At 44.1% G+C, this 64,464-nt stretch overlaps 2 protein-coding genes across 7 annotated transcripts; one reads left to right on the plus strand and one right to left on the minus strand.

Moving 5' to 3' along the window:
* Nucleotides 1–990: 990 nt before the first annotated feature.
* Nucleotides 991–20,910, minus strand: LOC109871659 (F-box-like/WD repeat-containing protein TBL1XR1). 6 transcript variants are annotated; one of them, XM_020462597.2, is made up of 17 exons: nucleotides 20,611–20,881; nucleotides 19,234–19,305; nucleotides 18,866–18,927; nucleotides 18,462–18,579; nucleotides 16,021–16,124; nucleotides 15,444–15,589; nucleotides 11,043–11,268; nucleotides 10,476–10,605; nucleotides 9,919–10,054; nucleotides 8,424–8,487; nucleotides 8,084–8,181; nucleotides 7,732–7,914; nucleotides 7,375–7,449; nucleotides 6,050–6,177; nucleotides 5,524–5,689; nucleotides 5,087–5,188; nucleotides 991–3,634 (listed from the first exon to the last, which is right to left on the minus strand). In XM_020462597.2, exons 5-17 carry the CDS (start codon nucleotides 16,076–16,078, stop codon nucleotides 3,608–3,610), a joined length of 1,539 nt encoding a protein of 512 aa, XP_020318186.1. In that variant the 5' UTR covers nucleotides 16,079–16,124; nucleotides 18,462–18,579; nucleotides 18,866–18,927; nucleotides 19,234–19,305; nucleotides 20,611–20,881; the 3' UTR covers nucleotides 991–3,607. The 6 variants fall into 6 exon arrangements, 5 of the variants coding, with proteins under 5 accessions (XP_020318186.1, XP_020318183.1, XP_020318185.1 ...); XR_004205747.1 differs by lacking the exons at nucleotides 18,462–18,579; nucleotides 19,234–19,305 and having other exon boundaries at nucleotides 991–1,080; nucleotides 3,122–3,634; XM_020462594.2 differs by lacking the exon at nucleotides 19,234–19,305.
* Nucleotides 20,911–42,974: 22,064 nt separating this feature from the next.
* On the plus strand, nucleotides 42,975–49,792 carry LOC109872304 (calcium-activated potassium channel subunit beta-2-like). Its single transcript, XM_020463494.2, has 5 exons — nucleotides 42,975–43,175; nucleotides 45,253–45,381; nucleotides 45,598–45,768; nucleotides 46,159–46,354; nucleotides 48,608–49,792. Exons 1-5 carry the CDS (start codon nucleotides 43,165–43,167, stop codon nucleotides 48,890–48,892), a joined length of 792 nt encoding a protein of 263 aa, XP_020319083.1. The 5' UTR covers nucleotides 42,975–43,164; the 3' UTR covers nucleotides 48,893–49,792.
* Nucleotides 49,793–64,464: the final 14,672 nt, after the last annotated feature.

A 64,464-nucleotide genomic window follows, 5' to 3' on the forward strand; every position in this document is an offset into this window, starting at 1 on the left:
GACCTGATAAAACCAAGATTGAACTCTTTGACCTAAATTCCAGGTGTCACATCTGGAAGAAACCTGGCACCATCTACAGTGAAGCATCATGCTGTGGGGATGTTTTTCAATGGCAGGGACTGGAAGACTAGTCAGGATTGGGGGAAAGATGAACGGAGCGATCCTCGATGAAAACCTGCTCCAGAGCGCTCAGGACCTCAGACTGGGGCAAAGGTTTACCTTTCAGCAGAACAATGACCCTAAGCACACATCTAAGACAACGCAGAAGTGGCTTCGGGACACGTCTCTGAATGTTCTTGTGGCCCAGCCAGAGGCTGGACTTGAACACAATCGAACATCTATGGAGAGACCTGAAAACAGCTGTCCAGTGATGCTCCCCATCCAACCTGACAAGAGCTTGAGAGGATCTGCAGAGAGGAATGGGAGAAACTCCCCAAATACATGTGTGGAAAGCTTGTAGCATCATTCCCAGGAAGACTCAAGGTTGTAATATCTGCCAAAGGTGCTTCAACAAAGTACTCTGTCAAGTGTCTGAATACTTATGTAAAAGTAAGATTCCATTTATTTTATTTTATAGAAGTACAAAAATGGGTTATTGGGTGTCATTCTTATTATTTTGTATACATTTTAAAGGCTGTAACATTTTATTTAACTAGGAAAGTCAGTTAAGAACAAATTATTTTCAATGACGGCCTAGGAACAGTGGGGTTAACTGCCTGTTCAAGGGCAGAACGACAGATTTGTACCTTGTCAGCTCGGGGATATGTTCTTGCAACCTTTCGGTTACTAGTCCAACGCTCTAACCACTAGGCTACCCTGCCGCCCCAGTCGAGGGGTCTGAATATTTCCGAATGTACCATGACCAAGGATAGACTACTGCACAACCTATGGCTGAGGAAGATGTGTATTTCATAAACTAAAAAGAACATGCAATACACCAAAAGGCCTCTAGGTGAGAAACAAACCAAGTCAACAGAAAAACCACACGGCTATTATCAAAATAGATGTTTTATTCTAGACGTTTCAAAGGTCTGATTGATATTACAACAGTCAGATGCGTAGGTTGCAGAGTCTCAGCATCTGTGTAAGTGAGAGAAAATAACATGGGTGAGGGCAAAGACAAAATTCAACAAAAACAAAAAAAATGTGCACACTGGTATTTACCTACATGGTCCAGGGTGTTATGGATACATCCACATTAAAGTTTACATTTATTGTTCTTGTTCATTTTTGCGTACATAGCTACAAATAAATCAGAATTATAAAAGTTTTTCAAAGAGTACAAAACCTTCAAGTGCTTTTTAGGCATAGCAAAGATAGAATTAGTACTGTAGGTAGGAACAAGAAATAGCAAACACTTGAATGCAGTGTAAAAAGATCATTTTAAAACAAGCATTATAAAATACCATTCCACTGTCAGACTTCCTAATAGTCTTCATGGTACGATCCACTCACTGTTGGGTTATATTTAAGCAAACTTCAAAATACTCTTAGCTAGCTTCTGTACAAAATGCATTTGTAAAACAAGTGACGTTCTTTCTGAGCAAAGGAGGCTTTTGGATATTTTTTTGTTGTTAAATAAAAACAAGGGTGTTTTAAAAGCCACTGGATGTTAGCTAGGGCTAAGAGATGGTATGTTGGAATGCCATGAAGTTGGGTTGGATCCAACGTGTACCCAACAAGTCAACAGTTTAGAAACTAGTATTTTCCCTCGCTTTTTCACAGAACAACTGCACGCGTTCAGCTACTGGAGAGATATTAAACTAACAGGATTATCCTGCGTCTGGAAGTACCAACCAGGGTTGGTGGTCAAAGCCATTTAAAGTGCTCAAATTCCAATTCAATAACGGGGGGAGAAAAAAAGTTGCCATTTATTTTCAATGAATATTTTATTCAAATTCTTGAATTGAGAGTTCACTTCCAGAATTAATCCAAATGGAAATGATCCCAACCATTGCTTGAACACATGTCCCTGTTTTGTATTATTCTTAAGTGCAGAAAATAACTTAAAACAAACCCATTCTTAGGGCTGCTCTTTTACAGCTATGACCGTTTAATGGTATTTTATAAAAGAACCATTTCTCATGGTGAAAGACCCACATGATGCATAAGAATAACACATTTCCAAGCGTGTCTTCGAGAGTTATGGAGAATTTCTCAAATCCAACCTTGCATACAAGAGCCATACAAAAAGAATCCCCTGTGATGTCACACATAATATATATATATATATATATATATATATATATATATATATATATTATATGTAGTTAGAATGTTACGTCAAGTCATATGTTCCAAAGTCCGCTTCTCATCTCCCTGCCTAGAAAACATCACCTTCTGACCACCACAAAAGAAATAAGCACCATCTATCCATGCACAGGCCTTGACACAGCCTGTCTCCCAAGTGTTGCTGCTGGGTAGAAAATCAATCATCCACAATGACCTAAGAGCAGACACAGCAGTGCGTCCTCAAACAGAACACTTGAAACAATGGTTCACTCCAAAATCAAAGTTGGTCAGAAGTTACGACTCAAAAGTAGTCTTGGAACGTTGACAAAATCTCATGTTTGACCAATTTCGGGTATGAAAACTCCCGGCTAACTTTGACATCGGCGTTTGTATGGGGGTTGTCCTGTGTCCTATTCATTCATGAGCTACCCAAAGCACTGCCATTCCTGTGTTCTGGCTAAAAGAGCCACGGAGGCACAGATGGACGATCAGACTTTCCTTCTACATAACACTGAAACCTAAACATGTCCTTAAAATATGACAGGATGGGGTTATGTAGTAGCTAACGGTGATGATCTTTAGTCCAGAGATCTAACAGTTTTCCCACCTGAAACCATTTCTCAAGGTAAACAAGCAAAATGAGACATTGGGCATTCGTCCTCACTAAATGCTCTCTGACAACAAAAAAATTTAAACAAACAATTTTGGGCAAACTGAAAAACAAGCATCAAAATTACAATTACAATTAACCCATTTCAACTTCTGAAATATAGATTTGTTCAATGTTTTCTTGAGCCATAAAAAAAAAAGTACAGTGCCAAAGTGAATGGATTTCTCCCAATAAACAGTTTCAAAACCAAATGGTAAAATAAACAAAAAGCCTACTGACCTCTCCACTCTTTCCCCGACATGTAACACAAACCTACGGCAAAAGGACGACAAAACATGCTGACATGTACAATATGCACACACCAACGACGGGAGGGGAAAAAGACATGTCTAATTTCTGGTATAAAGGATAAAAATAAACAAAGTAAACAAAATAGCAGATATTTTGGTATGTATGCAATGGGTCCCCTTTGGGATTTTTTAAATTCTCTGAACGTAAAAGTAATTTCTCTCTCCTGTGGGTCTGAGTGACTTGATGGGGTGGGGGGGGGGGGGGGCAGACCCCCTTCACTGGAGGTTAGTTTGACCCCTTCTCTGGAGGTGTAGTTTAAGTGTTTATGTGGGTGTTGGGCGCTCCGTCTGTGGTGGTGGTTGCGATGGCAGGCCATGGCTTCTGATGGGACTACAGCAGTGTAGACGACAGGCAGGGACAGTCATTTTGGCTATGTACACATTCGTAGTCGGTCCATGGCTCCCCAAACGAGCGTCATTTCCTCAGATCTAATACACAAACCTGGAACAGAGAAAGAGAGCAGGAAAGATAGACGTTAAAGGTCATATGTAATGAGCTGGGCCATATTTTTTTCTGACCACATGACCAGACCTGGAAAACCCCTGGCCTTAAAAAGGGCCGTTATCTACTTTCCCATAGTCAGAAACATTATGTCTCTGTGTGCAGTTTGAAGTTAAGAGGTAGATTTGCGTGCCATTGCCAACGAGCATTAGCGCAATAACTGAAAGTCTATGGGTATCTGCTAGCAGGTACCATAGACTTCCAGTCATTATGCTAATGCTAGTTAGCATTATCTGGCTATTTGGCAATGGCTCGCGAATCTACCTCTTAACTTCCTTCATACTTGACACAGAGACATACAAATGGTGATGCATAAGTTAATCTGACTCTGGGGAAGTAGATAAATGGCCCCATTACAAAAATCCTGAAGTATCCCTTTAACATAGAAACCAACTATGCCTTTAACAATGAGACAAACACACATCCATTACTAGTCTAAGAGGTCCAGTAAACACTGCAGAAAGTCACTTCATTATTCAATCTGCGGAACCTCAGGTTCTGACACCGCCTGGTATCGGTAACAGAGAGAACAGTCTGACCATTTTTAAGCCTTGTTCTGACACCACCTGGCATAGAGGTCATAGATGGCAGAGAGCTCGGCTACAGTGATGTATTAGGGCATACGCACTACCCGCTGTAGAACCTTGCGTTCGGATGCCAAGCAGTGATGCATCCAGTCAAGATGCTCTCAATGGTGCAGCCGTATAACTGAGGATCTGAGAGCCCATGCCAAATCTTTTCAGCCTCCTGATGGGGAAAAGGCATTGTCGTGCCTTCTTTACAACGGTTTCTGTGTGTGGACGATAATTCCATAGTGGACACCAAGGAACTTGAAGCTCTCGATCCGTTCCACTACAGCTCCGTTGATGTAGGTGTGTCGTCAGCAGACTTAATGGTGTTGGGAGTCGTGCGCGGCCACGCCAGTCGTGGGTGAACAGGGAGTACAGGAAGGAACTAAGCACGCACCCCTAAGGGGCCCCCGTATTGAGGGTCTGTGTGGCGGATGCGTTATTGCCTACCCCCACTGTGGTCCCTCAGAAAGTCCAGGATCCAGTTGCAGAAGGATGTGTTCAGTCCCAGGTTCCTGGGCTTAGTGATGAGCTTGGAGGGCACTATGGTGTGGAACTTCTAGAACAATCCCTTACAGATGACCTGTAGATGATCAAGACCATCGACAAACTAGCCGTTTGATTCATTACTCCTCAGCTGCAACTGTTGGCAAGTAAACAATTCTGTCCATTGCTCTTTTTGACCTCCAGATGAATATAACAGACGCTAGATACTGGACAGGTAGCTAACAGATCATTAGCACAGTTATTCCATCTCAGCTCCTCCGGACACCAGGAAATAATTCCTGGCTGTGTCCATTAAGAGGCAGCTAGTGAGACTTACCGATCCGTCTGATGCACTGGCTCCCACCTTGTCGCCCGTGGCGTTCCAGCACACCTCGAAGATGCCCCCCGTTCCCCTATAGCTATGGACTAAAGCACCCGTCTGGACAGAGGGATAGACAGAGGGATAGGGGTGTAATCAGCCAACAATGACCAGGAAAAATGGATTTGGGGCAACTCAATTTCAATCATCTTTACATTATTACACGCATCTCACTAAGGGCTGAGCTCCAGATTTACATGTAGAACTCAAATTTTCACAAATCACCCATTGAAATCAATGCATCATATACGTCAGAGTCAGGCACCCAGATTCAGGCCTAAATATTCAAACCCATTTGTCGACCACCAGACCAGCCCTACAAGAAACAGTCGGGCTTGAGATGTGAATGATGTACGAGTGACGTCAGCGACTGTGTTTGTCAGTCTGTCCCGTACCTGTGTGTTCCAGATGTGGACACACTTGTCGAAGGAACCGCTGGCAAGGTGGCGCCCGTCGGGGCTGAAGGCCACACTGTAGACTGGCTCCTGGTGGCGGGTGAGCGTGTGGATGCACACGCCTCGCTCCACATCCCACAGACGCACCGTCGAGTCAAACGACGCGCTGGGGAGAAGAAGAACAGTACTTTAGTATCCATCTTCTGCTCCTAACAACCCAGACACCACCCATTTGAGAGGGAGCATGGTGCAGCGCCCCTGGAGCTGTTTAGGAGGGTAAAAGGCAGAGAGAAGGACAGAAGATCTATTCACTTATATTTGATTACAGTGACGATCCTGGGCTCTTTATTTTTTTTCTTCAGCTGGGGGAAACAGAATGTCACAGATAGAGATGAACACATGACTCCATACTACGTCACATACAGATCCTAAATGTTTTTTTTATGATACATAACCTCTTATGATAAAAAAAACACAAAAAACAGAGGAATGCTGGGAGTTGGAGTGTTTCACCATCTTTTATTACCTGGCCAGCATCAGGTTGGCATTGGGGTTGTTGGTCCCGGGCCCCGTGGGGCTCCACTTGATGGTGTAGATCTCCTTACTGTGGGCCTGCAGGTCGTGGACACACGAGTCCTGCTTCATACTCCAAATCTGAGAGACAGACGGGAGAGAGAGACAGACATAATGTAGCACCATGGGATCGACAGAGACATAATGTAGCACCATGGGATGGACAGAGACATTATGTAGCACCATGGGATGGACAGAGACATTATGTAGCACCATGGGATGGACAGAGACATTATGTAGCACCATGGGATGGACAGAGACATTATGTAGCACCATGGGATGGACAGAGACATTATGTAGCACCATGGGATGGACAGAGACATTATGTAGCACCATGGGATGGACAGAGACATTATGTAGCACCATGGGATGGACAGAGACATTATGTAGCACCATGGGATGGACAGAGACATTATGTAGCACCATGGGATGGACAGAGACATTATGTAGCACCATGGGATGGACAGAGACATTATGTAGCACCATGGGATGGACAGAGACATTATGTAGCACCATGGGATGGACAGAGACATTATGTAGCACCATGGGATGGACAGAGACATTATGTAGCACCATGGGATGGACAGAGACATTATGTAGCACCATGGGATGGACAGAGACATTATGTAGCACCATGGGATGGACAGAGACATTATGTAGCACCATGGGATGGACAGAGACATTATGTAGCACCATGGGATGGACAGAGACATTATGTAGCACCATGGGATCGACTCAGGAAGGAGAGAGACAGACATTATGTAGCACCGTGGGATCGACTCAGGAAGGAGAGAGACAGACATTATGTAGCACCATGGGATCGACTCAGGAAGGAGAGAGACATTATGTAGCACCATGGGATCGACTCAGGAAGGAGAGAGACATTATGTAGCACCATGGGATCGACTCAGGAAGGAGAGAGACATTATGTAGCACCATGGGATCGACTCAGGAAGGAGAGAGACAGACATTATATAGCATCATAGGACCGACTCAGGAAGAAGAGGTTGTAGATCCGGCCTATAAACTACAACCAACGGTCCCCAATAACACTACTCTATTCTTACTCCACTAAATACAGATTTACCAGTACAGTAGCTAGAGGTCACTTTCATTTAGGAAGATGTCAGGAAGCTTGTTCTGAGCTGTGTGTGTGTGAGAGAGATGTGTGAGTGTGTGTGAGAGAGAGGTGTGTGAGAGAGAGGTGTGTGTGTGTGTGTGTGTGAGAGAGCTCTGTGTGTGTGCGTGCGCTGTGTGTGTGTGTGTGTGTGTAATGACCTTGAGTGTCATGTCGTCAGAGCAGGAGGCCAGCAGACTCCCCGTGGGATCCCACTTGATTGCATTCACTTCATTCTGTAGGAGGGAAAGAGAAAGGGATGATGAGTGGAAATACAAGGAAACACGTTGTGAACTTTATAATATAGCAGCACACAAAGAATGCATTAACTGTCTAAAGGCACTTCCTGTAGTGATGTGAGAACAGGAACAGGACGGGCAAAAGCCTTCACCTTTATATTCAGGTCAGTGTGTTTGAAGACGAGGCCTTTAGACTATAGAGATGAATCAATGTCAGTCACAATGTCAACGTGACAGAGAGGAGACAGACCAGGCCAGACAGCCAGTCCCTGGTCTTACCGTGTGTCCCTGAAAAGTCTTGACAGGCCGGTCCTGGCCCAGCTTACACACGTGGATGCACATGTCCGTGCTGCAGGAGGCAAACGTGTTGTTGCTCTGCCAGTCCACGTCCAGGGCCGGCGCAGAGTGGAAGGGAAACTGCTGCTTGGCCTCTCCTGTGTGAGCGTCCCAAATGATGGTGGTCTGAACGGGAGATGGATACACTGTCAGAGTCCTTTCATCATGACTGACCAATGACAGCACCCCATGATGAATCAAATTCATTTTAAAATGATTTTAAATCCAACTGTCTATCACAAAACTCATTATCTTACCGTATCCACGTTATCTTACCGTATCCACGTTATCTTACCTTATCTACTCCTGCACTGAGGATGAAGTTTCCTTTCTTATTCCATTTAAGGGCAAATATAGGACCTTTATGCTGGCCCAAGGTACTGGCGAGGTCACCTGCAAAAACACATGTCACAGTGCTTGTTTAGCATGGGAACAGGTTTATGGGTCATCTATGATTCGGTGTTTAGAAATGTTGAGATGCTGCTCTAACCAAAAAGGATCCCCCTAAATGGACAGACATGTTGTCCAGAAATCACCTCATTGGACAAACACTTATTGTTTGCCTAAAACTATTAAAGCAAAAAATGTTACGTAAACCATTAACAATGGCCGTAGTGCATCTTTAAATGGCTTACCGTCTTTAGTCCATATTCTGGCAAAGCCGTCGTACGAGCCTGTGGCTAGCAGCGTACCCTCACTCTGAAAAATATAAATTCATCAGTTATTTCTTTTTTTTTTAAACCAAAACAAAAACCTTTAACTTCTTGGTGACAGAGGGCAGTATTTCCACGTCCGGATGAAATGCATGCCCTGCTCCTGCTACTCATCCCCAGAAGATAAGATACGCAAATTATTAGTAGATTTGGATAGAAGACACTCTGGCGTTTCTAAAACTGTTTGAATCATGTCTGAGTATAACATAACTTATTTAGCAGGTGAAACACAGAGGACAAACCATTCAGATTTATTTATTTTTAGGTCACTTTTCAATGGGTTTTCATTGGGAATCCAGATATCTAAGGGACCTTCTTGCAGTTCCTATCGCTTCCACTTGATGTCAGCAGTCTTTGGAAATTGGTTGAGGTTTTCCTTTGTGTAATGAAGTACGGCCATCTTGAAAGAGGGTCACTTGAAGTGTACTGTTAGAGGCGCGTGACTAGAGAGCATGCTTCAGTTTGTTTTCTTCCTGTATTGAACACAGATCATCCAGTCTTCAATTTTATCGATTATTTACGTTAAAAATTACCTAAAGTTGTATTACAAAAGTAGTTTGAAATGCTTTGGCAAAGTTTACAGGTAACATGAGATATTTTGTAGTCACGTTGAGCAAGTTGGAACCGGTGTTTTTCTGGATCAAACGCGCCAAATAAAATGGACATTTTGGATCTATATAGATGGAATTAATCGAACAAAAGGACCATTTGTGATGTTTATGGGACATATTGGAGTGCCAACAAAAGAAGCTCGTCAAAGGCATGAATAATATATTTTTTTCTGTGTTTTGTGTCGCGCCTGAAATATGGTTTCTCTTCGTTTACGGAGGTGCTATCCTTAGATAATAGCATCGTTTGCTTTTGCCGAAAAGCATTTTTGAAATCTGACATGTTGGCTGGATTCACAACAAGTGTAGCTTTAATTTGCTATCTTGCATGTGTGATTTAATGAGTTTGATTTTTATAGTAATTTATTTGAATTTGGCGCTCTGCATTTTCCCTGGCTTTTGGCCAGGTGGGACGCTAGTGTCCCACATATACCAGCAAGGTTAAATAACCTGGAATTCTGGGTTGCCATATTTTTGTTTGCTTCTGTTGCATACCAGATTGGGACCAAACAAGGGACCTATCCTAATTTGAGATTTATGTGCATTACTAAAACCGTGGCAAAAAATTATCTCCTGATGACATCAAACATTTACCAGAAAGTCAGTTTTGCCTGCTTGTCCTGAGTTGCGATTAGGCTCAAAGTACTTAAAAGCAGGTTGAGTATCCTTCGTAGAGCAGGGAAATGACAGCCTGCTCTACTGTAAATCTTTATTCAGTAGTGACAGCCCTGTATTTTCCATGGGAGAGAGAAGCCGTCCCATATTTCCAGCTGGGAAGACAAACTAATCGGGATCTCTCTCTAACTCACATTCCAGTCCAGTGAGGTGACGTCTTTGTTGCTGGGTACGTCCTGGCCTCCCTCCCGTATGCAGTGTCTCAGCACCAGCTGCGTGGAGCTGCCGTTCTCACTCAGGTTCCAGATCCGCGCCGTCGAGTCCCCAGACCTACACACACACACACACACACACACACACACACGTCATCCAACTTCTTTGGATAGCCTAAAACCACATTAATGTCTGACTACGTAGATTGTATTATATGGTGCGTAGGATTCAATTAGATGTGCGAGTACAAAACACACAAATAAACATTTCTCTGAAGTTTACCACCAGCAACCTGTTGGAAACGTCCTTGAGTAAGTTCTGCCACATCAAAATGTGGGTCAATGAATACTTCTCCAGACTACCAATGCTGTATGAAGGTGGATTTTACTTTATGAACAGAAATCATTTATCTTTAGGCTATGTCCCTTCTCTGTAGAGAGACAGAAGTAGGACAGACAGTGAAACAGAAGTAGGACAGACAGTGAAACAGAAGTAGGACAGACAGTGAAACAGAAGGATATAGGAGTTTGTTCTGTACCCAGAGGCGAGCAGGTCGTTAACGGGGTTCCAGGCACAGATGAACACCTCTGACTCGTGGCCCCTCAGCACCATGGCCTTGTTTTGGGGGATCGCCACATGCTGGTCCACCTCCATCTCTGCGTGGTGGTCTGGGGAGGCACACCATAAAGTTAGACTCATCGTGTATCAAATGTCTTATATCCATCTAGAGTCCTCTATCTCTATGCTAGACACACAGATCAGAGTTCTTGGGCGGAGTCCTGGGCCAATTCTGCACTTACATCATCATCATCATCATCATCATTTAAAATGCATAGGATTTACATAAGCATTGGCTGATGGAGTTTCCACCCCTGTTAAATCCACGACCAGAGGGAGATATTGCTAGCTTGTCGAATAGCAGCTAAACCTACGCTAGTGTTAGTATGGATGACAACAGTCTCCACCGTACATTGTGCTTTAAACTCAAGAGGTGTGAGGCCTATGTATTGTAAAATCAGTTGTACTGTTATGGATCATGAAAGGAAACATGGAAAATGTAACAAAAATAAATCAAAGACGTGCGATAATAAAAGGTTCTGCTCACTGGCTAAGCCATGGGCGCCGTTCTCCTCGCCGTTGGCAGCGGTGCCTCCCTCTCCGTTCTTGGCACCGCCAGGTTGGAGGCCCTGGGTGCCGCTGGTGCTGCCCACCTGCTGCTGCTGGTCCAGCTTTTCCCGGTAGGCCTGCTGCCGCGTCTGCACCACGTCGGGCATAACCGCGTCGATCAGGGACAGCGACTCGATGGGCCGCCCGTCAAAAAGAGTGCCATCCTGGGTGGCAACAAGACAGAAGTTTGGATTCTTGCACAGCTTCAGATACTACTAATGATGGGTGGGGCTGGGAACTGCAGAGACCTCATGATATCATACTTAGCTGCTGATTCTATAAGTATTGCGATTCTTACGTTTCTATATGTATTTCGATTCTATACAGTTGAGATCAGAAGTTTACATACACCTTAGCCAAATGCAATAAAACCCAGTTTCACAATTCCTGACATTTAATCCTAGTAAAAAGTTATGATCACCACTTTATTTTAAGAATGTGAAATGTCAGAGTAATAGTAGAGAGAATTATTTCAGCCTTTATTTCTTTCATCACATTCCCAGTGGGTCAGAAGCTGACAAACTCTATTAGTATTTGGTAGCATTGCCTTTAAACTGTTTAACTTGGGTCAAACGTTTCGGGTAGCCTTCCACAAGCTTCCCACAATAAGTTGGGTGAATTTTCTCCTGACAGAGCTGGTGTAACTAAGCCAGGTTTGGAGGCCTCCTTGCTCACACACGCCTTCTCAGTTCTGCCCACAAACTTTCTATAGGATTGAGGTCAGGGCTTTGTGATGGCCACTACAACACTTAGACTTTGTTGTCCTTAAGCCATTTTGCCACGACTTTGGAAGTATGCTTGGGGTCATTGTCCATTTGGAAGCCGCATTTGCGACCAAGCTTGAACTTCCTGACTGATGTCTTGAGATGTTGCTTCAATATATCCACATAATTTTCCTGCCTCATGATGCCATCTATTTTGTGAAGTGCACCAGTCCCTCCTGCAGCAAAGCACCCCCACAAACATAACGATGGTCATTACGGCCAAACAGTTCTGTTTTTGTTTCATTTGAGCCTATGCACTCAAATGGCAATGTCAGAGGAAATTTTTCAAAAAAGTACGATCTTTGTCCCCATGTGCAGTTGCAAACCGTAGTCTGGCTTTTTTATGGCGGTTTTGGAGCAGTGCCTTCTTTGCTGAGCAACCTTTCAGGTTATGTTGATATAGGACTCATTTTACTGTGGATATAGATACTTTTGTACCCGTTTCCTCCAGCATCTTCACAAGGTCCTTTGCTGTTGTTCTGGGATTGATTTGCACTTTTCGCACCAGAGTACATTCATCTCTAGGAGACAGAATGCGCCTCCTTCCTGAGCGGTATGACAGCTGCGTGGTCCCATGGTGTTTATACTTGCGTACTACTGTTTGTACAGATGAACGTGGTACCTTCAGGCATTTGGAAATTGCTCCCAAGGATGAACCAGACATGTTGAGGTCTACAAAAACCAATTCTGAGGTCTTGGCTGATTTCTTTTGATTTTCCCATGATGTCAAGCAAAGAGGCACTGGGTTTGAAGGTAGGCCTTGAAATACATCCACAGATACACCTCCAATTGACTAATGATGTCACAATTAGCCTATCAGAAGCTTCTAAAGCCATGACGTAATTTTCCAAGCTGTTTAAAGGCACAGTCAACTGTCAACTTCCGACTTCAACTGTATGCATTGCGATTCTATATGTACTGCGATTCTATATGTATTATGATTCTCCCGATTCTATATGTATCCCAATTCGATATGTATTGCGATTCTCCCGATTCGATAAACATTGATTCTATATGTATTGTGATTCTCATGATTCTACAGTGGGGAGAACAAGTATTTGATACACTGACGATTTTGCAGGTTTTTCTACTTTCAAAGCAGGTAGAGGTCTGTAATTTTTATCATAGGTACACCTCAACTGTGAGAGACGGAATCGAAAACAAAAATCCAGAAAATCACATTGTATGATTTTTAAGTAATTAATTAGCATTTTATTGCATGACATAAGTATTTGATACATCAAAAAAGCAGAACTTAATATTTGGTACAGAAACCTTTGTTTGCAATTACAAAGATCATAAGTTTCCTGTAGTTCTTGACCAGGTTTGCACACACTGAGGCAGGGATTTTGGCCCACTCTTCCATACAGACCTTCTCCAGATCCTTCAGGTTTCGGGGCTGTCGCTGGGCAATACGGACTTTCAGCTCCCACCAAAGATTATCTATTGGGTTCAGGTCTGGAGACTGGCTAGGCCACTCCAGGACCTTGAGATGCTTCTTACGGAGCCACTCCTTAGTTGCCCTGGCTGTGTGTTTCGCCCCATCTTCAATGCTCTTACTGAGGGAAGGAGGTTGTTGGCCAAGATCTCACGATACATGGCCCCATCCATCCTCCCCTCAATACGGTGCAGTCGTCCTGTCCCCTTTGCAGAAAAGCATCCCCAAAGAATGATGTTTCCACCTCCATGCTTCACGGTTGGAATGGTGTTCTTGGGGTTGTACTCATCCTTCTTCTTCCTCCAAACACGGCGAGTGGAGTTTAGACCAAAAAGCTATATTTTTGTCTCATCAGACCACATGACCTTCTCCCATTCCTCCTCTGGACCATCCAGATGGTCATTGGCAAACTTCAAACGGGCCTGGACATGCGCTGGCTTGAGCAGGGGGACCTTGCATGCGCTGCAGGATTTTAATCCATGACAGCGTAGTGTGTTACTAATGGTTTTCTTTGAGACTGTGGTCCCAGCTCTCTTCAGGTCATTGACCAGGTCCTGCCGTGTAGTTCTGGGCTGATCCCTCACCTTCCTCATGATCATTGATGCCCCACGAGGTGAGATCTTGCGTGGAGCCCCAGACCGAGGGTGATTGACCGTCATCTTGAACTTCTTCCATTTTCTAATAATTGCGCCAACAGTTGTTGCCTTCTCACCAAGCTGCTTGCCTATTGTCCTGTAGCCCATCCCAGCCTTGTGCAGGTCTACAATTTTATTCCTGATGTCCTTACACAGCTCTCTGGTCTTGGCCATTGTGGAGAGGTTGGAGTCGGTTTGATTGAGTGTGTGGACAGGTGTCTTTTATACAGGTAACGAGTTCAAACAGGTGCAGTTAATACAGGTAATGAGTGGAGAACAGGAGGGCTTCTTAAAGAAAAACTAACAGGTCTGTGAGAGCCGGAATTCTTACTGGTTGGTAGGTGATCAAATACTTATGTCATGCAATAAAATGCAAATTAATTACTTAAAAATCATACAATGTGATTTTCTGGATTTTTGTTTTAGATTCAATCTCTCACAGTTGAAGTGTACCTAAGATAAAAATTACAGACCTCTACATGCTTTGTAAGTAGGAAAACCTGCAAAATCGGCAGTGTGTCAAATACTTGTTCTCCCCACTGTATATGTATTGTGATTCTATATGTATTGATTCAACAGCTTTCACTGTGATTTGATGTTCCTAACATATTGCTCACTATGTCTGCTGCTGAGGGACAAGAGAGAACAGTAGAAAACCAGTTTTGATCAGTCAGTGAAACAAAGTGCTGAAAACATGTCGGCTCACTATTTAAAAACAAAACGGAGAACAAGCTATAGGATGAAAACAGGCACAGATGACCAGCACTAGCTAACTACCTACAGTAGCAAAAATTATAATAAATACATGTACAAATCGATACATTGAGTCAAATATAGATAAGATAGTCCAAAAATAATATTGTGATTTGTAACTTCATTAATTCCCAACCCATCACTACAGGTGATTCAGGGCCAGATGGTTTTATAATACCCTAATGGCTAAAGGGAAATTCCACTCAAAAGTTTAAATGTCTTTCTTTACCTTTGAATGTTTCAATTGATATGTCTAACATGCGTCTTTACCCAGAAACTTCAGTCAAAATCTGTAGAAGAGCACTAGAAAATTACAATCCAATGACATCAGCTATAGCAGAGCAATAGAGCGGATGATGTCATAGGATTGCTCTTCCCTAGGATTAGATGTAATGTAATCCTAGATTTGTGGTTGGGGCAACTTCAACCGTCTTACATTTAGGAAATTAAAGGCTACAGAGAAGGTATTGAACACGGCGGCAGGTAACCTAGTGGTTACAGCGTTGGGCCAGTAACCCGAAAGGTTGCTAGATCGAATCCCTGAGCTGACGAGGTAAAAATCTGTCGTTCTGCCCCTGAACAAGGCAGTTAACCCACTGTTCCTAGGCCATCATTGTACATAAGAATTTGTTCTTAACTGACTTGCCTAGTTAAATAAAGGTTAAATAAAATAGTCAATATATAGGAAAGTTGACGGTTAGAGTGGCGTACAGTCAGTAAATAAGCAAGTTAGCATTGAGGGTACTGACCTCGTTGATGCTGACCTCTGCCTCCACGTACTGCAGACCCTTCTGGATGATGGAGATGAGGGCAGCAGGGGGCACCAGGGCTCCGTTGATATTGGACTGGCTGATGTGGCTCTCTATGCCAAAGGTGAAAGCCGAGTGGGAGAAGCCTGGCAGACAGGGAGAGGGATGGAGAGAGCGAGAGAGGGACATTAGTGTTGTTACACCCCTGTCCTTCAAATCGCCACACCACTGCGTCATTAGGTTGTTATGGTTACGTTCACCTTGAAGAGTTTATACTCAGCAGGCGAAACTTGTTGAAATGATGTCATAGTGACATCATTTCAACCAGTGTCTGGTCATAGTGACATCATTTCAACCAGCTTCACCAGCTGTGTAGCACTCAGTTAACATTCCATTTGAGGATTATGGTGGTAAAAATATTAAGCATTTTTCCTGCATTTCAGCTAGATAAATTGCAGATCTGACCATGGATAGTGGTCCCAATTAGTTCAAATAGAAATGTTCAATAGGACGAGACACTACATTTCCAGAGCAGGCTACTGCACAAAGTACATGAGAATATGTAGGTCTGTCTTACCCGACTCTTGCAGGTATCTGTACACCAGGAAGTTGACCTCATCACTGCTAATGCTCATTTTTAATCCTGGCGGTTAAACCATGGGGTCAGCGCAGGATAGGAGCCTAGCAAGAACAAGAGACAGACACAGTTACAACACCTACCCTGACGAAATATGAATGCTGAATCCTATTATAGTAAGACAATTATTTACAGAGTGAACTGACATGTCAATGAACCCAGTGCCTTCGCCGGGGTTGAACATTTGAACGCTTGCCCATGGATTACCAATACACTGATTAGTAACTAAGTATTTAGTTGGAACTGGGCATGCTTTTGAACTTGGTAGTCTTGGCAAGTGGCAATATTGACTTTCAACACGTAGTGTAGATTGTACATGTGTAGTAGATCCTTGAAAACAGGGTGTAATTCCCAAGTCAATTTTTTTTTTAAAGACTAACTCCCCAACAGATAATGACCTAAGGCCTTTTGATCCCTCACCTTGCCCGACCTACTTTGTGCAAACTTCATAACTCTGTGGCTATAGCAATCATCATTTGGCAGTACAATCATGGAGTTGAATTCTTCTTTGAGTGGGTTGCGGAGTGTTCCCATCCTGGTCCTTAGGCGGGGCACTAGTTTCCATTCATTAATCCCCACAACTGGAAATCATTACCAAGCCCTCCTTAAAGAGGTCAGGCTAATTCTTGTGGACAAAACCACTGGGGGAAAGGAAATGGGGAGGGGGGGGGGGGTTGGGAATAACAGCCAGCATAGTTTGTATCCCTGCCGCATATTTATTCAAGCAAAGCCACACACTGTTTAAACAGGACTGTGGAAATAAACAGGGACGTAGAGGATGGCTGGATTGAAACTTCCAGCTCTCTGTCATGCCAGCACACTAAAGTCAACACTCAGACCAGGAATTAGATCCAACGCTAATCAAATCAAGAGCGCCTTGGACTCTGGCGAATGACGATGCACTTCAATGCGCAGACAGAATCATGACAATGTTGGGTGCGTAACCGCGTTGCAGGAGACACCCATAGGTGTTCACATCGAGTATGAGGGGTCAGGTTGCTGAGGTGGTGTCTACATACATACATACATATATCTAATATATATATATTTTTTTTAAATACACTGACAACAGGTTTGCATGTTATTTGCTGAGTTCATTGCTTTTCTCTTGTCCCATATCTATTACAGACAGGGTCTCTCTCCTCACCTCCTTCTCAAAAAGGCATTAGAGGAGAAGAATGAGAAAGTGCCAGGTTTTCATTCAAACTTCTAGCTGCTTGAAAACACCCACCCACTGGCCAGGATTAGTGATGTTAAGCCAGACCATAGCTCACATTGCAAAGTGGTGGGTGACCCGCTGATAGCCTAGCCTGACTACCATTGACTATAGCCTATGCACTCAAATGGCGAATCGGAGGCACACTTTAATTACAATAATAAAAAAATAAGAAGCTTTTTAACCGTGGCCATCAAAAACAGTGAGCACATGATAGCATATAGAATTTGTTATGCAATGACAGGGCTTATAAAAACAAGTTTCACTCCAGTAGCAGCTTTTTCAAAAGCTGCTCTCATTCTGTCTGACAGGTGACAGTATATTCCTCTCCTCAAACTAGGCTCTGTATGCTGTGCGTGTGATAAGATACATGATGACTAATGAAAATACACAACCGACAATTTAATTGTACTAAATAATGCAAATGAACCTATAGACCAATAAGCATAACCAATCACATGTATTTTTGATGGCTAACCGGTTAACATCCCTACCTCTCGGTAGGCTATAGTACACTGTCGCTTCTACTGTATTGTACTCCCTCTCTGAACGCGAGGCCCACGGACAGCACTCTCTCTAGGGTTGTCACGATACCAGTATCACGAAACTCAGAAGTATCGTGGCAAGGAAACAAAACATGAAGCGGACAAAATTTGCCGAGGAAAACAGTCTTAATATTGGAAACAAACAGCCTTATGTTGTTACCCAGAATCACATGTTTCTTTTCCGAGCCATAGCACAATATTTTACATACAGTAGGACCAAAGAGTTGTCTGACTTGTGTATTGTAGTACCTGGTTTCGTGACAAACCTATGTTCTATGAATACGAGCCCCAAAGGACAGCAATCTCTCCCTGAGCACGAGGCCCAAGGCTGTGAGTGTGAATGCATTAACCCAGCACAGCACCGTTTGTACGGCACATTCCATCCATAAATCACAGCCGGGGCCTCGAGAGTGAATGTGTGGGAAATCATGTAAGCTATAGCTCGACAAGACAGATTACAACGGGTTGAGGCGTTTACTAATTGTGCCGATGTGTATTCCTATTCCCCTACGTAAATATTTACAGCGTTCAAGGGACGGAAGGTGTTTCTTTTTCCAGTCCGTGCCGCTTCAAGGTTGTGCCACAAGTCAGTCGGGTCATGGAGGGTGAATATGACTCACTGGTGTGAGGTCTTTGTCTCGCTGTTTGACGTACACTGAAGTACAGGCCTCAACCCCAGAGTCCTGACATGTTGTCGGGGGCATGACTGTGCCTGCAGACTCCTCTCGTGCTCCTTCACTACAGTTCACAGAGCAGATGAGAAAAGACTATGTTGATGCAAAATGACACGCTTATCCTACGTGGTATCCAAAATGAACTCTGCATCCTGGTAGTCCAGGTCTGAGCCAACGTATAGAGAAAGTCATCCTTACAACACACTTTGCACTCAAGTCAAAGTGTGAACCTGCGATAACCGCTGTGCTTTCTAATATACTTTATTGGACAAAAGCACAACTTGTGTGTTGCTTCTAAGGGACCCCATGTAGGCTATTACATACGATGATGTCAGCTCCAGATTACTCACCATGTGATCAAGTGTCTTTCAGAAGCTCATTGCTCCACCATCCATAGGAGGAACTCCGCAATCTAGGACCCAAGACAGGGAAAACAACAATGACGCTGTTGTTCATGTTGACCCTCCTCGGAGCCAGTACTTGAGTGAAACCTTGAGTATACGGTTTAAAAGTATATAGCATGGAAAGAGGACGACGCTATCATATTTCATAGCAACATCAGACCTCATGATTATCCATGACAAACATACAAATCCCAGCGCATAGATATTACCTATCAATGTTGTATGGGAGTTGTGAAGGAAATGTAGCAGTGCCTATGTAGGCAGATTGAGGAAAGAGTTAAGAGTTGACTGGCCAGGAAGGTTGTGTCACTCACTATACTATCAGGGAAACCGGGTCAGCAGTGTTGAAGCCAAAACAGCCAATGGACCTTTGTGCTACCAGTGCCCTGGTGGGAGAATGCAGTAAGCAGACTGAGGAGAATTATTTGCTACAGTACACAAGGACTGTGTATAGTAGTATACCTTGAAAACATGTGTTGAATTTTCAACATGTAGCCTACAACATGTTAGTTCAATTATTGGAAGGGCTTGGATTTTGTTTCTTTAACTTAGGCTCCGTTTTCTTGACACCTAGCTAGAAGGTTGAAGAAATGGATAGCAAATGTAAGCAATCATATAGTAGGATGTTGGTTCCACACTCTCCATCCCACTACAACACACACTCAACAAAAACACTTAGTTGTGTATTTGATGGACTTTTCCTCTGGCGCTACAAATCATTAATTCTGCCATTTTTCTCTCCTCTATTTGAAAATACAACGCTTGAATGAGAGTTAGTCTGACTGAGCCGTTCCCTACTACAGTAGTTAATGAACGCTCCCCTTTAACTGTACACAAGTCACTAATGAGTGAGTTATGAGTTTAAAACAGTGGATACCTAGCTAACGTTATTTCCCATGGTAGCCTAGTTGAACACGTCTACTTGATATCAAAGATCGGACTAATCCCTACTCATTATTATCATGGTCTTAAAATGAGAGGTTGAGCCCTGGCACAATGGCAATTTCTATTTCTTTAACACCCAGTTAACAAAAGTACCCCACTGCCGAAGCATGAGGACCTACTAGTAGTGGCAGAAGACTGCTAACATTAGCACACTGGTAGCTAACTAATTGGAGGTCATTTACTAGTTAACTAGTTAGCACAATTTACTATAGGTAACTTAAATAAACAGTTAACGGCGTCATTTAAATTTCATCTAACGTATAACCTCAGCTTTTAAAACAGAAATTCATTCATCTAGCCAAACTATTACGGTCTGTCACCTAACGTTAGCTAGCTAGCGTTATGTCACCAGGCTAAAGCTATCTTAGCTAACTGGCTAGCTAACGGGGAGAGCACAAATCCCATCCCCCACACGGTTGTTAGCAAATGAGGCTAAGCTAACGTAAGTTAGCTAGCTAGCCTCTGAGCACCGCGACGTGGTTTTTCCGCTCGCCACACTCCCGTGCCCATGAGGCATTGCTAAAGGACTTAGCGTTAGCTAGCTAGCTACACTAACGTAGTTGTTTCAAAAACCAAAGGCAATCGTTTTGAAAGGGGTGGCAATATGTTGCATTCATTCCTATGTTCCAACAACAAATACAAAATACGATTCGGTCTTATATGAAATGTTCTGCTAAACGCTAGCAAGTAAGCTAGGCTAGTTAGCTAACTGCTCTTTCAAAATGTCCCCATAATCCAGTACCTACTTTGTCTGAAATCTTTTGATAGATGGTTTCCGCTGTAATCCTCGTGTTCAAGCTAAACTATGTTATCCATTTACAAATATTGCAAAACTGATATCTCAAGGAAATGTATGAACATTTTAAAGATAATAGCTAGAGATAGAGCCAGGCGGTTCGAAACCAACGGCTTCAGACACAGTAACGTGACTTTCCCTACAAAAATGGGCAGTCCTGGCAGCCTGCTACAGTCTTTCCAAACGTCACTCGTTGTAGCGGAGTTTACAGGAAACGTGTTTCCTACTGTTCAACCAGTTGGTGTAGTGCTATTTTCTTAGGCGCACAGGAGCGGGAATTTATTTTATTACGATTAATTCAATTTCAATTCAAAGGGTTAATCGACGTGGGAAACATATCTTTACATTGCCAAAGCAAGTGAAATAGATAATAAACAAACGTGAAATAAACAATCAAAAATAAACAGTAAACATTACATTCACAAAAGTTCCAAAGGAATAGAGACATTTCAAATGTTATATTATGGCTATATACAGTGTTGTAACGATGTGCAAATAGTTAAAGTACAAAAGGGAAAATAAATAAACATAAATATAGGTTGTATTTACAATGGTGTTTGTTCTTCACTGGTTGCCCCTTTCTTGTGGCAACAGGTCACAAATCTTGCTGCTGCGATTGCACACTGTGGTATTTCACCCAGTAGATATGGGAGTTTATCAAATTTGGATTTGTTTTCGAATTCTTTGTGGATCTGTGTAATCTGAGGGAAATATGTGTCTCTAATATGGTCATACATTTGGCAGAAGGTTGGGAAGTGCAGCTCAGTTTCCACCTCATTTTGTGGGCAGCGTGCACATAGCCTGTCTTCTCTCGAGAGCCAGGTCTGCCTACGGCGGCATCTCTCAATAGCAAGGCTATGCAGGGGTGTAAAAAGTATCCAATTGTGATACTTGAGTAAAAGTATAGATACCTTAATAGAAAGTTACTCAAGTAAAAGTTAGTCACCCAGTAAAATACTAACTATTTGAGGAAAAGTCTGAAAGCATTTGGTTCTAAATATACTTAAGTATCAAAAGTAGAAGTATAAATACTTTCAAATTCCTTCTTTTAAGCTAAGCAGATGGCACCATTTCTTGTTTTTCAATTTTACGGATAGCCAGGGGCACACTCCAACACTCAGACATAATTTACAAGTTATGCATTTGTGATTAGTGAGTCCGTCAGATCAGAGGCTAGGGATGACCAGGGAGGTTCTCTTGATAAGTGCATGAATTGGACCATTTTCCTGTCCCGCTAAGCATTCCAAATGTAACGAGTACTTCTGGGTGTCAGTAAAATAAATAGTAGATTACAGATACCCCCAAAAATGACTTAACTAGTTCTTTAAAGTATTTTTACTTAAGTACTTTACACCACTGAGGCTATGTTCACTGAGTCTGTATATAGTCAAAGCTTTCCTTCATTTAGGGTCAGTCACGGTGGTCAGGTATTCTGCCACTGTGTACTCTCTGTTTAGGGTCAGTCACGGTGGTCAGGTATTCTGCCACTGTGTACTCTCTGTTTAGGGTCAGTCACAGTGGTCAGGTATTCTGCCACTGTGTACTCTCTGTTTAGGGTCAGTCACGGTGGTCAGGTATTCTTCCACTGTGTACTCTCTGTTTAGGGTCAGTCACGGTGGTCAGGTATTCTGCCACTGTGTACTCTCTGTTTAGGGTCAGTCACAGTGGTCAGGTATTCTGCCACTGTGTACTCTCTGTTTAGGGTCAGTCACGGTGGTCAGGTATTCTTCCACTGTGTACTCTCTGTTTAGGGTCAGTCACAGTGGTCAGGTATTCTGCCACTGTGTACTCTCTGTTTAGGGTCAGTCACAGTGGTCAGGTATTCTGCCACTGTGTACTCTCTGTTTAGGGTCAGTCACGGTGGTCAGGTATTCTGCCACTGTGTACTCTCTGTTTAGGGTCAGTCACGGTGGTCAGGTATTCTGCCACTGTGTACTCTCTGTTTAGGGTCAGTCACGGTGGTCAGGTATTCTGCCACTGTGTACTCTCTGTTTAGGGTCAGTCACAGTGGTCAGGTATTCTGCCACTGTGTACTCTCTGTTTAGGGCCAAATAGCATTCTAGTTTGTTCTGGTTTTTTTTGTTAAATCTTTCCAATGTGTCAAGTAATTATCTTTTTGTTTTCTCATGATTTGGTTGGGTCTAATTGTGTTTCTGTCCTGGGGCTCTATGGAGTCTGTTTGTTTTTGTGAACAGAGGCCCAGGACCAGCTTGCTTAGGGGATTCTTCTCCAGGTTAATCTCTCTGTATGTGATGGCTTTGGTATGGAAGATTTGGGAATCGCTTCCTTTTAGGTGGTTGTTGTATTTAACTGCTCTTTTCTGGATTTTGATAATTAGCAGGTATCGGCTTAAATCTGCTCTGCATGCATTATTTGGTGTTTTATGTTCTACACAGAGGATATTTTTTTGGTCTAAGGCACTGTATCTCAGTGCTAGAGGTATCACTACAGACCCTGGTTCGATTCCAGGCTGTATCACAACCGGCCATGATTGGGAGTTCCATAGGGCGGCGCACAATTGGCCCATCATTGTCTGGGTTAGGGTTTGGCCGGGGTAGGCCGTCATTGGAAATAAGAATTTGTTCTTTACTGACTTGCCTGGTTAAATAAATCAAAAAGTGTTGGTGTTTGTCCCATTTTGTGAATTCTTGGTTGGTGAGCGGACCCAGGAACTCAGAACCATAAAGGTCAATGGGTTCTATAAATGATTCAAGTATTTTTTGACAGATCCTAATTGGTATGTTGAATTTTATGTTCCTTTTGATGGCGTAGAAGGCCCTTCTTGTCTTGTCTCTCAGATCGTTCACAGCTTTGTGGAATTGTGTGATCTAGGGTAACGGTGTCTGAATGGAATTTGTATTTGTGGTCCTGGCAAATGGACCTTTTTTGGAACACCAATTTTTTTTGTCTTACTGAGATTAACTGTAAGGGCCCAGGTCTGACAGAATCTGTTTAGAATATCTAGGTGCTGCTGTAGGCCCTCGTTGTTTGGGGACAGAAGCACCAGATCATTTGCAAACAATATACAATTGACTTTAGATTCTAGCAGGGTGAGGCCGGGTGCTGCAGACTGTTCTAGTGCCCTCGCCAATTCGTTGAGATATACGTTGAAGAGGGTGGGGTTCAAGCTGCATCCCTGTCTCCCACGGCACTGCACACTTGTTGTTTGTGTACATGGATTTTATAATGTCCTATGTTTATCCCCTAAACAGCGCTTTCCATCAATTTGTATAGCAGCCCCTCATGTCAAATTGAGTCAAAAGCTTTTTTGAAATCAATAAAGCATGAGAAGACTTTCCCTTCCCTTTGGTTAATTTGTTTGTCAGTTAGGGTGTGCAGGGTGAATACGTGGTCTGTTGTACAGTAATTTGGTAAAAAGGCCATTTGACATTTTCTCAGTACATTGTTTTCACTGAGGAAATGTACAAGTCTGCTGTTAATGCAGATGATTTTCTCAAGGTTGCTGTTGACACATATCACACAGCAGTTATTGGGGTCGAATTTGTCTCTTCTTTTGGGGATTGAGGTAATCAGTCCTTGGTTCCAAATATTGGGGAAGATGCCAGAACTGAGGATGATGTTAAAGAGTTGAAGTATAGCCATTTGGAATTTGTGGTCTGTATATTTGATCATTTCATTTAGGGTACCATCAACACAACAGGACTTCTTAGGGTTCTGGAGCTCAGACTTTACGACCTGAAGATCACTGACGCCATGATTTGCCCTCATATTTTTCAGAGTTCCCAGTTGTTTTGAACAAGGCATCTTTATAGAATACGCATAAAATGCATCCTCCAAATGCAATGTTTGCCTATGCACACATATCTCAAGAATATTTTTCATTTTAATACCTTAAAAACACGAAGTTAGGCATACCATAATCAAAATAGGCCATCATCACTGTCAATCGTGAATGATAATAGATGCCAGCTTGTAGTCCTAAACACCAGAAATTAGTTACCTCTGGTTAATTCAGCCATTCCTATGGGGAAAATGAATAGGGAAAGAATAGAGTTTTGGAATAAACACCGAACGGTCTGAGGTTAAGGTCTTTGAAATCCAAGTTAACAAACAGATTACCGACCATTTCGAATCTCACTGTACCTTATCCGCTATGCAATTACTGTGAAGCCGTATTCATCGATCTGGCTAAGGCTTTTGACTCTGTCAATCACAACATTCTTATTGGCAGAGTCAACAGCCTTGGTTCTCAAATTATTGCCTCGCTTGGTTCACCAACTATAGAGTTCAGTATGTCAAGTCAGAGGGCCTGTTGTTCGGACCTCTGGCAGTCTCTATGGGGGTGCCACAGGGTTAAATTCTCGGGCCGACTCGCTTCTCTGTATACATCAATGATGTCGCTCTCGCTGCTGGTGATTCTTTTATCCACCTCTACGCAGACGACAGCATTCTATATACTTCTGGCCCTTCCTTGGACACTGTGTTAACTAACCTCCAGATGAGCTTCAATGCCATACAACTCTCCTTCCATGGCCTCCAGCTGCTCTTAAATGCTAGTAAAACTAAATGTATGCTCTTCAACCGTTTGCTGCCCGCACCTGCCCGCCAGTCCAGCATCACTATTCTGGACGGTTCTGACTTAGAATATGTGGACAACTACAAATACCTAGGTGTCTGGTTAGACTGTAAACTCTCCTTCCTGAATCACATTAAACATCTCCAATCCAAAATTAAATCTAGAATCGGCTTCCTATTTCGCAACAAAGCATCCTTCACTCATGCTGCCAAACATACCCTCGTAAAACTGACCATCCTACCGATCCTCGTCTTCGGTGATGTCATTTACACAATAGCCTCCAACACTCTACTCAACAAATTAGATGCAGTCTATCACAGTGCCATCCGTTCTGTCACCAAAGCCCCATATACTACCCACCATTGCGACCTGTATGCTCTCGTTGGCTAGCACTCGCTTCATACTCGTCGCCAAACCCACTGGCTCCAGGTCATCTACAAGTCTCTGCTAGGTAAAGCCCCACCTTATATCAGCTCACTGGTCACCATAGCAGCACCCACCCGTAGCATGCGCTCCAGCAGGTATATCTCACTGGTCACCCCCAACGCCAATTCTTCCTTTGGCCCGCCTCTCCTTCCAGTTCTCTGCTGCCAATGACTGGAACGAACTGCAAAAATCTCTGAAGATGGAGACTCATATCTCCCTCACTAGCTTTAAGCACCAGCTGTCAGAGCAGCTCACAGATCACTGCACCTGTACATAGCTCATCTGTAAATAGCCCATATCAAATCAAATGTTCTTGGAAGCATACACATATGTAGAAGGTGTTATTACTGGTGTAGCGAAATGCTTGTGTTCCTTTAATCAACAGCAGTAATATCTAACAATTCACAACAATACAGACAAATCTAAAACATTTTAAGTCAGAACAACAGCTCCATCACAACATATAATCCCCCTAATTGATTTACAACCCTTCACTTGGTTTCACCAATCAGACAAAAAGGGAAAAGTACAGAGGCCTCTCTCAATCAGTCTGCAGCCAGCCACCAGTCACAACAACAGTGATTCACCCATCCCCCACTATGGCTCATTTTTGCCTGGCTAGGCACCACTAGCCATAGATTAATTACTCCCCACCCCCTATCCTTTGAACAGTATATACAGTCATTGGCTCAGTCATTGGACTGGGAAAGTCAATAACAAGCTGAAGTCATCATTGATCTGTATATACTGTATATTGCTGTTTTCTATTTACATCATGTTCCTAAGTGCATTGCATAGTTTTAGCTGGAGATGCTGATCAAAATATATACCAGCGTAAGATCTTATGAGAAGCACTGACGGGACTGTGAAAGTGTCATGGGAGTTGTATATCACCCTGGGCTGAGACCTTGAGATAGGATCATTCCATGATTCCTCAGTACATTTCAGATCAAATGCTGCAGATATATCAAAGATAGGATGACATGACCATAGCACAAGCTTCTCCTGCCATCATTGAAAAAATAGCCTGAATAGTGTACTGATTTTGTGCTAACCTACCTCTGTTTCACTCAGACTGGTCCCTAGTGAAGATTCTGCTTCATCGCTCCAGGCTTCCCTGTGGCAGATGATGACACATCATGAAATTATGAATGTTGCCAGCAGAAGAACCCATAAAACAAAACAAGCAGAACAAGTAGCCTAAATACAGTACATACAGTACATATATTACATACAGTACAGACAGTACATACAGTACAGACAGTACATATATTACATACAGTACATAGTATACAGTACATATATTACATACAGTACATAGTATACAGTACATATATTACATACAGTACATAGTATACAGTACATATATTACATACAGTACATAGTATACAGTACATATATTACATACAGTACATATATTACATACAGTACATATATTACATACAGTACATAGTATACAGTACATATATTACATACAGTACATAGTATACAGTACATATATTACATACAGTACATAGTATACAGTACATATATTACATACAGTACATATATTACATACAGTACATAGTACATACAGTACAGACAGTACATAGTACAGACAGTACAGACAGTACATATATTACATACAGTACATAGTATACAGTACATATATTACATACAGTACATAGTATACAGTACATATATTACATACAGTACATAGTATACAGTACATATATTACATACAGTACATATATTACATACAGTACATAGTACATACAGTACAGACAGTACATAGTACATACAGTACAGACAGTACATATATTACATACAGTACATAGTATACAGTACATATATTACATACAGTACATAGTATACAGTACATATATTACATACAGTACATAGTACATACAGTACAGACAGTACATAGTACATACAGTACAGACAGTACATATATTACATACAGTACATAGTATACAGTACATATATTACATACAGTACATAGTATACAGTACATATATTACATACAGTACATAGTATACAGTACATATATTACATACAGTACATAGTATACAGTACATATATTACATACAGTACATATATTACATACAGTACATATATTACATACAGTACATATATTACATACAGTACATAGTACATACAGTACATATATTACATACAGTACATAGTATACAGTACATATATTACATACAGTACATAGTATACAGTACATATATTACATACAGTACATAGTATACAGTACATATATTACATACAGTACATATATTACATACAGTACATAGTACATACAGTACAGACAGTACATAGTACAGACAGTACAGACAGTACATAGTACATACAGTACAGACAGTACATACAGTACAGACAGTACATAGTACATACAGTACAGACAGGACATAGTACATACAGTACAGACAGTACATACAGTACAGACAGTACATAGTACATACAGTACAGACAGTACATAGTACAGACAGTACATACAGTACATATAGTACATACAGTACATACAGTACATATATTACATACAGTACATATATTACATACAGTACAGACAATACATAGTACAGACAGTACAGACAGTACATTGTACATACAGTACAGACAGTACATACAGTATAGACAGTGCAGACAGTACATATATTACATAGAGTACAGACAGTACATACAGTACATATATTACATACAGTACAGACAGTACATAGTACAGACAGTACAGACAGTACATTGTACATACAGTACAGACAGTACAGACAGTACATAGTACATACAGTACATACAGTACAGACAGTACAGACAGTACATAGTACAGACAGTACATAGTACAGACAGTACAGACAGTACAGACAGTACAGACAGTACAGACAGTGCAGACAGTACATAGTACAGACAGTACAGACAGTACATAGTACAGACAGTACAGACAGTACATAGTACAGTCAGTACAGACAGTACAGACAGTACAGACAGTACATAGTACAGACAGTACAGACAGTACATAGTACAGTCAGTACAGACAGTACATACAGTACAGACAGTACATACAGTACAGACAGTACAGCACATCCTTCATTCCATGTTTTTCTTTTTTTTCCCACCACTATGGAGTACCATCTCAGCAGTCTCTCTCTCTCTCTCTCTCTCTCTCTCTCTCTCTCTCTCTCTCTCATATACAATCACACAATGCCAATTAAAGTAGATGGAAACGTGATACATGTTGTGTTTCATGCAGTTTGGAATGGACAGAATGTTACACTGCGCCCATAAATAATTAGTTCATTCACTATTCACCACCTGCTCATCACAGGGCCTTTCAGTTTCTCAATTTATAGCTAATTTTGCTGTGAAAAATGAAGCACAAAATAATCCTGGTAGCTAACAGCACAGAGTCACAGACAGGGCCGGTGTAAAGCAATAATCAACGCTCGAGTTTATGGTGTCCTTTATAATTACACCTGAATATCATTTGTTGTTGTTGTTGTTTAGCTGGTAACGTTATTGTTGGTTTGAATGTAATTTGAATGTGGTCAGATGATGATCAACTGAAAGTGTACATTGGATGATTGATGCTGAGGCTCTATAGTGCTGCTGCTGGTGTTACCTAGTGTCCTACAGTTTGTTGTATCCCACTGATGTTTTTCCCCTAGCTGCTGCTCTGCGCTTCCTTTTGATCCTACAACACACTTATCTCAGTAGTCATCTGGCTCAGTGTCAGCATCCCAGCAGAACGTCCGTTAGACCTCCCAGTCTAACATCTCTTAATGTGCCACACACAGATGCCCCAGTCTGCACGCACACAGCAAAGATAAACACACAATCTGAGAGTTGTTTTTTAGAGCAGTATTTTTCACTTAGTAGAGAACTGTACATCTCTACATCATATTTTCTCACTTGCTCCCCTCCCTCTCTCCCTCCTCCCCTTGGTGAAAAAACAGACATGTGCTCCATCACATTGACAGCCTATCTAATCAAATTCAGAGTGAATTATCCCTGTCCCATTGCAAGGTTTTTAGATATGCATTACTCAGCAAAACCTAACTGTACATATCATCAACTCCAATTCTCTCCCCCACGAACATAATCCATAATCCGCTGATCCATGAACATGAATATGAATACACGAGTGCTTAAATCACAGATGTTAAACATTGTTTGGGTTAGCTAAGTAACTCATTTTGTTATGGGCTCCTGAGTGGCGCAGTGGTCTAAGGCACTGCATCTCAGTGCTAGAAGCGTCACTACAAACCCTGGTTCAATTCCAGGCTGTATCACAACTGGCCATGATTTGGAGTCCCATAGGGTGGTGCACAACACTATTGTTGTCTGGGGTAGGCCGTCATTGTAAATAAGAATTTGTTCAATGACTTGCCTAGTTGAATTTTAAAATATATACTTACGCTGACTATCATCTGAGGGTACAATATGTTATATATTACAAAATATATTGTCTACTATATATTTAAGCAATAAGGCCGAGGAGGTGTGGTATATGGCCAATATATCATGGCTAAGGGCTGTTCTTAACCACGGACAGTCCCTGGGCACAGCCCTTAGCCGTGGTATAATGGCCATATACCACAAACCTTCGAAGTGACTTATTGCTATTATGAACTGGTTACCAAGGTAAAAATACATGTTTTGTCATACCCGTGGTATTACAGTTTGATATACCACAGCTGTCAGCCAATCAGCATTCAGGCCACAAACCACCCATTTTATAATACAAAATATATTGTCTACATTTTACAATGAAAGGTGTTGTTTGTGTGGGAGCTGGGAGGAATCAAAGCATATGTCTGGGATATGAAATTATGAGGGGTTTGAATAGGAATAAAAACACTTCCTGCTCACTTGTTGGGTGTGTGTGTGTGTGTGAGGGGGTTGATATTGCAGGACTATTAGATAAGGTGGTTGCCAGGGATATGAGCACAGCGGTTAAACTTGGTTAAATATGCAGCGGACCTGTTGGCATTGTGTAACTGCTTGGATACAGCCACGCCAATGAAAGCTTTCGCCAGCTCCCTTGGCAACAGTAGTATTGCATACATTCTCTTTTAGTTTCTCTTTGAGTGTGTGTATGGGCTGGGCGGGGGCTGGAGAGGGAGGGAAACAGGACAGACTAGAGACAGACTACTGCATGGACCACTTCCAGTTAGAGACAGACTACTGCATGGCCCTACTTCCAGTTAGAGACAGACTACTGGCCCCACTTCCTGCTAGAGACAGACCACTGCATTGGCTCCAGTGCCTGCTAGACAGACCACTGTCTTGGCTCCAGTTCCAGCTAGAGACAGACTACTGGCCCCACTTCCCGTTAGAGACAGACTACTGCATGGCCCCACTTCCAGCTAGAGACAGACTACTGCATGGCCCCACTTCCAGTTAGAGACAGACTACTGCATGCCAGGGATATGAGCACAGCGGTTAAACTTGGTTAAATATGCAGTGGACCTGTTGGCATTGTGTAACTGCTTGGATACAGCCACGCAGTAGTATTGCATACATTCTCTTTTAGTTTCTCTTTGAGTGTGTGTATGGGCTGGGCGGGGGCTGGAGAGGGAGGGAAAACAGGACAGACTAGAGACAGACTACTGCATGGACCACTTCCAGTTAGAGACAGACTACTGCATGGCCCTACTTCCAGTTAGAGACAGACTACTGGCCCCACTTCCTGCTAGAGACAGACCACTGCCTTGGCTCCAATTCCAGCTAGAGACAGACTACTGGCCCCACTTCCCGTTAGAGACAGAATACTGCATGGCCCCACTTCCAGTTAGAGACAGACTACTGCATGGCCCCACTTCCAGTTAGAGACAGACTACTGCATGGCCCCAGTTCCAACTAGAGACAGACTACTGGCCCCAGTTCCAAGTAGAGACAGACTACTGCATGGCCCCACTTCCAGTTAGAGACATACTACTGCATGGCCCCACTTCCAGCTAGAGACAGACTACTGCATGGCCCCACTTCCAGTTAGAGACAGACTACTGCATGGCCCCACTTCCAGTTAGAGACAGACTACTGCATGGCCCCACTTCCAGTTAGAGACAGACTACTGCATGGCCCCACTTCCAGTTAGAGACAGACTACTGCATGGCCCCACTTCCAGTTAGAGACAGACTACTGCATGGCCCCACTTCCAGTTAGAGACAGACTACTGGCCCCAGTTCCAGTTAGAGACAGACTACTGGCCCCAGTTCCAGTTAGAGACAGACTACTGCATGGCCCCACTTCCAGCTAGAGACAGACCACTGCATGGCCCCAGTTCCAGCTAGAGACAGAACACTGCATTGGCTCCAGTGCCTGCTAGAGACAGACCACTGCATTGGATCCAGTTCCAGCTAGAGACAGACTACTGCATTGGCTCCAGTGCCTGCTAGAGACAGACCACTGCATTGGCTCCAGTGCCTGCTAGAGACAGACCACTGCAGTGGCTCCAGTGCTTGCTAGAGACAGACCACTGCAGTGGCTCCAGTGCCTGCTAGAGACAGACCACTGCAGTGGCTCCAGTGCCTGCTAGAGACAGACTACTGCAGTGGCTTCAGTTCCAACTAGAGACAGACCACTGCAGTGGCTCCAGTGCCTGCTAGAGACAGACCACTGCAGTGGCTCCAGTGCCTGCTAGAGACAGACTACTGCAGTGGCTCCAGTGCCTGCTAGAGACAGACTACTGCAGTGGCTCCAGTGCCTGCTAGAGACAGACTACTGCAGTGGCTCCAGTGCCTGCTAGAGACAGACTACTGCAGTGGCTCCAGTGCCTGCTAGAGACAGATCACTGCATTGGCTCCATTGCCTGCGTAGACCTAGTTATTTTTAACCCAACCAGGATGAAACAAAGGGGAATAATCAGCTTTCATCTTCCATTACTCTGTTGTTGTTTCACCTCCAAATCTGACTCGTGAAGAAAGCATCCGGTTCGCCTGCAATCCTTCTTCCTCTGTGGTGATTATGTTTCGGCCTGGTCACCTATACACCACAAATGCCCTTTCTTCTTTTTTTCTTTCTTCCTGGGCTATATTGGGCCAGCGTTCCCCCTGTTTCCTTGCTATGTGATGGGAATGGGGATGGTTCTTTTCGGGCCTCAGAGCGGAGGTCAGGATAAAAAAAGACATTGTTTTCCAATGGGTAGGCCCAACAAGACAGGTTCATACAGCTTTTTACAGCTCTCGAGGGAGGTTGTAATCTCCTATCACAGGGTAGACATTACACTGCTATCAGAGGGAGCTAAGTAGCTCATTAGGCAGGGGCTGACTGTCCCTTGGGAGGAGAGCTTGGAGTTTAAGATGGGCATATCATCAGAGGCTGGTAGTGAATAATAGTTATGGATGGAAGACCGGTAATGAGCCAATCAAAATCCACGATGGCTGCAAGGGGTTTGCAGGGGAATCCCTTAAGCATATCTAGTGTATCTTATGGAGAACCAAGGAGAAGCCACTGAGGATTCCTTAGAATGTCTTACTATAATGTGACTCTGGATAAATAGAAAAGTGATCAATCATTGCTCTAATAAAAAATACTACAGAGTATAATAACCCATATGCACAATATATGATATATACACAATATAAGACACTTGTCACTCATGTACAGAATGTTATATATACTGAATTTTCACAACCAACATTCACATACATTAATGAAACAATAGATTTGCCTATGCATTTATTTAATTTGAAATGTTATCTCAAAGTTGTACAATAAACATATTTCAGTTGATATCACAGGATAATAACAGTAAATCCACTTGTGTGGGAAGCTGCTTTGCATTTTTCTGATTCTGTGGCAGCAGAGACACCTGGTGGCAAAACAGGAACATTATTTCCTGTTTGACAGCTGCAGACACACTACAAAAAACATTGCTATACATTGAGTCACTACAGTGAATTGTGCCTTGAAGCCTTAACCGACTCATTTTAAGCATGGAGGTATTGAACTTGTCACTCAAGTTACCCATACAGGTATGACTAGCACGCAGTTGACTGGGGTTTGAGTATGAGTTTAAGGTAGCAGGGTTATGTCACTCAAGTTACCCACACAGGTATGACTAGCACGCAGTTGACTGGGGTTTGAGTATGAGTTTAAGGTAGCAGGGTTATGTCACTCAAGTTACCCACACAGGTATGACTAGCACGCAGTTGACCGGGGTTTGAGTATGAGTTTAAGGTAGCAGGGTTATGTCACTGAGAGTCCACACTGTGTTGGACAGGGACACCGTTGACAGTTCAATCCAGGCATAAGTGACATAAGGGGTCGCTTAGGGGCCCCAGGCTCGCTTAGGGGCCACAGACTCAGTCGGGGTCTCAACTTACTATTGCAAGGTGCAACTTTGAAATTTGGTTGTGCATCAGCAATTTTTCTCTTGTTATGTCAGACACGGACTGTAACTCAAGCCCTGACGTCCAGGGGGCCCTCATTGATTTTGTTAGTTACTCTCACTCAGATATCATGGCATAAGTCATGATATCCTACCAAATCTCACTTAGGGCCCCCAAAAGACAAGTAGCCGGCCCGGGTTAAATTCCTTCTGATGGTCCTGAATTATCTCCTCTGGTCCTAGATTATTATATCAGTATTCCAGCAACATTTCACAGTAAATGCTTTGTGACACTGAATGACACAGACACAATAAATTATAAATGTGACAACGTTCAGACAACAAAAATATTGTGTCAACCATTTACTTTTACATATCTAATTTGACACTACGTAAAGATACTAACCAAGTCAGCTACTTGACCTGTCAAACAACCATCATGGGAGCATGAGCAGGTCCCGCAGCCAGCTCTGTTCCAACATGCACCCCATCCGGTATCACAACAAGCAGTGATACGGCCAGATTAACAATTCAAATCAAATCAAATTTATTTATATAGCCCTTCGTACATCAGCTGATATCTCAAAGTTCTGTACAGAAACACAGCCTAAAACCCCAAACAGCAAGCAATGCAGGTGTAGAAGCACGGTGGCTAGGAAAAACTCCCCAGAAAGGCCAAAACCCAGGAAGAAACATAGAGAGGAACCAGGCTATGTGGGGTGGCCAGTCCTCTTCTGGCTGTGCCGGGTGGAGATTATAACAGAACATGCCAAGATGTTCAAATGCCACTACAGACAGCCATGCCCTCCTCAGCACTACAGACAGCCATGCCCTCCCCAGCACTACAGACAGCCATGCCCTCCCCAGCACTACAGAGAGCCATGCCCTCCCCAGCACTACAGACAGCCATGCCCTCCCCAGCACTACAGACAGCCATGCCCTCCCCAGCGCTACAGAAAGCCATGCCCTCCCCAGCACTACAGACAGCCATGCCCTCCCCAGCACTACAGACAGCCATGCCCTCCCCAGCACTACAGACTGCCATGCCCTCCCCAGCACTACAGACAGCCATGCCCTCCCCAGCACTACAGACAGCCATGCCCTCCCCAGCACTACAGACAGCCATGCCCTCCCCAGCACTACAGACAGCCATGCCCTCCCCAGCACTACAGACAGCCATGCCCTCCCCAGCATTACAGACAGCCATGCCCTCCCCAGCATTACAGACAGCCATGCCCTCCCCAGCACTACAGACAGCCATGCCCTCCCCAGCACTACAGACAGCCATGCCCTCCTCAGCACTTTTTTGTATTTAAAAAAAAATTATACACCTTTATTTAACCAGGTAGGCTAGTTGAGAACAAGTTCTCATTTGCAACTGCGACCTGGCCAAGATAAAGCATAGCAAATTCAACACATACAACAACACAGAGTTACACACGGAATAAACAAAACTTAGTCAATAATACAGTAGAACAAAAGAAAACAAAAAGTCTATATACAGTGAGTGCAAATGAGGTAAGATAAGGGAGTTAAGGCAATAAATAGGTCATGGTGACAAAGTAATTACAATATAGCAATTTAAACACTGGAATGGTAGATGTGCCAAAGATGGATGTGCAAGTAGAGATACTGGGGTGCAAAAGGAGCAAAATAAATAAATACAGTATGGGGATGAGGTAGATAGATGGGCTGTTTACAGATGGGCTATGAACAGGTGCAGTGATCTGTGAGCTGCTCTGACAGCTGGTTCTTAAAGCTAGTGAGGGAGATATGAGTCTCCAGCTTCAGAGATTTTTGCAGTTCGTTCCAGTCATTGGCAGCAGAGAACTGGAAGGAAAGATGACCAAAGGAGGAATTGGCTTTGGGAGTGACCAGTGAGATATATCTGCTGGAGTGCGTGGTACGAGTGGGTGCTGCTATGGTGACCAGTGAGTTGAGATGAGGCGGGGCTTTACCTAGCAGAGACTTGTAGATAACCTGTAGCCAGTGGGTTTGGCGATGAGTATGAAGCGAGGGCCAACCTATGAGAGCGTACAGGTCGCAATGGTGGGTAGTGTATAGGGCTTTGGTGACAAAATGGCACTGTGATAGACTGCATTCAGTTTGTTGAGTAGAGTGTGGGAGGCTATTTTATAGATGACATCACCAAAGTCGAGGATCGGTAGGATAGTCAGTTTTACGAGGGTATGTTTGGCAGCATGAGTGAAGGATGCTTGGTTGCGATATAGGAAGCCAATTCTAGATTTAATTTTGGATTGGAGATGCTTAATGTGAGTCTGGAAGGAGAGTTTATGGTCTAACCAGACACCTAGGTATTTGTAGTTGTCCACGTATTTTAAGTCAGAGCCGTCCAGAGTAGTGATGCTGGACGGGCGAGCAGGTGCAGGCAGGGAACGCTTATTTTCCACCATAATTTGCAAATAAATTCATTAAAATCCTACAATATGATTTTCTGGATCTAATTTTGTCTGTCATATGTGAAGTGTACCTATGATGAAAATTACAGGCCTCTGTCATCTTTTTAAGTGGGAGAACTTGCACAATTGATGGCTGACTAAATACTTTTTTGCCCCACTGTATTTAGTTATAAAGAGACCTCTCAATACTCATTCTCATGATAGCATATTGGTAATAACCAGCAGACAAATATGAAACCTAAGCAGGTTTGGGCTTGGTTAGAACCTTGGATGGGAAACTAAATACATTGCAGTATATAGATAAACTCCTCAGTAGGAGGTGCTGCATAGCCTATTGATTTTAACATTGAAGATCGGACTTTGTTTCAAAGGTACAAATTCAACATATTGTATACAAGATTAGTCTACGTTGAAAATTGGTTACCATGATGACATAATTCTGTGGTTGAAATTTCACCCTCAAAACAACAGTTTACTAGCTTGAAGACTTTTCCCAATCCGATGTATTTTCCACATAGATCCCATGTCACAATACGTTGACAAATTACGTTGAAACAACGTTGATTCAACCAGTTTGTGCCCAATGTGTAGTTTATTCTGCTTCATGCTGGGAGCATTAAAATTGAGCATGTGTCTATAAGTGGAGCATGTGTCTTTCAGTAGTATGTCTTTCAGTAGAGTATGTCTTTCAGTAGTATGTCTTTCAGTGGAGCATGTGTCTTTCAGTAGTATGTCTTTCAGTAGAGTATGTCTTTCAGTAGTATGTCTTTCAGTGGAGCATGTGTCTTTCAGTAGTATGTCTTTCAGTGGAGCATGTGTCTTTCAGTGGAGCATGTGTCTTTCAGTGGAGCATGTGTCTTTCAGTGGAGCATGTGTCTTTCAGTAGTATGTCTTTCAGTTGAGTATGTCTTTCAGTAGTATGTCTTTCAGTGGAGCATGTGTCTATCAGTAGTATGTCTTTCAGTAGAGTATGTCTTTCAGTGGAGCATGTGTCTTTCAGTAGTATGTCTTTCAGCGGAGCATGTGTTTTTTCAGTGGAGCATGTGTCTTTCAGTGGAGCACGTGCCTTTCAGTGGAGCATGTGTCTTTCAGTGGAGCATGTGTCTTTCAGTGGAGCATGTGTCTTTCAGTGGAGCATGTGTCTTTCAGCGGAGCATGTGTCTTTCAGTGGAGCATGTGTCTTTCTAAAGACTAAATACGGGGACACCTGGCCACAGAGCAATAACCACTCGAAGGACAAGGCAGAAGATACATCCTGCGACATTGTATAAGAAGCAGATGTTGTCATCCCCAAGCAGTCAGAGGCAGATTATTAGTATGGGCCAGCTTTGAAATGCATTGTGGCCTGTGGTGAGTGTAAAAATGCCCGACCTTATGGTGGACTTAGCACGCACTAAACTGTGGACTATCAAAGACAATTTCCCAGAGGGGTTGTAACCAAAGAAATAAACCCTATAACCAACATCATTATCACTCACTTTCCTTTGCTTATGATTAATATGTCTTGTCCAGTCAAACTCATGCGTAATGTCAACCCAAACTCATATGTCATGTCAACCCAAACTCTTATGTCATGTCAACTCAAACTCATATGTCTTGTCCAGTCAAACTCATGTGCAATGTCAACTCAAACTCATATGTCATGTCAACCCAAACTCTTATGTCATGTCAACTCAAACTCATATGTCTTGTCCAGTCAAACTCATATTTAATGTCAACTCAAACTCATGTAATGTCAACTCAAACTCATGTGTAATGTCAACTCAAACACATTGGTTGCTGATGTAACGGATGTGAAATAGCTAGCTTAGTTAGCGGTGGTGCGCACTAAATAGCATTTCAATCGGTGACGTCACTTGCTCTGAGACCTTGAAGTAGTAGTTCCCCTTGCTCTGCAAGGGCCGTGCCTTTTGTGGAGCGATGGGTAATGATGCTTCGTGGGTGACTGTTGTTGATGTGTGCAGAGGGTCCCTGGTTCGCGCCCAGGTATGGGCGAGGGGACGGTCTACAGTTATACTGTTATACTGATTTAAGTGATTTTCAAGCATACTTTGAACATCACATTTAACAAGCAAAAAGTACAAGTTGGAAAGTTGACATTGATAACACTTTCTAATGATTTGACATGAACTAAAGCATCAACACATCAACAGAGACTGAAAATGACACATTCAACAAATTCAGAGGTGTGGTGATTATACTGTAATACAAAACTAAACGTTGGGAAAGCATTTGAGAGTAGTAAATAACCTAAGTAAAGTAGCATGGAGTTTGTCACACAAGGTCAGCGGCATTAGGAGGACATGCGTCATTAGAGAGATAATGGGAATACAGAGAGGTACAGTAACCGTTACATTATTCAATAACATGGAGGACGTATGGGCTTATTCTTAATTACTCTCTCAAAATGGTGGTGACTGTAAAACGTACGCAACCATCTATAACCAATACGTTCTTCTCCATGTTTATGTGTAGGGGGCTTTATGATGGTGTGATGGCAGAATTTGGGGTGAGCTGTTGTAACTTCTCAAGGGGATATGTTCTGTGTTGGACTGTGATGTCATGCCTTTCATAGACTCCTGATATGTCTGCACCCTAACACAAGGCCATTGTGTTCCCGGAACTTTTGCTTGTATAAAGAACTGTTGTGTAAACAATATGATTGTATCGTCACCTCCCACAATATAAGAGACATGGAACCATTTACTCTTTGAGTTCTTCCCTGTGAAACCAGAGGTACATCTCCACTGCAGCTGCTTGTACTAAAGATTTTTCTATTATATAATGGATCTAAGTCTCTGATTTAATCTTTGGATCTAATTTTCCACAACAATGGTTAGTTGAATACTGTCTCCCATTTTCTCCAGTAAGTCCTGAAATTAATATATATAGATTACGGAGACGTAATTTATAGATTGGCAGGTAAGGGTGCTCTCGAGGGGCTAGATGTTCCTTACCATTCGGCCATCAGATTTGTCACCAATGTTCCTTATTGGACACATAACTGCACTCTATACTCCTCTGTAAACTCCTCTGTAAACTGGTCATCTCTGTATACCCGTTGCAAGACCCACTGTTTGATGCTTATTTATAAAACCCTCTTTTCTGAGATACCTACTGCAGCCCTCATCCTCCACATACAACATCCGTTCTGCCAGTCCCATTCTGTTAAAGGGCCCCAAAGCACACACATCCCTGGGTCGTTCCTCTTTTCAGTTCGCTGCAGCTAGCGACTGGAATGAGCTGCAACAAACACTCAAATGAGCTGCAACAAACACTCAAACGGGACAGTTTTATCTCCATCTCTTCATTCAAATACTCAGTCATGGACATTCTTACTGACAGTTGTGGTTGGTTCGCGTGATGTAATATTGTCTCTACCTTCATGCCTTTGTGCTGTTATCTGTGCCCCATAATGTTTGTACCATGATTTTAGCTGCTACCATGTTGTGTTGCTACCATGCTGTGTTGTTATGTGTTGCTGCTATGTTGTTGTCTTAGGTCTCTCTTTATGTAGTGTTGTGGTGTCTCTCTTGTCGTGACCTGTGTTTGTCCTATATTTTTAACTGACTTGCTTAGTTAAATAAAGGTTGAAAAATAAAACATAAAATATACATTCAAGGATTTTTCTTTATTTTTAATATTTTCCACATTGTAGAATAGTGAAAAAATCTAAACTATGAAATAACACATATGGAATCATGTAGTAACCAAAAAAGTGGTAAACAAATGTAATTCCTCAAAGTAGCCACCCTTTGCCTTGATTGCAGCTTTGCACACTCTTAGCATTCTCTCAACCAGCTTCATGAGGTTGTCACCTGGAATGCATTTCAATTAACAAGTGTGCCTTGTTTAAAGTTAATTTGTGGAATTTCTTTCCTTTCTTTCCGATCATAGATACAATTTGGCTACATAGGCCTACAAACATTTACAATGAATAGCAAAATCACAATAATCACTAGAATGGTTTCAGATCAAAGTCCACGTTGAGACCGAAGGGAGCAAGAGTCCTTAAATTAAAGATCCAGGCAGCCTCTCGTTTTAACAATAAATTGTCGAGGTCACCCCCTCTCCTAGGGAGGGTGACATGTTCAATGCCGATATAATGTAGGGACGAAATCGAGTGGTTTGCTTCCAACAAGTGGGCCGCAACTGGTAAGTCGAGTTTTTGCACCGAATGGTGCTACGATGCTAACATCTGCAAACAATGTGTATGTGACCAATAAAATTTGATTTGATTTGACTTGTCCCGAAGCTACTCCTGCGTTGTCTTGGATGTCTGCTTAGGGTCATTATCCTGTTGGAAGGTGGCCTTTCACCCCAGTCAGCGGTCCTGAACGCTCTGGAGTAGGTTTTCATCAAGGATATCTCTGTAGTTTGCTCCGTTCATCTCCCTCGATCCTGACTAGTATCCCAGTCCCTGCCACTGAAAAACATCCCCACAGCATGTTGCTGCCACCACCATGCATCACAGTAGGGATGGTGCCAAGTTTACTCCAGACGTGACACCTAGCATTCAGGCCAAAGAGTTCAATCTTGGTTTCATCAGACCAGAGAATCTTGTTTCTCATGGTCTGAGAGTCGTTCGGTGCCTTTTGGCAAACTTCATGTGGGCTGTCATGTGCCTTTTACTGAGGAGTGGCTTCCATAAAGGTCTGATTGGTGGAGTACTGTAGAGATGGTTGTCCTTTTGGAAGGTTATCCCATCTTCACAGATGAATTCTGGACCTCCCTGACCAAGGCCCTTCTCCACCGATTGCTCAGTTTGGGCGGATGGCCAGCTCTAGGAAGTCTCTTGGTGATTCCAAACTTCTTCCATTTAAGAATGATAGAAGCCACTGTGTTCTTGGACCTTCAATGATGCAGAAATGTTTTGGTACCCTTCCCCAGATTTGTACCTCGACACAATCCTGTCTCTGAGCTTTACGGACAATTCTTTTGGACCTCACATGGCTTGGTTTTTGCTCTGACATGCACTTACAAATGTGGGACCTCATATAGACAGGAGTGCCTTTCCCAATCATGTCCAATCAATTGAATTTACCACAGGTGGACTCCAATCAAGTTGTAGAAACTCAAGGATGATCAATGGAAACAGGATGCACCTGAGCTCAATTTCGAGTCTCATAGCAAAGGTTCTGAATACTTATGTCAATAACTTATTTCTGTTTTTTATCTTTAAGAAATGTGCAAAAAGTGTCTAAAAACATGTTTTCACTTTGTCATTATGGGGTATTGTGTGTAGATTGCTGATATTTTTATTTATTTAATCAATTTTAGAATAAAGCTGTAATGTAACAAAATGTGGAAAAAGTCAAGGGGTGTGAATACTTTCCAAAGGCACTGTATATAAAATAGGAAAATGCATTTTCACTGCTTAAATGAACTGGCTGTTTCCATGACACAATCTGTAGAGTACCTGTGTGACAATACAGAGGCGGATGCAAGATGCAAGCAACGATGGTTTAATGAATACAGTTTACAGCAGCAACAGGACAGACAGACTGTACTCAGACGGAATCCGACCCAGGGACTAAGGCGCATCTTCCGATGATAGCGTGCTGAGAAATCCAGGGGAGTGTGTCCGGATGGGTAGGAGGGAGCACAGCAGATAATCCACACAAGGGCGGTGAGAGATGAGCACGGACACACGACACAAACTCAGAGAAGTAACAACGATCTGACAACAAGAAACACTGGTTACAGAACATATAAAGGGAAGATAAGTGATTCCAGCTGGCACAGACAATCAGGCCGAGATTGGGAACCACGCCCGAGAGAGAGAGAGAGAGAGAGAGAGAGAGAGAGAGAGAGAGAGAGAGAGAGAGAGAGAGAGAGAGAGAGAGAGAGAGAGAGAGAGAGAGAGAGAGAGAGAGAGAGAGAGAGAGAGAGAGAGAGAGAGAGAGAGAGAGAGAGAGAGAGAGAGAGAGAGAGAGAGAGAGAGAGAGAGAGAGAGAGAGAGAGAGAGAGAGAGAGAGAGAGAGAGAGAGAGAGAGAGAGAGAGAGAGAGAGAGAGAGAGAGAGAGAGAGAGAGAGAGCTCGAAAAATCAAGCTCCTTGGGTGCTGCCATAGAGTTACATTAGAAATGCCCATTCAAGAAGGCTCACGGTCATTGGCAACAGACAAACCGACGTCAAATCACATATCTACCGTAGTTTTGATTGGACTCATGTCAACATCATACTTTCAAAATCTTAGCTAGCAAGTTAGACAAGCAGTCATCATCATGAATCAAGTCGACAATCTACATAACACATGTTTTTATTTTTTGCCCCACCAGGATTTACATGCTAAAATCCCCAGTGCTAAAGAACATGGGCCTGGCTGCTGCCCAATTGAATATGCATGCGACTTTTAATGGGAGAAAGCTGTGTGCTATTGGGTGGAATGTTCAGTGACCATGATTCAGTGTGATGTTAAATGAGAGGACACAATGAGTTCGTGTTGACAGGGGTTGCATTCATATGGTTCATGCTCCAGGAGCTACGTCTTTCATGACAAGTTCATCGACATTAACACCTTTTATCCATGTTCATCGATCCTCCTGTCTCACCTTATTAACGTTTCTTTGTGTTGCAAAATGAGATGTTTGTTTAGCTGGTGGCGCTGCACCTGAATGTCAACTATATTAAAGGAACACTTCTGTCCTATTCAAGTCATTTGTTCTTCTTCCTGGTTATGGTGGATCACGACTACGTACTTGTTGATGTCGTAGGATAAATACTTAGTCGTTACTTTTGAATTGTATAAACCAAATAATATTTTGTCAACACCTTGGCTTTCACACGTAGTGAATTTGACAGCAAAGTCATGCAACACAGGTAGGCTTTCTTTTGCTCTATCTCTATCTTTGAGATTTCACACATGGTGAATTTGACGTCAAATTATGGAACACAGGTAGGCTTTCTGTCTTTGAGTTGCACAACTATCTTGAAACAACAGTAGAGCATCTTTTAACATGTTTCTCTGTGATGGTAAAGCTATGTTTCAAACAATAGTGTTCTAGTTCAGTGTTGTTTCCACGACACGAAAGTGGGCAAGAGTGGTCATAATCGGGTTGACTGAAGATTTACGGTGAAGAAATACAATGAATTACCATCATTAATCTAAATTAATGTTATAGTTGACAATCTGTCATTGAGTATGATTCATGCCATTTCATTCCTTGATATATAATCTATGAAATCGCTATTGAGCAAAATGTATAACTACTGTTGATCTGTCTATCTGTACTATCTAGTAGTCGAAAACCGTATGTAGTAATGGCACAATATAATGGATAGTTAACAGCATATATAACAGGGTAGTTAACAGTATACTTAACAGGGTAGTTAACAGGGTAGTTAACAGGGTATTTAACAGCATATATAACAGGGTAGTTAACAGGGTAGTTAACAGTATACTTAACAGGGTAGTTAACAGGGTAGTTAACAGTATACTTAACAGGGTAGTTAACAGTATACTTAACAGGGTAGTTAACAGTATACTTAACAGGGTAGTTAACAGGGTAGTTAACAGCATATATAACAGGGTAGTTAACAGTATACTTAACAGGGTAGTTAACAGGGTAGTTAACAGTATACTTAACAGGGTAGTTAACAGGGTAGTTAACAGTATACTTAACAGGGTAGTTAGCAGGGTACTTAACAGGGTAGTTAACAGCATATTTAACAGCATATATAACAGGGTAGTTGACAGGGTAGTTAACAGGGTAGTTAACAGTATACTTAACAGGGTAGTTAACAGGGTAGTTAACAGCATATATAACAGGGTAGTTAACAGGGTAGTTAACAGCATATTTAACAGGGTAGTTAGCAGGGTAGTTAACCGCATATATAACAGGGTAGTTAGCAGGGTAGTTAACAGGGTAGTTAACAGGGTAGTTAACAGCATATATAACAGGGTAGTTAGCAGGGTAGTTAGCAGGGTAGTTAACAGGGTAGTTAGCAGGGTAGTTAACAGGGTAGTTAACAGCATATATAACAGGGTAGTTAACAGGGTAGTTAACAGGGTAGTTAGCAGGGTAGTTAACAGGGTAGTTAACAGGGTAGTTAACAGCATATATAACAGGGTAGTTAACAGGGTAGTTAACAGGGTAGTTAACAGGGTAGTTAACAGGGTAGTTAACAGCATATATAACAGGGTAGTTAACAGGGTAGTTAACAGGGTAGTTAGCAGGGTAGTTAACTGGGTAGTTAGCAGGGTAGTTAACAGGGTAGTTAACAGGGTAGTTAACAGGGTAGTTAGCAGGGTAGTTAACAGGGTAGTTAACAGGGTAGTTAACAGGGTAGTTAACATCATATATAACAGGGTAGTTAACAGGGTAGTTAACAGGGTAGTTAGCGGGGTAGTTAACAGGGTAGTTAGCAGGGTAGTTAACAGGGTAGTTAACAGGGTAGTTAGCAGGGTAGTTAACAGCATATTTAACAGGGTAGTTAACAGGGTAGTTTCCCAAATTCGATCCTCAAATGTATTTTTAACACTACACAGCTGATTCAAATGATCAAAGCTTAAATATTAGTTGATTATTTGAAGCCATGTAGTGCTAGGGGGAAAAGAAAAGAAAAACATGCCCCCCTTGGGGTCGCGAGGACCGAGTTTAGGAAACCCTGCAGTAGTATATCTCATTGCCAACTGTCCAGCAAGTTGAACTGTTGGCAAGTGTCTGAGAACAAACAGGTATGTTGAATAGAGCAGTGATTCCCAACCAGGGGTACTTGGCCTATCCACAGGGGGTACTTGAGAAGACTCATAAAACCATTGGCCTACTGGTAAAATGCACATGACGGGGTACTTCAGGGGTACTCCGGTAAGAGCAAAATTCAGTTGCTGGTACAGTAACCAAAAAAGGTTGGGAACCACTGGTCTAGAGTGATAACAGACTGTTATTTTGTGCAGGTCATTCCATCAGTCTTTCCGCACCACTTCTTCTGTGAGAAGAGGAGGTCGTGAGACATCTGGAAAGAGGCTCTTTGTGACAGGTGCCAAAAGTACGGGATGGGCAGCATCAGGAGGAGGAGCGACAAGGTACACTGTCACTCTTAAAAACACTATATTTTAGTCATTCATTTTAATATATTCTTTCTGACATGCAGTGGGGGTTCCTCCAAGAAGGAAACAGATAATGATTCTCCTAATTTAAATTTAGAAAAATGTCAACTGATTCAACAAACTAAAAAAATCCTCTTTGTAAAATGAATTGAAATGGACTTGACCCCAACACTGGCCTGACCACTACCTCAGGTCCATCTACCAGAAATTCCGAGATGTTGACCTGCTGGACAAGAAGAAGACGATGACAGCTATGAAGGCTGGGGAGGACCGGGCTATTCTCCTAGGCCTGGGCATGGTCATTGCGTCGGCCATGATGTACTTTGTCCTGGGCATCACTGTACTGCGCTCCTATGCAGACAGGTACTGGACTATCAATCTGACAGTGGATTGTTTTGTGTGGATTTTGTACTTTTGGGTGGACTCTGCTTTCGTTCATTCTGAAAGACTGTAATTCAATCAATCTGCCTTTGTAGTGTTGATGCGGTATGTTTGTTTGTCAGTCTTTTCTTTGTGCAAGTCACTGCACAGCATGCCACAGTATTATGGAGGGTTATCAGCGCCAATTCTAAAATGCAATGCTTAAATGCTAAATTGAAATGTGAAAATGACGCATCTACCTCTCTACCTGGTATTGTTACACCCCAACATCTTTCTGCAATTTGATTTGAATACAGAGAAAAATCTATATTTACATGCCACTGTGTAAATCCTACAATAGCCTTGAACTATTACCTTTATCTCTCCATATAGTGTGTGGACAGAGGGGAGTGTCTGTATCGTGCTCAACTCCACCATCACGGCAGACATGAACTGCTCTTACAGTTGTGGCTCGGACTGCTGGAGAGGCTCCAAGTACCCCTGTCTGCAGGTCTACGTCAGTGTCAACACCACGGGCAGGGTCAGCCGCTTATCCCACAATGAGGAGAGCTGGGACGCCAACTTTGAGGTGAACGGAGGGTCAGAACGGAGGTTGTGAAAGACTGGATAGCGTATGTTGACACAGGGCTTGTGATATTCTGACCACACCATATGTACACATACATGTTATTCACTCATTTCATCTAAACTGCTTGCGTGCGTCAGCGAGCGTCTGAAAAGTGAGTGGAGGACATCATGGACATGGGAGGAAGTTATGGCAGGGGATAAGACCCTGCCATGGAAGTAGGCAGAGGCAGCGAAGGAGGAGCAACGACGACTCCGAAATTCAGTACCACGACGGAAGCCCGAGAGGCAGCCCCCAAATTTCCCCCGATGTGCGTGTCATCAACCCGGTGCCACCTGTACCGGTCCCACACATCAGGCCTCCAGTGCGCCTCCACAGTCCAGTACGTCCTGTGCCTCTTCCCTGCACTCGCCCTGAGGTGCATGTCATCAGCCCGGTACCACCAGTGCCGGCCCCACGCATTAGGCCTCCAGTGCTCCTCCACAGTCCAGAGCTTCTGGCGACAGTTCCCAGTCCAGAGCTTCCGGCGACAGTTTTCAGTCCAGAGCTTCCGGCGACGTATCACAGTCCAGAACCCCCAACGATGGTCCACAGTCCGGAACCTCCTGAGACGGTCTACAGTCCGGAACCTCCAGAGACGGTCTACAGTCCGGAACCTCCTGAGACGGTCCACAGTCCGGAACCTCCTGAGATGGTCCACAGTCCGGAACCTCCTTAGATGGCCTACAGTCCAGAACCTCCTGAGACGGTCTACAGTCCGGAACCTCCTGAGACGGTCTACAGTCCGGAACCTCCTGAGACGGTCTACAGTCCGGAACCTCCTGAGACGGTCCACAGTCCGGAACCTCCTTAGACGGCCTACAGTCCAGAACCTTCTTAGACGGCCTACAGTCCAGAACCTCCTGAGAAGGCCTACAGTCCGGAACCTCCTGAGACGGTCTACAGTCCGGAACCTCCTGAGATGGTCCACAGTCCGGAACCTCCTTAGACGGCCTACAGTCCAGAACCTCCTGAGACGGTCTACAGTCCGGAACCTCCTGAGACGGTCTACAGTCCGGAACCTCCAGCGATGGTCGGCGGTCCAGAGCCTCCAGTGACGGTCAGCGGTCCAGAGCCTCCAGCGACGGTCGGCAATCCAGAGCCTCCAGCGACGGTCTGCAGTTCAGAGCCTTCAGCAGGGGTTCTCAGTCCAGAGCCTCCTGTGATGATCTACGGTCCGGTTCCCCCGGCGACGATATATGGTCCGGTGCCTCCAGCGACGACACACGGTCCCCACCGGAGCCGCCCCCCCCGACGGTAGATGCCCACCCGGACCCTCTCCCATTGAGTCAGGTTTTGCGGTCGGAGTCCGCACCTTTGGGGGGAGGGATACTGTCACGCTCTGACCATAGAGAGCTGTTTATTCTCTGCTGGTTGGGGCGTGATAGTGACTAGGGTGGGTCATCTAGGTGATTAATGGTTTATGTTGGCCTGGTATGGTTCCCAATCAGAGACAGCTGTTTATCGTTGTCTCTGATTGGGGATCATATTTAGGAACTCTACGCACGCTGCGCCTTGGTCTACTCCTTTCAACGAGTGTGACAACAGCCGGCTGTTGAAAGATGAACCAAGGTCCACACTCCAGTCCAGTTGCCATATAAAGTTGCCATATAAAGTCCACAGAAGAAGAAGAATACCGATGGAGGAGAGATTACAATAAATAACTAGGTTTCCCTGAATTAATTGTCGGAGAAGAGAACACAAGATTTTGAGTGATTCAAAATGGGTAAAAATTCTACAAAGATACAGAAAAAAAGGACCTTGTGCATTTCAGGTTAAATAACCGCCCAGTGTTTATATCCCATGACAAATTAGCTAGCAACAGCAAGCTAGCTAGCTAAATGGCCCTGAATGTTTCATGTGTTTTGACCTGTTCCCAAATTAATATAGTTGGTTCAGAGTTCATTTTGATATTTCAACCTGCGTGTTCCGATTTCATCTGGTGGGGATGGACAAAATCAAACGCGGACGCACGCACATGCCCTGTCTAGCCAGCATAGCCTGCTTCTTCCTGTTCAGGTGGTCTGGGAAACTCCTAGCCCTATGCATGACTCATGATGCGCTATGTACCTGTTTCTCTCAACAGGAACAAATGTTTATACAAATAAATATTTATGTTGACTATCAAAGGATGCTTACTAAGCCTGTAGGTTAGGTATGCATGCTGAAAGCCCTCGAACTAACATCAATGTTACCCACCCACTTTTCTATTTCCAGTGTTTCTATGTGCCAAAGTGCCAGAAGGACACCAATGCCATGCACCACATTATCGTGAACATCTCAGAGCGCCTGAAGCCGCACCACCAGGTCCTGTGCTACTACGACCCCAGCGACCAGCAGGAGAGTGTCCTCCTGACCCGGCAGTACGGCCACAGTCCCGTCTTCCACTCGCTCTTCTGGCCCTCCTGTATGCTCACGGGGGGCACCGCCATCATCTTCATGGTCAAACTCACCCAGTACCTCTCCATTATGTGCGAGCAGGTTATCAAGATCGAAAGGTGAAGCTTGCTGGCGTGGCAGCTGAGAGCGTCAAACATGGCCGCCAGTCCGGACAGATGATGACATGAAAGGGATTGTTTCAACCGAATGACCCTGTGACCTCTTGTAATGTCGCTCTCTCAGCGCTGAGAGATTTGGAACAGGTGGCTGGACTGGCTTCTGTTCTGAAACTGACATCTTGGAAAGCAGATAAATGAAAGTTCGACCCCTGTTGCCTGGAAAGCAACTTGCATGCATGTTTTCTTACTGAATATGTAAGCTTTTTATATAAATTAACAGGCTATTTGAAAATTATTAAATTATTCACCAACGCTGAACATGGGACTTTCACAGAAAGTTGGGTACAATCCTAAGTGTTGAGTATTGGTGAGAACTTTATCTAACACAGATGACAATGCCAAGCTACATTTGTGCTGACGGAGTGAGACAGAGAGTTCATTCTCCTGAATTGTCCAATGTATTTGCTGAAGATAACTGTTCAACGTCCTACTGTGTCAAAGTTAGAACCCTGTTTCAGTTCCTGTATGTTCACAATGAAGAGGGTTAAAGACCATTGTGGATATACTCGAACTAGGTAGAATATGCAGAATCTAATGGGGAAAATGCTGAATGATACCATCAACATATTTTAGGGGTCAGCTATAGCTTATATTATTTATAGTAGATACCATTTTATTGTTCAGTCTGTCATACAGAACTTGTGTGCTATGCAGCAACAGCAAAAATCAGTGTATTGTGTTGCTCTGATGACAATCCCAGGAAAGCTGCAAATTCCGTTCTGTTTATTTTTAATACATTTTGCTCTGTATGCAATAAATTGACCTCTCATAACATATACATGCACTTATGCCTTCCCATGGTGAGGCATATCAAAATGAAATAAATCCTTTAATGGTGAATCAAGTAATTGTTTATTTTTATTTTTTATTATTATTATTATGTTTTCTTCTTGGGCCTCTATAACTATATCTATTGTTTTTATTTTTGTTGTTGTTGTGTGATTTGGATTGATCCCCTCTACCACACGGAACCCCACTAATCTACTGATGGAGCGCAGGAGGTGGCTAACAACAGACCTCCATCCTATGCTAGCTTGCTACCGATGCCCTGGCTAGCTGTCTAAATCACCAACCAACCTCTCCACTCACCGGACCCTTTTGATCACTCGACTAAGCATGCCTCTCCTTAATGTCAATATGTCTTGTCCATTTCTGTTCTGGTTAGTGTTTATTGGCTTATTTCACTGTAGAGCCTCTAGTCCTGCTCACTATACCTTATCCAACCTATTAGTTCCACCACCCACACATGCAATGACATCTCCTGGTTTCAACGATGTTTCTAGAGACAATATCTCTCTCTTCATCACTCAATACCTAGGTTTACCTCCACTGTATTCACATCCTACCATACATTTGTCTGTACATTATACCTTGATGCTATTTTATCGCCCCCAGAAACCTCCTTTTACTCTATGTTCCAGACGTTCTAGACGACCAATTCTCATAGCTTTTAGCCGTACCCTTATTCTACTCCTCCTATGTTCCTCTGGCGATGTAGAGGTGAATCCAGGCCCTGCAGTGCCTAGCTCCACTCCTATTCCTCAGGCGCTCTCTTTTGACGACTTCTGTAACCGTAATAGCCTTGGTTTCATGCATGTTAACATTAGAAGCCTCCTCCCTAAGTTTGTTCTATTCACTGCTTTAGCACACTCTGCCAACCCGGATGTTCTAGCTGTGTCTGAATCCTGGCTTAGGAAGACCACCAAAAACTCAGACATTTTAATTCCAAACTACAACATTTTCAGACAAGATAGAACTGCCAAAGGGGGCGGTGTTGCAATCTACTGCAAAGATAGCCTGCAGAGTTCTGTCCTACTATCCAGGTCTGTACCCAAACAATTTGAACTTCTACTTTTAAAAATCCACCTCTCTAAAAACAAGTCTCTCACCGTTGCCGCCTGCTATAGACCACCCTCTGCCCCCAGCTGTGCTCTGGACACCATATGTGAACTGATTGCCCCCCATCTATCTTCAGAGTTCGTGCTGCTAGGCGACCTAAACTGGAACATGCTTAACACCCCAGCCACCCTCAATCTCACACAAATAATCAATGAACCTACCAGGTACCTCCCCAAAACCTTAAACACGGGCACCCTCATAGATATCATCCTAACCAACTTCCCCTCTAAATACACCTCTGCTGTCTTCAACCAAGATCTCAGCGATCACTGCCTCATTGCCTGCATCCGTAATGGGTCAGCGGTCAAACGACCTCCACTCATCACTGTAAAACGCTCCCTGAAACACTTCTGCGAGCAGGCCTTTCTAATCGACCTGGCCGGGGTATCCTGGAAGGATATTGATCTCATCCCGTCAGTAGAGGATGCCTGGATATTTTTTTTAAATGCCTTCCTAACCATCTTAAATAAACATGCCCCATTTAAGAAATTTAGAACCAGGAACAGATATAGCCCTTGGTTCTCCCCAGACCTGACTGCCCTTAACCAACACAAAAACATCCTATGGCGTTCTGCATTAGCATCGAACAGCCCCCGTGATATGCAGCTGTTCAGGGAAGCTAGAAATCATTATACACAGGCAGTTAGAAAAGCCAAGGCTAGCTTTTTCAAGCAGAAATTTGCTTCCTGCAACACTAACTCAAAAAAGTTCTGGGACACTGTAAAGTCCATGGAGAATAAGAACACCTCCTCCCAGCTGCCCACTGCACTGAAGATAGGAAACACTGTCACCACTGATAAATCCACCATAATTGAGAATTTCAATAAGCATTTTTCTACGGCTGGCCATGCTTTCCACCTGGCTACTCCTACCCCGGACAACAGCACTGCACCCCCAACAGCAACTCGCCCAAGCCTTCCCCATTTCTCCTTCTCCCAAATCCATTCAGCTGATGTTCTGAAAGAGCTGCAAAATCTGGACCCCTACAAATCAGCCGGGCTAGACAATCTGGACCCTTTCTTTCTAAAATTATCTGCCGAAATTGTTGCCACCCCTATTACTAGCCTGTTCAACCTCTCTTTCGTGTCGTCTGAGATTCCCAAAGATTGGAAAGCAGCTGCGGTCATCCCCCTCTTCAAAGGGGGGGACACTCTTGACCCAAACTGCTACAGACCTATATCTATCCTACCGTGCCTTTCTAAGGTCTTCGAAAGCCAAGTCAACAAACAGATTACCGACCATTTCGAATCTCACCATACCTTCTCTGCTATGCAATCCGGTTTCAGAGCTGGTCATGGGTGCACCTCAGCCACGCTCAAGGTCCTAAACGATATCTTAACCGCCATCGATAAGAAACATTACTGTGCAGCCGTATTCATTGATCTGGCCAAGGCTTTCGACTCTGTCAATCACCATATCCTCATCGGCAGACTCGACAGCCTTGGTTTCTCAAATGATTGCCTCGCCTGGTTCACCAACTACTTCTCTGATAGAGTTCAGTGTGTCAAATCGGAGGGTCTGCTGTCCAGACCTCTGGCAGTCTCTATGGGGGTGCCACAGGGTTCAATTCTTGGACCGACTCTCTTCTCTGTATACATCAATGAGGTCGCTCTTGCTGCTGGTGAGTCCCTGATCCACCTCTACGCAGACGACACCATTCTGTATACTTCCGGCCCTTCTTTGGACACTGTGTTAACAACCCTCCAGGCAAGCTTCAATGCCATACAACTCTCCTTCCGTGGCCTCCAATTGCTCTTAAATACAAGTAAAACTAAATGCATGCTCTTCAACCGATCGCTACCTGCACCTACCCGCCTGTCCAACATCACTACTCTGGACGGCTCTGACTTAGAATACGTGGACAACTACAAATACTTAGGTGTCTGGTTAGACTGTAAACTCTCCTTCCAGACCCATATCAAACATCTCCAATCCAAAGTTAAATCTAGAATTGGCTTCCTATTTCGCAACAAAGCATCCTTCACTCATGCTGCCAAACATACCCTTGTAAAACTGACCATCCTACCAATCCTCGACTTTGGCGATGTCATTTACAAAATAGCCTCCAATACCTTACTCAACAAATTGGATGCAGTCTATCACAGTGCAATCCGTTTTATCACCAAAGCCCCATATACTACCCACCATTGCGACCTGTACGCTCTCGTTGGCTGGCCCTCGCTTCATACTCGTCGCCAAACCCACTGGCTCCATGTCATCTACAAGACCCTGCTAGGTAAAGTCCCCCCTTATCTCAGCTCGCTGGTCACCATAGCATCTCCCACCTGTAGCACACGCTCCAGCAGGTATATCTCTCTAGTCACCCCCAAAACCAATTATTTCTTTGGCCGCCTCTCCTTCCAGTTCTCTGCTGCCAATGACTGGAACGAACTACAAAAATCTCTGAAACTGGAAACACTTATCTCCCTCACTAGCTTTAAGCACCAACTGTCAGAGCAGCTCACAGATTACTGCACCTGTACATAGCCCACCTATAATTTAGCCCAAACAACTACCTCTTTCCCAACTGTATTTAATTTTAATTAATTTATTTATTTTGCTCCTTTGCACCCCATTATTTTTTATTTCTACTTTGCACATTCTTCCATTGCAAAACTACCATTCCAGTATTTTACTTGCTATATTGTATTTACTTTGCCATCATGGCCTTTTTTGCCTTTACCTCCCTTCTCACCTCATTTGCTCACATTGTATATAGACTTGTTTATACTGCATTATTGACTGTATGTTTGTTTTTACTCCATGTGTAACTCTGTGTCGTTTTATCTGTCGAACTGCTTTGCTTTATCTTGGCCAGGTCGCAATTGTAAATGAGAACTTGTTCTCAACTTGCCTACCTGGTTAAATAAAGGTAAAATAAAAAAATAAAAAATAAATAAATTGTTTACAAATGATGCAACTGTAATAAACCCTACATTCTTGTTCAGAAATTCCTTCCTTTGAGGGCATTTGGCATAACAGCCTTTGAGCCTTTCCTTGCTTGAGAAAAATGTCACACCTGGCTTTGCATTAGACTGGCTTTGGCTGCATTAATCACATCTTTAATATTGTCGGTTTCACTGCTCTCCCTTGTTATGACACACGTGTTGTTTGTTTGGCCAACTGCCCGCTTCCATCTCCCTTTTACAGCAATGGAACGCAGCAAATATTTTACAATCAAGCAAGGGGGTTTCCTTGAATTTTCCCCCCTTTGCTGTCCACTTCATGACAAGGTTATTACCCCTGACCAGAAGCAGTGTAGGTGGCCTAGTCCATTTTAGAGTGGGAGAGCTATAAGGAGTACCCAGTAGGCCTAAAGGCTGTCAGACGGTTTCGGAAGATACATCTGCGTTTATGAAAATGGCGTCCCTTCAGAGGACAAGAACAAGATGTATGTCAGGAGAAGTGAAATATCATATGGAGACGTATACTTGGAATACAGAGGAGTAATGGAAGGAAAAAGAGAGGCAGAGGAGGTCGAAGAGAGAGAGGGAAGATGAGGGGGAGCTTGAAGCAGAGGGAGCTGTACGCCAGATTTAAGACAGGAGGAGAATTGGAAGTGAGTGAGGGCAAGGAATTGGAGGTGGTAGGTGTGATGAAGTTCTCGGAGCCTGAGGATTGCACCGAGGGTCAGGATAAATATGAGTCAGCGGGTAGGAGGGTAATTTTGTGAAAAGTGAACCTTTGCCTTCAGGCTGATCCATTTGTGGTTTCAGGATGGGTGAAAACAGTTGGATGCTGTGGAATCGGTGAAGGTGATAATTGTCTTGTGATAATTGTTTGTGTTTCTGCTGGTCAGAGGGAATAGGTGCTCTGCGTGTAACTAATGGGGACATAAGATGTGAATTGTTTTCTATCAAGAAAAGGGCTCCATTGACAGGAGTGATTTCTGGGATAGCGGTAAATGCAGTGGTGTAAAGTACTTAAGTAAAATACTTTAAAGTACTACTTAAGTCGTTTTTGGGGGTATCTTTACTTTACTATTTATATTTTTGACTATGTTTACTTTTACTTCATTACATTCCTAAAGAGAATTATGTACTTTTTACTCCATACATTTTCCCTGACTCCCAAAATTACTTTTTTACATGTTGAATGCTTAGCAGGACAGGAAAATTGTCTTATTCACACACTTATCAAGAGAACATCCCTACTGCCTCTGATCTGACTGACTCACTAAACACATGCTTCATTTGTAAATTATGTCTGAGTGTTGGAGTGTGCCCCTAGCTATCCGTAAAAAAAAAAAAAAGACAATGTTGCCGTCTAGTTTGCTTATAATAAGGAATTTGAAATTATTTATACTTTTACTTTTGCTACTTAACTATATTTTAGCAATTACATTTACTTTTGACACTTAAGTATATTTAAAGCCAAATACTTTTAGACTTTTACTCAAGTAGGATTTTACTGAGTGATTTTCACTTTTACATTTTCTACTAAGGTATCTTTACTTTTACTCAGGTATGACAATTGGGTACTTTTCCACCACTGGGTAAATATATCAAGGCACAAGGCGAGACCCAAATGCAGACACAGGAGGCAGATGGTTGGAGTCTTACAATGTTTATTAATCCAAAGGGGAAGGCAAGAGAATGCTCATGGACAGGCAAAAGGTCAAAACCAGATCAGAGTCCAGGAGGTACAGAGTGGCAGACAGGCTCGTGGTCAAGGCAGGCAGAATGGTCAGGCAGGTGGGTACTAAGTCCAGAAACAGGCAAGGGTCAAAACCGGGAGGACTAGAAAAAGGAGAATGCAAAAAGCAGGAGAACGGGGAAAACGCTGGTTGACTTGGAACATACAAGACGAACTGGCACAGAGAGACAGGAAACACAGGGATAAATACACTGGTACAGAGAGACAGGAAACAGAGGGATAAATACACTGGTACAGAGAGACAGGAAACAGAGGGATAAATACACTGGGGAGAATAAGTGACACCTGGAGAGGGTGGAGACAATCACAGGAACAGATGAAACAGATCAGGGCGTGACAGTACCCCCCCCCCCCAGGGACGCCTTCTGGCGTACTACCTGGGCGCATACCTGGCTGACTGGGGTGTCGGCGGTGGAAATTGACGATGAGGGCCAGGTCCAAGATGTCTTTAGCAGGAACCCACCACTCCCCCCCGGGCCATAACCCTCCCAGTCAACTAGGTACTAGAAACCCCTGCCCCGTGGTCGAACCTTCAGGAGGTGTCTTACCGTATACACTGGCTGGCCACCGATAACCCGGGGGGGGGGGGGGGGGGGGGGGGGGCTGGAGACAGAAGACAAAGGACAGTGAGACACAGGCTTAATCCTAGACACATGGAAGGTAGGGTGAATACGGAGGGTACGGGGGTAACACAAGACGGACAGCAGTGGAACTCAGGACTCTGGAGATGGGAAAAGGACCAATGAACCGAGGTCAAACCGAGGGCCAATGAACCGAGGACCAATGAATCGATCCCTTCGGGATCTACCCAAAGGGGCAGATCCCGAGTTGAAAGCCATATCCTCTGCCCAACGCGGCAGCGGGGAGCTGGGGTCCGGCGACGGTCAGCTTGTCGACGATACCTGGAGTTGGTCTTGAGACCAGGTATGTTGACAGAGGCGGACAAACCAAGGGTACACTGTCACGCCTGCTCCCACTCTTCCTCCCCCTCCCCCAGCGCCTATGTCTCGGCCGGTTCGCTGGGTGGCGGCCCTAGAGGAGGGGGGTACTGTCACGCCTGCTCCCGCTCTTCCTCCCCAACATTACGCACTCAAGCCACCTTCAGTACGCACACCTGCTTTTCCCCATCACAGGCATCAGCGCTCATTGGACTCACGTGGACTCCATTACTTGTGTAATTTCCTTCGCTATATCTGTCTGTTTCCTAGCTCTGTTCCCTGCTTCAGGATTATTTGTCTCATGTCCATGTTACCCGTGTTCCGACGCGGTTCCTGTCTTGTTTCCTTGTATGTCCCTGAATAAATGTCTGACTCCCTGTACCTGCTTCTCCTGTCCGGCGTCGGTCCTTACAAAACTGAAAGTTGACCAACTGAAGGCGAAGTTTCCTGGTGTTTGTGATGCTCGTCGTTTGGTAAGACGCAGAGAAACAGTGGTGGTGAAACAGAAGAGTCGTTGTCTGTTATTTTGAGTTTTGATGTTGAGTCTTTGCTCGACAAAGTGATGTTAGGGTATATAAGTTATCATGTACGAGCTTTTGTGCCGAATACATTACGTTGTTACAGGTGTCAGGCTGATGGGCATGTGGCAGCAGTGTGTAGAAGGGAGGTTCCTAGGTGTGATACATGTGCAGAAGGGCATGAGACAAATGAATGTGTAGCATTGGGGAAAGTAGTGGTATGTGTTAATTGTAGAGGTGCCCATGGGGCTGGGGATCAGAAATGTCCGGTGCGAGAGAGGCAGGTTGAGGTTTCCAGGGTTAGAGTAGTGCAGAAGTTGTCTTATGCTGAGGCAGTGAAGAAAGTAGAGGAAGTTGGTGCAAGGGGGAGGCATCCTGAGAAAAGTGGTGTGAGCAGTAGATCTCTACCAGTACATAGGGATAGGCCAGCAAGTGATATATTCTTCAGTAAGATTGGATTTTTAGCATTTATTTTTCTTTATTTTATTTAACCTTTATTTAACTAGGCAAGTCAGTTAAGAACAAATTCTTATTTACAATGACGGCCTACCAAATGACAAAAGGCCTCCTGCGGGGACAGGGGCTGGGATAAAAGAAATAGGACAAAACACACATCATGACAAGAGAGACAACACAACACTACATAAAGAGAGACCTAAGACAACAACATAGCAAGGCAGAAATCCATGACAACACAGGATGGTAGCAACACAACATGACAACAACATGGTAGCGACACAACATGGTAGTAGCACAAAACATGCTGCAAACATTAGGTAGAGACAATGAAACATCACGCAAAGGAGCCACAGTAAGAGTGTCCATGATTGAATATTTGACTAAAGAGATTGAGATGAAACTGTCCCGTTTGAGTGTTTGTTGCAGCTCGTTCAAGTCACTAGATGCAGCTAACTGAAAAGACGAGTGACCCAGGGATGTGTGTGCTTTGGGGACCTTTAACAGAATGGGACTGGCAGAACGGCTGTTGTATGTGGAGGATGAGGGCTGCAGTAGATATCTCAGATAGGGGAGAGTGAGGCCTAAGAGGATTTTATGAATAAGCATCAACCAATGGGTCTTGCGATGGGTATACAGAGATAACCAGTGCAGTGATGTGTCCTATAAGGAACATTGGTGGCAAATCTGATGGCCAAATACTATTTTTATTTATTTTTATTTAACCTTTATTAATCAGGTAGGCCAGTTGAGAACAAGTTCTCATTTACAACTGCAACCTGGCCAAGATAAAGCAAAGCAGTGCGACAAAAACAACAACACAGAGTTACACATAAACAAACGGACAGTCAAAAACACAATAGAAAAATCTATGTACAGTGTGTGCAAATGTAAAAAGAGGCGAAATAATTAAAATTTTGCGTTAACACTGGAGTGATAGATCTGCAGATGATGTTGTGCAAGTAGAGATACTGGGGTGCAAAAGAGCAAGAGGATAAATAACAATACGGGGATGAGGTAGTTGGGTGATATAAGGGAGATATAAGACTCCAGCTTCAGTGATTTTTGCAATTTGTTCCAATCATTGGCAGCAGAGAACTGGAAGGAAAGGTGGCCAAAGGAAGTGTTGGCTTTGGGGATGACCAGTGAAATATACCTGCTGGAGTGTGTGCTACAGGTGGGTGTTGCTATGGTGACCAGTGAGCTGAGATAAGGTGGGGCTTTACCTAGCAAAGATGTATAGATGACCTGGAGCCAGTGGGTTTGGCGACGAATATGTAGTGAGAGCATACAGACAATAAGAGCATACTAAGATCGCACTCAGACAGCTGTATAAGGAAATAAGAAAACAGGAAACCGCTCATCCAGAGGCGGAAGTCCTAGAGGCGGGAGACTTTAATGCAGGGAAACTTAAATGAGTTCTACCTAATTTCTATCAACATGTTAAATGTGTAACCAGAGGGAAAACAATTTTTGATCACCTGTACTCCACACACAGAGACGCGTACAAGGTAAAATTAAAGCAGGAAGCACCAGTGACTCGGTCTATAAAAAAGTGGTCAGATGAAGCAGATGCTAGACTACAGGACTGTTTTGCTATCACAGACTGGAACATGTTCCGTGATTCATTGAGGAGTACACCACATCAGTCACTGGCTTTATCAATAAGTGCATCGAGTGACTGTACGGACATACCCCAACCAGAAGCCATGGATCACAGGCAACATTCGCACTGAGCTAAAGGGTAGAGCTGCCACTTTCAAGGTGCGGGACTCTAACCCGGAAGCTTATAAGAAATCCTGCTATGCCCTCTGACGAACCATCAAACAGGCAAAAAGTCAACACAGGGCTAAGATTGAATCATACTACACCGGCTCAGATGCTCGTCTTATGTGGCAGTGCTTGCAAACTGTTACAGGCTACAAAGGGAAGCACAGCCACGAGCTGCCCAGTGACACAAGCCTACCAGATGAGCTAAATCACTTCTATGCTCGCTTCGAGGCAAGCAACACTGAGGCATGCATGAGAGCATCAGCTGTTCTTGATGACTGTGTAATCACGCTCTCCGTAGCCAATGTGAGTAAGACCTTTAAACAGGTCAACATACACAAGGCTGCGGGCCCAGACGGATTACCAGGACATGTGGTCCGGGCATGTACTGACCAACTGGCAGGTGTCTTCACTGACATTTTCAACATGTCCCTGATTGAGTCTGTAATAAAAACATCTTTCAAGCAGACCACCATAGTCCCTGTGCCCAAGAACACAAAGGCAACGTGCCTAAATGACTGCAGATATTATGAATGCTATTCATTGACTATAGCTCAGTGTTCAACAGCATAGTACCCTCAAAGCAAATCACTAAGCTAAAGATCCTGGGACTAAACACCTCCCTCTGCACCTGGATCCTGGACTTCCTGATGGGCCGCCCCCCAGGTGGTGAGGGTAGGTTGCCGGAGCCCCTCAGGGGTGCGTGCTCAGTCCCCTCCTGTACTCCCTGTTCACCCATGACTGCATGGCAAGGCATGACTCCAACACCATCATTTAATTTGCAGCCGACACAACAGTGGTAGGCCTGATCACCGGCAATGACAAGACTGCCTATAGGGAGGAGGTCAGAGACCTGGCCGGGTGGTGCTAGAATAACAACCTATCCCTCAACATAACCAAGACTAAGGAGATAATTGTGGACTACAGGAAAAGGAGGACCGAGCACGCCCCCATTCTCAGCGACATGGTTGTAGTGGAGCAGGTTGAGAGCTTCAAGTTCCTTGGTGTCCACATCACCAACAAACTAACATGGTCCAAACACACCAAAAGTTGTGGAAAGGGCATGACAAAGCCTATTCCCCCTCAGGAAACTAAAATGATTTGGCATGGGTCCTCAGATCCTTAAAAGGTTCTACAGCTGCAACATCGAGAGCATCCTGACTGGTTGCATCATTGCCTGGTACGGCAATTGCTCGGCCTCCGATCGCAAGGCACTCCAGAGGGTAGTGTGTACAGCCCAGTACATCACTGGGGCTAAGCTGCCTGCCATCCAGGACCTCTACACCAGGGGGTGTCAGAGGAAGGCCCTAAAAATTGTCAAAGACCCCAGCCACCAAAGTCATAGACTGTTCTCTCTATTACCGCATGGCAAGTGGTAGCGGAGTGCCAAGTCTAGGACAAAAAGGCTTCTCAACCGTTTTTACCCCCAAGCCATAAGACTCCTGAACAGGTAATCAAATGGCTACCTGGACTATTTGCCTTGTGTGTGCCCCCCCTCCCCCAACCCCTATTTTACGCTGCTGCTACTCTCTGTTTATCATATATGCATAGTCACTTTAACTATGCATTCATGTACATACTACCTCAATTGGCCCGACTAACCGGTGCCTGTATATAGCCTTGCTACTGCTATTATCACTATTTATTTACTGTTTTTTTTTTGCACTGTTGGTCAGAGACTGTAAGTAAGCATTTCACTATAAGGTCTACCTACTGTCACGCCCTGGTCGAAGTATTTTGTGTTTATCTTCATTAATTTGGTCAGGCCAGGGTGTGGCATGGGTTTTTGTATGTGGTGTGTATGTATTGGGATTGTAGCTTAGTGGGGTGTTCTAGTTAAGTCTATGGCTGTCTGAAGTGGTTCTCAATCAGAGGCAGGTGTTTATCGTTGTCTCTGATTGGGAACCATATTTAGGCAGCCATATTCTTTGAGTGTTTTGTGGGTGATTGTCCTTAGTGTCCTTGTTCCTGTCTCTGTGTTAGTTTACACTAGTATAGGCTGTTTCGGTTTTCGTTTCGTTCATTACGTTCTTTGTTTTGTAGTGTTTGTATTGATTCGTGTTTACGTTTGTTTATTAAACATGGATCGCAATCTACACGCTGCATTTTGGTCCGACTCTCCTTCACCACAAGAGAACCGCTACAGAATCACCCACCACAACTGGACCAAGCAGCGTGTCAACAGGCAGGAGCCGCAGGAGAGGCAACAGAGGCAGCAGCAGCAGGAGCAGCAGCAGCTGCAGTGGGAGAGGCTGCACTACTTGGAGAAATGGACATGGGAGGACGAACTGGACGGTAAAGGACCCTGGGCTCAGCCTGGAGAATATCACCGCCCCAAAGAAGAATTGGAGGTGGCGAAAGCTGAGAGGCGCAGGTATGAGGAGGCAGCACGGCGAAGCGGATGGAAGCCCGAGAGTCAGCCCCAAAAATGTCTTGGGGGGGGGGGGGGCTCACAGGGAGCATGGTGACGCTAGGTAGGAGACCTACGCCAACTTCCTGTGGTTACCGGGGGGCTAGAGAGACCGGGCAGGCACCGTGTTATGCAGTGGTGCGCACGGTGTCCCCAGTGCGGGTGCATAGCCCGGCGCGGTATATTCCAGCTCTGCGTATCGGCCGGACTAGAGTGGGCATCGAGCCAGGTAAGGTTGGGCAGGCTCGGTGCTCAAGAGCTCCAGTGCGCCTGCACGGTCCGGTCTATCCAGTACCACCTTCACACACCAGCCCTCCGGTGGCAGCTCCCCACACCAGGCTTCCTGTACGTGTTCTCGGTCCAGTACCACCAGTGCCAGCACCACGCATCAGGCCTACAGTGCGCCTCGCCTCTCCAGCGCTGTCGGAGTCTCCCGCCTATCTAGCGCTGTCAGAGCTTTCCTCATCTCCAGCACAGCCGGAGTCTCCCGCCTGTTCAGAGCTGCCAGAGCCTTCCTCCTCTACAGCGCTGCTGGAGTCTCCTGCTTGTTCAGCGCAGCCAGAGCTGCCAGCCTGTATGGAGCAGCCAGAGCTGCCAGCCTGCATGAAGCAGCCAGAGCTGTCAGTCAGCATGAAGCAGCCAGAGGAGTCAGTCTGCATGGAGCAGCCAGAGCTGTCAGTCTGCATGAAGCAGCCAGAGATGTCAGTCTGCATGAAGCAGCCAGAGATGTCAGTCTGCATGGAGCAGCCAGAGCTGCCAGTCTGCAAGGAGCTGTCAGTCTGCAAGGAGCTGTCAGTCTGTAAGGAGCTGCCAGTCTGCACGGAGCCACCAGAGCTGCCAGTCTGCATGAAGCAGCCAGAGCTGTCAGCCTACATGGAGCAGCCAGAGCCGCCAGTCAGCGTGGAGCAGCCAGAGCCGCCAGTCAGCGTGGAGCAGCCAGATCCGTCAGTCTGCCAGGATCCGCCAGTCAGCCAGACTCTTCCAGATCTGCCAGTCAGCCAGACTCTTCCAGATCTGCCAGTCAGCCAGACTCTTCCAGATCCGCCAGTCAGCCAGACTCTTCCAGATCCGCCAGTCAGCCAGACTCTTCCAGATCCGCCAGTCAGCCAGACTCTTCCAGATCCGCCAGTCAGCCAGACTCTTCCAGATCCGCCAGTCAGCCAGACTCTTCCAGATCCGCCAGTCAGCCAGACTCTTCCAGATCCGCCAGTCAACCAGACTCTTCCAGATCCGCCAGTCAGCCGGGATCTGCCAGAACTGCCAGTCAGCCAGGATCCGCCAGTCAGCCAGGATCCACCAGTCAGCCAGGATCTGCCAGGATCTGCCAGTCAGCCAGGATCCGCCAGTCAGCCAGGATCCGCCAGTCAGCCAGGATCCGCCAGTCAGCCAGGATCCGCCAGTCAGCCAGGATCTGCCAGTCAGCCAGGATCTGCCGAAACCACCAGCCAGCCAGGATCTGGTAGATCCATCAACCTGCCTGAGCTTCCTCTCACTCCCGAGCTTCCTCTCACTCCCGAGCTTCCCCTCAGTCCCGAGCTGCCTCAGTCCCGAGCTGCCCCTCAGTCCCGATCTGCGCCTCAGTCCAGTGGGGTTCTGGGTGAGGACTACTAGGCCATGGTCGGCGGCGAGGGTGGACTATCCAAGGACGCGAGGAGAAGGGACATAAGACATTGATTGAGTGGGGTCCACGTCCCGCGCCGGAGCCGCCACCATGGACAGACGCCCACCCGGACCCTCCCTATTGTTTTGAGATGCGTTCGGGAGCCCGCACCTTAGGGGGGGGGTTCTGTCACGCCCTGGTCGAAGTATTTTGTGTTTATCTTCATTTATTTGGTCAGGCCAGGGTGTGGCATGGGTTTTTGTATGTGGTGTGTATGTATTGGGATCACCACAAGAGAACCGTTACACCTACACCTGTTGTATTCGGCGCACGTGACAAATAATCTTTGATTTGATTTAGTCTAGCATGGGTAGGATAGTCATCTGAATCAGGGTTAGTTTGGCAGCTGGAGTGAAGGGGAGCGATTACGATAGAGGAAATCAAGTCTAGATTTAACTTTAGCCTGCAGCTTTGATATGTACTGAAAGAAGGACAGTGTACCGTCTAGCCATACTCCCAAGTACTTGTATGAGGTGACTACCTCAAGCTCTAAACCCTCAGAGGTAGTCATCACACCTGTGGGGAGGGGCATTCTTCTTATCAAACCACATGACCTTTGTTTTGGAGATGTTCAGAACAAGTTTAAGGGCAGAGAAAGTTTGTTGGACATTAAGAAATCTTTGTTGTAGAGTGTTTAACAAACATCTGGGGAGGGGCCAGCTGAGTATAAGACTGTATAATATGCATATAAATGGATGAGAGAGCTTCCTACTGCCTAAACTATGGTGTTGATGTAAATTGAGAAGAGTGTCTGGCCTAGGCTCGAGCCTTGGGGTACTCCCTTGGTGAAAGGCAGTGGCTGAGACAGCAGATGTTCTGACTTTATATACTGCACTCTTTGAGAGGTAGTTAGCAAACCAGGCCAAAGACCCCTCAGAGACACCAATACTCCTTAGCCGGCCCACAAGAATGGAATGGTCTATCATATCAAACGCTTGGATATAGTAATGGATATCATCTGTACTGCAGGAATGTAACGTAAGTTGTAGAAAATTGAATTTGTAGTGGCAACTGCAGAAAGGTATTTGGGTGTATGAGATTTGACCTCAAAAGAGTTACAGGGTGTGTTGAGTGGTGGTGTCCTGTTCTTTCAGGCTGTTGGCCTGAGGTAGGGTTAGATATATTAAAATAGTGGAGTTGGGTGGTGGGTGTATGGTTAGATGGTAGGGTATTTGTTGATTTATTAGTATTTTTTTAATTTAAAAATAA

This window comes from Oncorhynchus kisutch, linkage group LG27 (genome assembly GCF_002021735.2).
Source record: "Oncorhynchus kisutch isolate 150728-3 linkage group LG27, Okis_V2, whole genome shotgun sequence".
In the NCBI taxonomy this organism is placed as follows: Eukaryota; Metazoa; Chordata; class Actinopteri; order Salmoniformes; family Salmonidae; genus Oncorhynchus; species Oncorhynchus kisutch.

Excerpts from the sequence above, each read along its gene's own strand:
- LOC109871659 (XM_020462598.2), bottom strand. The coding sequence starts at position 16,078 with ATGAGCATTAGCAGTGATGAGGTCAACTTCCTGGTGTACAGATACCTG. Across the intron at positions 10,055-10,475 it reads AACGACCTGCTCGCCTCTGG|GTCTGGGGACTCGACGGCGC; the intron begins GTACAGAACAAA and ends GTGTGTGTGTAG. Across the intron at positions 7,450-7,731 it reads AGACTTTTCAGGGACACACG|AATGAAGTGAATGCAATCAA; the intron begins GTAAGACCAGGG and ends TCCCTCCTACAG.
- LOC109872304 (XM_020463494.2), top strand. Across the intron at positions 45,382-45,597 it reads TCAGGAGGAGGAGCGACAAG|GTCCATCTACCAGAAATTCC; the intron begins GTACACTGTCAC and ends CCACTACCTCAG. Across the intron at positions 46,355-48,607 it reads GCTGGGACGCCAACTTTGAG|TGTTTCTATGTGCCAAAGTG; the intron begins GTGAACGGAGGG and ends TTCTATTTCCAG.